General features: G+C 39.0%; 1 protein-coding gene across 4 annotated transcripts; it reads right to left on the minus strand.

The window, feature by feature from the left end:
• Window positions 1-486: 486 nt before the first annotated feature.
• On the minus strand, window positions 487-50,171 carry usp53b (ubiquitin specific peptidase 53b). 4 transcript variants are annotated; one of them, XM_036582998.1, is made up of 19 exons: window positions 49,771-50,171; window positions 40,943-41,653; window positions 39,826-39,918; window positions 37,718-37,852; window positions 36,302-36,415; window positions 35,138-35,220; window positions 34,452-34,557; window positions 29,793-29,939; window positions 27,864-28,013; window positions 26,074-26,242; window positions 15,125-15,238; window positions 14,538-14,666; window positions 9,433-9,778; window positions 8,623-8,949; window positions 6,801-6,865; window positions 4,037-4,103; window positions 2,412-3,142; window positions 1,205-1,283; window positions 487-1,042 (listed from the first exon to the last, which is right to left on the minus strand). In XM_036582998.1, exons 2-18 carry the CDS (start codon window positions 41,117-41,119, stop codon window positions 1,207-1,209), a joined length of 3,030 nt encoding a protein of 1,009 aa, XP_036438891.1. In that variant the 5' UTR covers window positions 41,120-41,653; window positions 49,771-50,171; the 3' UTR covers window positions 487-1,042; window positions 1,205-1,206. The 4 variants fall into 4 exon arrangements, with proteins under 4 accessions (XP_036438891.1, XP_036438894.1, XP_036438893.1 ...); XM_036583001.1 differs by lacking the exon at window positions 49,771-50,171 and adding an exon at window positions 48,287-48,624 and having other exon boundaries at window positions 15,125-15,235; XM_036583000.1 differs by lacking the exon at window positions 49,771-50,171 and adding an exon at window positions 48,287-48,624 and having other exon boundaries at window positions 8,623-8,946.
• Between the last annotated feature and the right edge of the window lie 2,030 nt (window positions 50,172-52,201).

Raw genomic sequence — 52,201 nt, forward strand, 5'->3', positions numbered from 1 at the left:
TATTCAAGGATTAATGAGTGATCATATTTTTTTTTTTAACTGGTGAAAATCTTCTTACCTAAGTAGCCTTTCAATGGAGCTGCTGCCTCTTAATTTTCATCTACAAATTGAGGAACTGAAGAATATAAAATTGCATTATGATAAACTCCATGTCACCTTTTCACTGACATTAAGTTACTGTAAATAACAATGCATGGCTACTATATCTGATATGATTGGCCTACAACTTATGAGGTCTGATATGACTGGCTTACAACTTATGAGGTCTGATATGACTGGCTTACAACTTATGAGGTCTGATATGATTGGCTGAGCCGGGGGTTCCACCTTTCAAGTTACGTTAGTAAATCTCTGGCAGTACAGCAGAGGCAGCGCTGCGTCAGAGCAGCAGCAGCACCTCCCCCAGGTCACCCTGCTATCACAGTATATTATGTGCTACTCCTGAGCGCAGTTTTAAAATAACACCCAACAAAAACAACAAAAACATGAGCATTCAAATAAAATTTATTAAACAAAGAATAAAAATAAATGCATAGACATCTCCAAAAATAGATAGAGGACATCATTGTACAATATACGTATCGTATGAATTGTCATGCCAATATTCTGCATGACAACTGGCGAGAAGGCACTCCATAAACAACCTATGTAGACGTACAAAGTTCCATTCTGCGATAAAATTATCGCTAAAGAAAAACAATCACCATTCTGGCTTTGACAACGCAAATAAGCTTTGATTCTTTCTTTTCCTCCAAATTTTACCTGTTGAAATTCAATTAAAGCATAGAAATGGCCAGCCATGGTTTGCATGTGATCACTATGAGCCAAAGTGCATACTGCCCTCATGTAAGCGCCTGTTGAAGATAACGCACCTGCACTTGGGCCGAACCACTAAATCTCCTCTGCAACATGTGCGTTCGCAAAATACGTCTTTTCTTTTGGCATCAGGGGTCCAAAAGTGAATTACGTAACAATTCATTCTTTTCCATGATTCTTTGGCCTCAGCTTCGAACTGCATATTTTCCAACAGTACACCAAGGACCTTTAAAAGAGATAAAGAACCCATTATTTGGCAAAACGTGCCAATAGCTTAACCTTAAAATTATTATTACGATTAAAAAAAATAATAATAATAATAACACCTACATGTCCAGTTCAGTTTTTGTGGTTTTAAAGTGAGCATCTCAGTGTACACAACACTTACCTTCACAAATACCCATGCTCGTCAAGTCCCTTTGGAGTTACTGGGTGCCACTTTGCAGTAGACTTATTGCTGCTAGAGCCTGAGAAGGTGGAGAAAATAATCAAAAATAAATTACATAGTTAACAGACATGCATATACCATATACTCTGGAGAACTAGAGAGCTTCAGGACAAAATGCTTAAAAATAAAGCACGACCCCTGATCCATTACTGGCCAAAATGAATAACAGATTACTGATAAGTCTTTCTCAATGAGTTCCTCATCAATGACTGTGAAAATAATCAATAAACAAATGTTGTTAAAATAATTAACTTGCTCAAGGGTGCTAAGATATATCCTATATTAACAGTGACAAAGGTCTATTCGCACCGACTTCACAAAAAAATGCATATCAACACGCATATTAACGCCATCTTGCACACTCAGCTCTAAACTGATGGACTGCAACGCTGCGTGAAATATTTAATCAGAGGCAGCTTGATTTTCTGTATTGTATGGATGTGTTAAATATCAGGCTAACACGTCAGAGCTCCACTGTCATGGTGGCAAAAACCTGCTGGTGTCCTGCAAACAATAGATTGTGCACGCCAGAGTCCAGACCTCAACATGACTGAACATGTTTGGGATTACGTGAATTGTGAGAAGCAGAAAATACAATTTTGAGACTGACCTTTGGAGTTGTGGACAAATATCCCTGCAGATAATATTCCTGAAAGAGGAATAACTTGTACTTAATAGTCATTTTGACTGGAAATTTAACAAATCAAAGGTGGTCTCTGACTTGTGCACAGTACTATATACATAACAGACCATAGCTAAGGCCCAGAAAATGGTGAGAACCTTAGTACAATATGCAGCTGCTTTTTCCTGCGCTCTCTGAGTATTTAAAAAGAACAACACACTTAATATGAAGGTTCAATTACGTTAAATACTGCATGTGTTTTTCCGCCTCCTCTTTCTGCATTTCATGGCTTTGAGTTAACAGCCCAGAACTTCAAGCAAGTGTTGACTTAGTTGGCGTTGGCTTAGTTACCATGTTAGAAATAACAGCTAACTGGCTAGGCAGCTAGCTGAGCAAGCTATCAACAATCATTAGTTAGATAAGCTGGCGATAAGACGCCTCTCTTGTCTACATTTATAATCAATCAGAATGTTTTTGGTCATTTCTTTGGTGTTGCTGTTTAAGTGGGTGATATCAGCAGTGAACCTGGCTCGGGCCTGCTCTTGCCATGCTCCGAGGCAGGCAAGCCATCTGTGTGGGCAGAATGACTGGTTTCGCGGTGATCCGCCCCCCTGCCCCCTCCCCTTTGCTCAGGCACGACCAGCACTAGAGGCCTCTGGTGGTGGTACTTCAGTCTGTACGTGTCCGTCATGCAGTTGTCCACGTTGAAGTATGTAGTGAGTGCCACTCCAGGTCCCTGAGGGACAGAGCTGGAGATGGAGGCACAGGCACGGTCCGAGCCTCGAGGCCTGTCTTCCAGCAGCTCGCTCGGCCCTGCCTCACCCCGCTCCTGGTCTGAGCCAGACTTAGAGCTAACGTCAGATGAGGCCTGCCAGGGGTCTAAACGTCGGTGGTTGGCCGGTCGCGGGCTTGTCTGTGAGGGCTCCTGCAGGAGGCGTGGGCGAAAGGGTGGCGTTCTGCCTTGTTTGGGGCGCGCAGCCAGAGGCGACTCGTCTCGAGCGGGACGTCCCGGGCGGGGTGATTCAGGCAGGGCTGTCTCGCTGGTACTGGAGCGGTAGGCGCTGTCCTCCTGCTCGGATGGAGGATTGGTGGTCTCGTCCGAGCTGTTGCACTCTGAGCTACTCAGCCTGGCCACCCGCCGAACAGCCGGACTCTCGGGAGCCCGAAATGGCACCTCCTGCTGCTCCGGAGCAGTGGGGTCCCGCTCCAAGCCGCTTCCTTTACGTGAGCCACAGGAGGAGTATCTCTGCTTCCGCCTGTAAAGCAGAAAGAGGCTTGTGTGAAAGTACAGCTTATGTGCATGGCTTGCCTGTCAGAACTTTGGAGAAACTTAAAAGGAATAATGTTTGCTTTTCAATGTTCCATTTTGATTAAAAATACCTGCAAAGGTTTTGGAAATGTAACAGCTATTTCCTAATATTTTGGATATATTTTGGAAAACTCAGCTTTACGTTCATCAAGGTTTCATTATTGGTATAAAGATTTATACCAATAATTATTTTAGGTTTTGCCTAAATAATGACTTGACAGTTTTATTCTATTGTTGAAAGTATATGGCCACATTGTATCTCCTTTTTTATCATGTTTTACATTTTCTGTAATTTGGAAACCCCTGTTATTCTTTGCATTGTGTAAAAATCTCATGGTCAATGGACCAACAGACATGGTATAAAATTACTTGGGAAAAGAAGTGGGCTACATTAGCTTCTATTATAAGTTAACAATGTTTTTTCTTTCTCCTATAAAGTTACAACATAGATTTTGCTAAGACAGTGACAATGCATTGAAAAGCTGAGGCTTTGAGTGCTAATGAGTGCATCATCACTAGGGAATAGAATGCATGGGTCATGGATTAAACCCAAGGCAGGAATTTCGTCAGCTGTTCCTTCAGTTTCACAGTTTCTGCATGGCAAGTTTCAAACAAATTTATACTTCATGTTGTGGCAAACTGTCAAAGGAAACATATTTGTTTTTTAAAAAAAAAACATTCTGAAAAAGAAAGTGTCTCCAAACTGATAGCAGTTTCCAAATATCAGGTTTACAATGAAAAGTAACTATATATTTTAATACTGGTCAAATTGTGTTGTAAATTAAAATGCTGCTATTACTCATTGAAAATGGTCTCAATAATTGATGTAAAAAATGTATACCTTGAACTTGGGCTGCCCTTTATGAGATGGTCAGAGTTTCTTCCCTGGACCTTTAACAAATGTTTACCTAAAAGTGAAAATGAGAATCAAGTTTTAATTGACTGAATCAGCACACAGAGCGATGAAAGTGCTGTAGTCCTACAACTTAAACACAAGGTGGCAGTAACAGGATTGGCAATGCCTTTTTAGTATGTGAGCAGCAAACATCCTAACACAATTGCTGAAAGAATAGATTAATAGAGTAATGAAGTAAATATATATATTAGCACAGATTTTTGGTGTTTTTAAATCATGGAATACTAGGTTTGTCTCCCGCTCTCTACACATACATATACACAAACCCCTTTCATGAACACAAAGGACTAAAGGTCAGTGCTAATTTTAGGTAAGTTAACAAGTGACACTGCCAATGGCTCTTTAAATACTTAATGTTTGACTTTTAAGGTCAATCCCTTCAAACACACAGAGCAACATAACACCACTATCACAACTTCCACATTAGTCTTGATCTCAGAGGATTAAAACTGACTGTCCAAAACATTTTAATGATCATCACAAAGCCACATTCAGCTTCAAACTATGACATTTCAAAAAGGCCAAAATGTTGGAGATTGTTGTGTCTATCATTTACGTTTAGATGACAACAATTCATATTTAATTGTAAAACTATATTTATATCATTTACAAAGAATACACATGATTGGGCTGTGGAGCAGGGGAACTGTGTTCCCTAAGGGTGATGGAGCTCCATTCAGCATCACTGACATGAGCTGGAGAGGAGTTTGTGATCCAGAACTAATCATCCAACATCAGTACCTTAAATACCTACTCTTAACTTTAGAAAACATGTTTTCTTAAGCGTTTAAAATCGACAAAAAGTAAATGTCATTCATTAAAGCTTGGCTTATTTTATTTGTGACACTGAACTCTACTACTGAACTAACAGAACCAAAATTTTACAAATATCAAAATTTACAGTTGTCCGTCGAGTAGGGCTGGACCTGAATATTCAGCCATTCCTTCGATGAGTAGGTATTCGGTTTTTAATTTTGAGATTCAGACCCCACAATGTATTTTGTCAGCACATTCTCGTACCATATTTATACTTTTTAATTGCCGTGATGAGCTGTTTAACCTGTGCATGCGCTGAGCCATTACCCCCAGGCAGGGAGGAAGAACAGCAGCTAGCCTGGAAATTCAGATTTTATAGGGGATGAAGCCACGGATGTGCTTCAACACGGGTATGAGACTTCTCAAATGTACTTTCTTGCAAGCAGTTTTAGCTTTTAATCCTAGTTTTCACATTCACAAATTACACATGTAAAAAGGACATTTTTACAAGTAAAAATTAATTTCTTACAAAAGAAAACAGATATATCTACATTTTCTGATTAAGAAACTTTGTTTCTTGATTCAAAGTTTAAAGTATCTTTACCAAACAGTTTACTATTATTTGCAGCACTTCTCCCCTTAACATTTTAAGCTCTATTTCTGAGAATTTTGCTTTTCACTACTTTGGCAGCAACCATAGCTTCACTTGGCATGGGGTTTTCATATGTATGACCTCATTTACACGTCGATTTTGATTGGTCTAGGACACCAGTAAAATACTGCAGTGTTAAAAAGACACTGGTGCACAATTATCACCACAGAGACTTCATAAATCGCTCTTATTTACTCTGCCGCACGTTTTGCATTCATATGAATCTGACCCTAAATTTCTATATCTGTAGTACAAAATCCACTTTCACAAAATGAAAATCACATTACACACATACTATATTTTCTCTTTCTGTATTCTCACATTTATTTATTTATTTTTTGTGGTACTGTGGTACCCCACAGTGTCAGATTTTGAAGAGTGTGTTGTGTTCAAAAGCACTTCTATTTGCCATCTGTTCAACAGACAGCTGATTTTAGTAACATGCTTATCAGCTAATCATCAGACAAATATGCTTATCCACTCACTGACACTTAGACTGACCATAAAAGTACTGAATTTCAATACCCAGTCCTCGTTTTGATAAGAATCTTGTCATCTGTGCGGCCTGGTTATTGCGCTCCTTCAGCTTTTACGGAGAATGAAAACATACTGAATAGCTGAAGAAAGACTCAACTTGGATTTCTGGTAAAGAGACACAGCTTGTAACTCAAATGCAGATTATGCAACGGTAATACTGAGGCTGCGATTTGTATAACTGGCCCCTGAACGCAGTTGCACATTCATTAGCAGACTATGTAGAGACTGTCTCATCTGTGGGCATTTTCTCTGGCCCCATGTTCTACCATAATCTTACTCTTTAGTAAGGGGGTGGAATGGCCTAAAACTGTAAGCAGCTTTTCTCTTTAGAAGCTTTTTCTCTTTTTTTTTGGAAAGTTTTTACTGCATGGAAGGACAGGGACACATTCTTTTTCCTTTTTTTGACGTATGATTCTCATAATGCATGTAAACAGAGGAAAATCATTTGAAAAAACACAGATTTAAAACCTTCTGATGTTGCCAGTTTTGTTGGATTTGAGCATGATGTGTCCATGTCCTCCTTCGGTATACCTCTATTCAATGTCTTGAGAGTATAAAGAAAGTACAACGTAATGAATGCTGAACAAATATCTGGGGATAAACCAGTGGCGCTTTTTAAGCCTGAAACGTATATAAGTGAAAGTTCAGGGGTCAAGCTCTACCTGAGGAGATTTTGTAGCGAAAAACACCTACTATTTACCAGAATGTATTAGTGTAGGATTCATACATTTAACAGGTACTCACTGTGGCACAACGGAGAGCGCACTGCCTCGGTTTTTGACTCACCGCGGGTGTGATGAACTTGACCCCTATGAAGGAGATTTGATATATTCACAACACATAATGCACAACAAAGGCACACAGTGTCAGTGATGTGAAGCATCATTCTTTCATAATATTCCTGTGCTTTTTGTCTGTGGTCATATCCACAGCCATAAAATATTACATTCTGCTTAGGTGAATGTTTCCCTTATTTATGACGCGTTTGTACAGTACTTGTCCACTCAGTTGAAAATCATCACCTCACAAAATCATAACTAGTGGCCACTAAAAGATTTGGACAACCAGAACAAAGTGTATAGTATGTCGATTGGGATGGACCAACGACATCACTGACCGCAGAAACGACACTTGCTCATCAAAGTTGTGCTGATTTGACCTCCTTTAATGATGTGTGAACTGCTCTGGGTCTGATTTATGAAATGCGGAAACTGAGCGCAAATGATTAATCGTCTTCAGTGCGTGAAATCATGCGCCTCATTAACACAGCATTTGCATGAAGCACGGTCTAATTCATGCAGATGTTTCAGCAGGGAGCCAATAAAATGACTGCACTCAGCAGCTTGTGAGCCTATAGCTGCATTATTGTAGTCTATAAGATGCTTCTACACTAGCTGGGTTTTGAATTGTTTATTTGTGGGCAGAGTCAGTGCTATAAAACAGAAGCACAGTGTAACGTGTCTTTAAATCGAACTTGGATTAGTTACAGCATTTGTTTATACCTTTGTGCATGAAAATTAAGTAAATACAATGTGTTTGATGGCCACATTTACAAATTACTATTACTGTTATTTTCCATTTTTATTCTTATCATTAGTATTGAAGATGATAGTGATAATAGTGTTGGTTAATTAACCACAAATCAACCATTTTTTCTATTCTGCTCAAATTAACATGCACTCCTACCAAAAACTATGGTAGGCAAAACTATATGTGAAATTAAGAGCCAATGTTTACTGTTTTCTGTCAGTTTGGGCCTGCACAAAATTCAAGATCAAAAGGCATCAGCAAACTGCAACTGCACTGCACGGTCCAGTAAAGAAAGGTTCCAGTTTTACGGTTTTTGGTACCTGCTCAAGATTGGAACCAACAGGACATAATGGCACTCAGGAGATGGTCATCTCTGTCTTTGGCCCAACTGCAGCTGAATTTACAATCTATTCTGAAAGTTTTCGGAAACTTTGTCTTTCTTCAAACACACAAAAATTGCACCCTAAAATAAATTTAATCAGCATAGGCATTTAGATAGAACACTTATTGTTTAACATCTAGTTAAAATGTTTTAAATGGCTGGTTTAGTTTAGAATACATCATAAATTAAGGTCAGGCATCAACTCGCCTCACAACACTACAAACTGCTGCACTTTCCACGTGGCATTTTAAGATAAAAGAGCAGAAAACTTGCATGTGGGTATACTTTAAAATACCAGACAATAAGAAAAATGCTAAGTGCAAAGCATGCGATACGAGATGAGATATTATTACTTTCCTAAAGTGACATATACAAGTAAATATTATTAGCATTAAGGCTAGGCTCAACAGAATGACTGTTAATGCTCACATTTTCACACTTAACAAAGAAAAATAAAAGCTCTGCTTGACTGCACATTATTTGGTGTGTGAAGTGTGTGACTTTTTTTGCATGTCAGCACAAGCACTGTTAAGCTAACTAGTAAGCAAGTTAGCTAATTAGCGAAATTAGATGCTTTAAACGTGAATGCATAAAATAACAAAGAGACAAGAGACTGTCTAAACGCATCCTCTGCAAGTTGATGCTTTCACTTACCTGAGCTGCTGAGCCTCTGGAGTCACTCGGAGCTCCTTGCCTGCAAAGTTCTCCACGCCTGGCGAGTCAGGATTGGTGGATCCACTGCTCAGCCTATCGCTGCTCTCGTAGCCTGACTCCGTTCTCTGGATCGTCCAATTGTCACCCCTAAGCCCTGCGTTGGCTCCACCTTTGGGCCGTGGTGTGGAGCTGCTCGGTGTGGCCCTGCGCTGGGACTCCTGCGAACTGCGGCTCTCTGTCTCTAGCCGTGACTCGTCCTCATAGATTGTCATCAGGCCTTTCTGCTTGCGCTCTGGCAGCGCCCTCTCCTGTCCGAGGCGCCGGCTGCTAGGGGCAGATATTGCCACTTATTTTTTTTCTCTTATGAATATGAGGCCAGTATGTCAATACTGATACTTGTAAAATTGTACTTGTGCACATAAAAGACTTAAAAAAAACTTTGCATTCTCTGAAAAGTCTTTGCATTAGTCTTAACTAAACTCTACTCAAAGCCTGTATGTGTCTATGTGACAATTGTCAAAGTGTGCTTCTTAAGAAACAATGGGAGTTATTTCTTAAATTACTGGTACTAAATAACAAACTAGTTTATTATTAGGTCCATTGCTATATACCTGGGTAAAGCCTGTATATGTATGTTCCTTTTCTACACATTTATTAGCTAAAATCATTGTTTCACTTTTTTGCATTAAACACAGACTTAGTTATATTGAAACTAAATGAATATATTAAAATGACTGGTTAAAGAAACTTTCTGTACATAATGACTGACATTTAAAAAGACATGTCAAGACCGTACGTCTAGGCTCCTACCGGTTGCAGCGTGGGCTTCCATGCTGTTGCTGCTGTTGTTGTTGCTGTCGGCGCTCTAGCTCGTTCAGCACCCTGTCCACGTTCAGGACTTCCCGCACGGGACGCCATGACGGCTTGGACCTTGCACGGTCGGAGGCATCGGCTGTCTCATATTGGCTAGAAGATGAGGAATCATGTCGGCGGCCTGAAGCATCTGGGTGGGAGCGGGACTCCTGGGGTGACCCGCGCGGGTGGAGGGAGGAGCGATCTGGGCGAGATGGGCGAGAGGGAGTGGCGCGGTGCCTCTGGTCTGAGTGAGAGCGCAGGCCATTCTCAGTGGGAGAGGACGATCTGGGATACGACATATCTAAGAAAGAATGAAGGAATAACACTAAACTGCACAGGCAGTGAGTGAAGGTATCATAAAGGATTGTATTCAATATCAATGTTAGACAATTGTCGCCTTACTCCAAAGGAAGTCCATCAGCCAAGGTGTCCAAAGATTGCTTCTTTAGATTTTAAACTAGAACTACCAGGCCAACGTAATTAACAAGTAAAGGGAGTTAATGTACACCAGTTAGCACAGTGAAGTAGGGATGAAAATTTTGGTAATTTCAAATTTTTTTTTAAACAGATAACAGACTTTAGCAATTAACTGACAAGCTTAAAATCAAGGACTCATCATGCCACTATTGTTTTAGACATTTTTAAGTGACAACGTAAAACACTCCTTTTTAATTGAGCTTACAATTGACAAAATGCTTTTTCGTTCATTTATTTATTTTATTTTTTTTATTTGATCCTTTATTTCTTCTAATTATGATTCCTTGTTTAAACTGTTTTTTTCTTTTTCTTGCTTTTTTAATTTATTTTTTAATTTATTCTTTTATTTATATGACCTCCCTGTTCACGGCCTTTGGCTGTCTACTACTGTTCCTTTGATCTTCTGCACCTTCATTTTAAATTATTATTAATATCGCCCCATTTTTGCTTTTTTGATTACATTTTTGAGCTGCATTCTAATGTATGAAAGGTGCTATACAAATAAAGACTATTATTATTACTATTATTATTATTATCAAAACATCAGTAATAAAACAGATGGTTCCTGTTCTGAAATCTGACTGGCTGAGTCACATTTAAAACCACTGTAAAATACTTCACACTTAAAAGCATGCACATAAACTATATTCTGTATTAATGCATAAAGATATTAAAAAGTGTGCCAATAGCATGGGTTCAAATTCAGGCTTCAAGCTGGCTGCTGCTATTGTTTTTAGCTGTGCAACATACTTTTTTCTATGTTTAGTGCGTCATACAATGTCAGAAACCACATAGGCAAGCCTATCTGACATTACTTTAAAACTCTACGCAGTTTCTGGTGAAATGTGTGATGAGTTACGACTACAGTTTGCATGATGCTAACTGGGGGGTATAAGCACCAACGCAAAATGAAAGTAGCTAACTTTGGATACCAAAATCAAGCCCATACTTGGATAGGAGAAACTGTGAACTCCTATAAAGCAATAACAAATTCTCTACTAGGTTTTTACATTATTATTTTAAACTTTTCTATCATAGGGACTGTGGAAGCTATTTTAAAGTGAATTTGGAGATTTTTTCCCCCTGCATGGATATACACTTGCTGCAAGCCAACCTCTAGTTTGGGAGACAGATGGTGCGCTATGCTTTTGGAAGTTGGCCAATACCATAAACCATTTTCCTGAGTGAAAGTTGCCCTCAGAATGCCCTTCTGTAGAGGAGAGTGCACGCCTCTCTAATCACACAAAGAAAAGCTAAAAGAAAACCACCTTAATATCCTGTGAGCTGTATCACTATTAAAATACTATGCAAGAGCTGAAATATATTCAGGATGCATATGCAAAGGTAACTATTTGATAGTGGATCACTGATTAAATCTGCTTAAGATTTCTCGGTTAAAACTTAATTTGTTAATGAATTAGCAGTTATTAACTGCCCACTGGAATACAAGTAAAGCATATTTTAAATTCCTGTACTGGTCTCTCTTACAGTGAGAAGCAGCCAAATGGATAGACTGTTACATACTTTTGCTACATTATTTTTAAGCCTATTTTTTGTCTGAAGCCGTTTTTAAATGCTTCCAAGTTTACTGTTTTCCAGTAGAGTTTATTAAAGGCTACGCATGGTTTGTAATAGTTACTTATATTTTTGATGGGAAAATCTCTGATTATTAGATTAATCATCAAAATGTTCTGTAGTTCACTGAGTAAACTTCACTTGTTTACTAATAATACCAATTTTGACAGCCCCATTTTAGATATGACAAAAATTCTATTCTTAATATGCTGATTTACTGTATTTGCTTTTTAAAATGAGTTTAATGGCTCAAGCAGGAACACGCAGGAACAGTCTAACCAGACAGAATGTCTGATAAAAACCAAAAAGCCCAAAAATCGGCTTATGGGGTTGTCATATGGTGCTGGAAAGCTCACAGAGCCAGAGGCCATGGTGTTAGTGCTTTCTCATTGACGTTACTGAGGGGAAGTGCAACACGATTTAAACACAGTGATGTTCTGGGCACCTATAGCTTTTCATTAATATGTTCATGTACTGCCACCAGACAGATAAACTACTTATAATATCATTTGCATTTGGAGAAACAGATTACATTCCAATTTTTTCACAAAACTGCTAAGTATATAAATCCTTTACCTGAATTACTAACTTCTAAAAACTAAAATGAAAGACATACTAAATAAATATTATACAGTTCCTACAAATATTACATCAAAAGGACTGACTCAAACCATAAAACACACTGGGCTAGATCCATAAAACTCAGTGGTAACCTTGCTGTGCCGTGCAAAATAGGAGGCCTAATAATTACAGAGGAATTCCACCAATTTTTGTAAAAATTCTGCACAATTAAATCAAAGTGGTTTGAAATGTGCTATTCTAGAGAAACTGTTAACAGTGGTGGTGATAGGGAACCAGACATCTGACGTGTTTAATGCCTCTTCACGTAATAACTTTCTGTGATGTAATGGTTAAATATGTTACCTAATGTCTGAGACATTGTTTAAGGAGAGGTTTGAGAAGCTTTTGGATTAAAATGTAATTTTTAAAATCCATTTAAGCATTTAAGGCAGAGAGGTACATGCACGCAGTTGTGCGGCAAAACAGTCCCCGAAAAAACGTGTTTCAGACTCCAACTTAGACTTTGCTAAACTAAACTTATCTGGACTGGGTGATTTTGACAACCCTACTACTTATTATCACCAGGGGTCTGGTGGCTTTCGCTGAAAAGCAAAACTGTCAACCAAAAAAAAAAACCCTTGTTTTTTCCGTGGTGTATCATTGTATTATCTTAGTTTAATGTTGTTTCAATGTATTATGGTCCTTTTCTTCATAACAATCATAAAAAATTGCTAGTAATGTGCTAATGTCTTGGTAGCTATACAGGTAAATTTCCTGTTCCTCCTTAAATAGCGCAGTTCCATTCTGGCGCCTCAGGCATCAGAACAGCTGCACCATTTAAGGCAGAACAGGAAAATTTGAACAAGAAGCTGGCGAATAGCTGACTTCAGCTATATATCAACAAAAAATAAATAACTGTCACATCCTCCCTCTTTGAAGGCATATGATGCTCTAAATGTAACTAAAGCTGTACCCTCCTATGCTGTCACTGCAGACTGTCAGGGTTGCCTACAGAGCAACCCTAGTAGCCTGTTAATGAAGTGATGTTCTTTTTTATTTGAGGGTTGTCCCATTTTGTAGGGGAAGATTTCAACCACTACCACTTGTAACTCAGTTCCAAGGGGCAAGATGACACTCGAAAACAAGGGGTAGGGGTAAAAATAAAAAACAGGATTGGTCCTTACTCTGCTAGCTTGTGCTACACATCGCTAGCTGGCAGTTAGCTTGATAAACAAAAGTTTTCCTGTTGGACTGACAAAAACCACCGCACAGAAGCACATGGTTTCATGAAGAGCTAAAAGTATCAGTTATTAAAATGGCTTAACCGTTTTAAAATATTTTCGAATTCGTTTTATTAAATCTTCATTGCAGCCGTAGTCCTAATCAAAAACGTACCTATTAATGAGCGAACACATAAATGACCAGTTCTGAGCAAAGGCATGTTTCGGTGCCTAAATGGACAAACTACATCAAAGAAAAACAAAAATCTCAAAATTAGAGCTACAGATACTAAAACAAGCAGAAGCACCTGCACATAGACATCCTATACGAATAAAAAGTCATCTATGTTGCGGTGTACATTTTAGGACTTCCTCAGACCAAAGCATTAGGATCAGGCTAAGCCGCCACAGACAAAGGACTCTGGACAGCAAAGATCATGACATTCGCAATTTTGTTCTGTTTACAAGATTAATTACAATTTTTGTGGCCAAACTGAAGATGACAATATACTATAATAACAACTTTTACTAAACTGCCTCATTATTTTTTTTCATTCCACAAAGATCAGATATTAACTCATATGCTATCACTGTCCACTTCAGTGTTGGGGACAATTGCAAAATTACTAGAAGAAAAAGTGTGTAAAATCTATAAATAGAAATAAAAAAAAACAAAAGGTAATGCAAAAGACCAGGTTAACCATTAACGGTGGTTATGTTAAATACAATTACCTGTTACCATTGCAGGCCTATTTGATCATGACAGAGCAGCAAAATTATATCTCTACTTAATTTCAGTTTGTTAATCTGACTGCCTGAGCCACGTTCAGAGCTGCTGTAAGATAGTTGTGCTCATCAAGTGAAGTATTAACTCAGTATTATTGTGCCAAAAAGTAGTGCTTGCTGACTGCTGCTTAGCAGTGATTGGTTGTGTTGAATGATTCATTACTTTGGAGTCAATTAGTAGAGCATGGGCTACCATTACTTGATAGCTAATTCTGCCTCATAGCTCCAGTGGAAAAATACTAAAGAAGCAAACTTCAGATAGCAAACATGCTATGGCTGATCAGCTACATTTAAAAATTTTGCAAGACTTTTGCAAAAAATAATCCCTTTTGAAGTCTAATACTTTCTAAAAATAAAACAAAATCAATCAGTGTGCAGATGGCTGTGCAAAGAATTTATATGATCTTCTGAAGCTCTAAATAGCATGCAACTGTGCAATACCTTTGTGTTGGAAGGAGTCTGGTCTGCGATGACCTCGTTCACTCTCCCTCCTCTGTCTCTCTCCTCCTCCCTGTGAAGACTCTCTGGAAGACTCTCTCAGTCTGCCTGGGCTTTCAGGAAGCACTTTAACTGGGGAGTGGAAGGAATGGGACAGTAGAGACAATCATTTTATATCATTGTTTAAAGGGCTCATGTCATAGAACATTGTCTTTTTTTTTGGAAACTGAAACAGAATTCTTTCTTTGTGTGATGTCACAAAAACCAATGCATTTACGTTTATCCACCTACTTAGTCTATAGCAGGTAAGCCCCACCCATTCATGCTGAAGCTATAAGTGAACCTCAGGGTTAAAAAGCACTACTAATTATTCAGCTGCTTCAACTGCAAGTATATCTGTATCTGCGCCCCCATTTCAATCCTCACTCTCATAACTGCATAACTTAGATATTAGTTTCATAGTAGTTACTGACTTGATTTTCATTGTTACTTATTACTTACTAAGAAGTCTTACAATTATTAAGTAAATAATAAGCTTGTAGGTTAAAGGAATAAAAAGATGTGAGGTGTATAAATGAACCAAGTCTTACGCCGATTGGCTGATTGTAGTGGTTGTTTATGAGATCCCTGATTGGTCCGCAGGGAGCCAGCAGGCTCTCTCACTCCGTCAAGTTTCTTTGACCCTGAGAGCGGAACGTCGGCTACTGCCACACAGAAACACAGAGAGAAGAAACAAATCAATATTAAAGAGTTTCACTGTTCTTAATTTTCGCAAATGGCTGAAACATCAGTCAGAATCAGTAGTTTTGGAGCTTGTAGGCGAATCAAAATAATCACACTTAAAGGGAAGGACTGTAAAAAGGATCATGTTAGAATTACATTTAAAAATTTCTGGAATGACTCACTCTTTAAGTATCAAACATTCAAAAGTGTTTCCTCAAACAAGAGAATAACAAAAACACACTGCCATTTGTCATTTTATTTTAAGAGAAACACTTTACATTTCTGCTAAAATGACCACACAACTGTACACTACGCTACATTACCAACTATGCATTTTCTTACTTAACCTAAAAGCCAATTTACAACTAAAAGGCAGCAAATCACTTAGCTGTCGAATCAATAATCAGATTTTACATTGAGAGTTTACACTGCACTTTCTGAAAAATTATCTTTACAAAAGTCAAAGCTCACCCACATGAAAGATTTTTGCTTTTACAGAGTCACACTAACTACAGGGTCTTAACTTCCATTTGCAGAAATATTGATTTATTATCAGTTTTAACGATAATAAAGAAATAAGCAAACAATATTGTGCAAAAGTCAGGGACCGCCCTTTTGTTTATTCAACTTTTAGTCAAAAAGGCCATTAACTACAAGTTCTTCATTTTCCAGTGTCAGAAAAAATAAAAACACGAAACCTGTTCAAAAGAAAACTGCACAAAAGCTTGCAACATTGAGTATAATTTCAAATCTGTATTAATTAAATCAGTATTTAATTTGTCCACTCTTTACTTCTTCTGCACCCTAATGCCACTTTAACTCTTCCATCTTATGAGGAGATAAGGTATGAGATAATCCACTTGCATGAGGAAGGGGAAAGTCAAAAGAAAATAAGTGAAAACAGAAGAGTTTCCAAAACTGGAGTTCAAAAGTGATTAAAAGATGCAGAGAAATTGAGACTTTACAATTGTGCAAGACCTGGAAAACCACTAAAACTATCCACATCAGATAAACAGCACTTAAAGCTTTTCATCTTTGAGAGGGGAGAAAATCAAGCTCTACTCTTGCCTCCGATCTGAAAAAATCCACAGCCATCCTTCACAACTCAAGACTGTAGGTCTGAAAGGATGTGTAGCTGTCAAAAAGGAAAAGACATAGACAAAAAAGAAAAACATTTGCACTAGTACACTGAAAACGGACACCTGAGATCATGTGGAGTAAAATTTTATGGGGTTACGAGTCTAAATTTGGACATAAGGATGTAACAGAAGGCAGTATGTATACTGCTGGAGCAACTAAAGACTCTCTGAACTGTATCTACAACCATCAGTGAAGTGGTGGAGGATCAGTACAAATTCTAGGGATGTATAACAATATCTGGAGCTGGTGATGTGTTTCCATATTACAGCAAATCAAGATGGTGTTCTCAAAACAATGGACTGGTCATTCCAGTGCCCAGATCATTGAATATATTTGGTACTTCGATCATGAGATGCAGAAATACATCCAACCAAGACTGAACTTCGGAGGTGTGTAAAAATATCCCTGCAGATTTCTTCTGAATACTGAAAGCAAGTCTTGTGAAAAGAATGGAAGCTGTAATAAAGACAAAACTTGGACACAATAAATACTGAAAAAGTGACATTATATTAAATTGTTGATGTTTCTGTTTTGCACAGTACCGTAAACAAAGACATAAATAAATGCAATTAGCCAACTGACAGAATTTAAGATGACCAAGAACAATTAGTCAAGATATATAAAAGACAGATAAAAGCTTTTCAAGCAAATCATTTTCCCTTCAATGCATCTTGAATAAGAAAAGAGCAAGAAAGACTAAGATCAAACACCACATGACTGGTGGCTGTAAGGCACTGTTATCATCATGACATCTATAATCTGTGCTGTGTGTGCCATGTCTGTAAATTTCCACTGAGGAGAGAGGACAGTCATATGTGGATAAAAAGGACAGACTGTGAGCTGGCCCAGATGTTGAAAACCCACAGCCAGAGCCAGCGATGGGTGACCAGGCTGAAGAGGGATTACTGTTTGCTGAGAGATGAGAAGCAAAATGAATCTAGCTCTGCTTTTCCAAAGAAACAGAGAGAGAGAGAGAATGGGTGGGTGAGTCAAACCTTTTTGACAAACCACCATGAAAGTCTTTAACCATGAAACTTCCATAAAAGGCAACCATAAAATCAGCCAAAAGAGAACTTAAAAGAGGCATAAACCAGAAATCCAACAGAAACAGACAACTAATATAAAACAAAAGGGTACATAAATTCAAATTTGACCATAAATATCTCTCCAACAGCCGTGAACTACACATAAAATTACCAGATTATTCCATGCGTGGAAAAAGAGATTTTTTCCCCCAACAGCTGGCCTGCACTTGGCAGGTACACCATGTTCACCGTTGACCTGCTCCTGTTACATTTAGACAAATCCCCCTCACATCTGCCCAAATGACTCTTTTTCCCCCTCCGTTCTTCTTCCATTACTTTATCTCAACATGCCTCGGTGACGTTTCTGTGACAAACTCGTTCATGATGCACAAAAGTAACCCCTGCGATGAGCTGCACTTCATCAGCCTTCGCACTTCTATGTTTACACTCTTGCTGACAGGCAACGAGCCTGCCTGAGGCAAAGCCTGACGGATGGATTTGCTTTTAAAGGAATAGTTTGGCACAAAATTTCATTTACATAATTTCCCCTTACCCCAAATGTAGTCAATCAACCATGGAATGTCTGGCGTCTGAAGTTTGCTGCTTTAGGTTTTGTACTAATTTAGCTAACAATTAACGGAAGCTTATGTTCCCACCAATTAGCATGGTGCACACTGCACGCTTAGAGGGGGATTCAATGGTTAAGATCTAAACAAAGTCATTCAGAGTGGTTTGCCAAGTCAGACTTGTTCACTGTGGCGGTGATAAGAACCAGACGTCTTCTTCTAAAAGCTCCCTCACAGAACATTATCACATGAAACTGCCTGATAACTGTAAAATTGCTTTATAATAATTTTAAGAATGTCTTTGCCAAGGTGTATTTTTTAAATTTATGCTGGGTGGAGACTTACATGCATTACCATAATTTTATCATCAGCATTACATATGAAACTCAGAAGACACATGTAGGTTCACTGGATAATAAATAAAATGGCTATATTTGTGTTGCAGATATCATGACCCCTCGTTCCTATCACCACTGGCATGCTCGACAAGCTCCTCTACAATGAACAATGTGAATTTAAAAATTACAAGCTATTTGCCAAAAGTTTTGGATGTTTTATTTAATATTTCAAGAATTCTGAGAACAATAACTGAATACTTTTGAAATATGATGAACTGTGGATATGACCTCTATTACTAACTTCACGATCTACAGCTATTTTAGTCACCTAAAAATGTCCTACAGCTCTGTTTTCTTGCATTATTCTGGACATAGCTAACATTTCTTAATCTTTATTTGCAGCTTCCTACTGTCCTAAGTATCTGAAACTTGTGAAATTGCACAAGACAAGGATCATTTTATACACTCATCTGAAACCAAACTGCATTCATATTCTTGAAAACAGTGATTATAAATGTGTAAACAGCGAATTAAAACTTTTGAGCGTAACTGTATGTGGTTTCTGATGATGTATGAAACACTGTTAACCACAAAAATAAACAGAAGAACACGTCACAGCATAAAAACAGTAGCAGCTGTAACATCTGGAAGCCTCAATATTGCCCATACTTTAGTCCATTTCACAGTTTGTTAACATGTTAACACTATTTGTAGCAAGCGTGTAATGATTTAGGCCTGCAGTTTGCACAAAGATAACACTGTGTACATAAGATACACCAATCATTTCAGAACCATTAGCCTACTGTGTTTGCACATAGAGGAATTAGACATCTGTATTTAACCCACCCGTGCAGTGAAATACCCACATAAATGCATACTAGTGAACACACACACACACTAGGGGGCAGTGAGCACACTTGCCCCTGGGCGGTGAGCAGCCCTATCCATGGCGCCCGGGGAGCAATTGGGGGTTAGGTGCCTTGCTCAAGGGTACTTCAGTCACGTACTGTCAACTGAGGCGATCTAACCGGCGACCTTCCGGTCACAAGGCTGGTTCCCTAACGTCCAGCCCACGTCTTGGCTGATCGACTACATTTGCAGTAAGAGGGAAAAAAACCTAAATTGAATTTTTCAATAAACTATCGTTTTAAACTCCATGGAGGGCATCTGAGGATGAAGAAAGGAGGAGGGAGCGGGAAAAAAAAAGCATTTTCACTTTGATAAACCGCTGGCGTGTGAGCAGGCCGTAGAGGCGCTTCAGAGTGCCTGCCAGTGCCTCTGCTCAGCAGAAAAAAAGCGCAATGCCAAGCGAGTGTGCTGCTGCTGCGCTGAAGCAGCGAGCTCAGCAAAGCGTGAGTAACAAAGCTGGCGCTGCACGCCCATTAAATATCCATTCGAAAAAGTACCGAAGGCACGGGTCCAGTCGCAGCAGATTTTAAGATGTTTCTGAGAACACCAGAGGCTTAACCACAACAAAAGATCTAAAGAGACCAGCTGGGTTAAAATATACCTCTGTAAGGGAGATTTATTTGGGGTAGGGCTGCACAAGATGGACAAAACACAAGTATTGTGATTACACCTTGCAGTATTTTGGTGAATCGGTAACCTAACATGGTCAAAGAAATGATTATTTACTTTTGTTGGGTTACATGAATACTTTTATCCATAAAAACACCCACAGAAGTAAAACACAGTACAGAAGATACTGATTAGTTAGAGGCTCATTTGCATATTGTAGCCTCACTACTGCAAAGGCCAATATCATTATAACTGTTACAAATTATTTATTGTGCAGCCATACTTTTTGAGTTTTACCACATCTTTGGAATACTGCTGATGGTAACACGGCATCCGTAAGAGTGGAAAACAATTGGTAAAGGCTGAACGCTCCCATCGTCAAGGTCAATCAAAGGTCACCATCACTGACAACCAATAACTGCTAATTTGAGTTGTTAAACTTAGACTCTCTAACATCCTTTCATTTCTACAAACCTTTTACATTAGTGTTATTTAGGGCTGCACAATGTCATCCAATTTGTTCTACACTTTTAAAAAAGATGGTTCTTTAGTCAAGAAAATGGTTCTATATAGAACCATGAACACTTACAGAACCATTTGCATGATTTAAAGGTTCTTTGCATCATGAAAAGGCTGTTCAGATTGATGGAGAATGTGCCATAGATGGTTCTACACAGCATCTTTTTTGAAAAAAAAAGGTTCTATATAGCACCAAAAAGTGTTCCACTATTGTTACAAGCCAATTAACACTTTTTTTACTATATAGAAACCTTTTTGCTAAGAGTGCATCTACTATTTATCTACTCCATTAACAACACAATTTCTCAGTGCTGTAGTTGCATTTATATATGTACAAATGTGTTCTAATAAAACTGAATATTTTGAGATTTTTGTCCAGTTTGTGTCAAAAAACTAACTTTTTGAAGAAGAAAAACAAATCAGTTGTGCTTTACTGTTTCTGCAATTAAAGAAAACAATAATAAGCTCTTAATGAAGAGAAACGCGCTCAGAAAAAGAACAAGAAGAGGGGCTTGTACACATTTTATACAGTGATAGAAAATATGGTAGCACACCGAAAGCTCTGGTTCTACATGACGAAAATAATAAAATAATTTTATTTTTGCCCTTCAGAAGCGCCCATGACATAACTCCTCTGTCAGAAGATTGTTTTGGGGGGCCGGTATTGCTCTTGTCAGGGTTCATGTGGCTTTTACAGTACTGATATTGCAGAAGGCTACAATATGCAAATGCATCTTATAACAAATCACAATGTTTTCCACAGTCTACTGTAGTGATGGGCCCTATTGTTTAAATGTGGCATTACTAGTGTTTTTCAAACTTATTAAACCTCAGAAAAATGAATTATCGTGATGCATATTGTGCATCCTGAAAATGTCTGGAAGTATCATAATGTTTGTTGCCATGTCGCTTACCCCTACCATTTAGGCAGAAACAATCAATGGCTCTGATCGATTCTATGTTTTCAAACCTGGTTTTTCACACGACTGGAATGTTCAAAAAAGTTTGTTTCAAACTTCAAAACTTCAGCTTCAGACATGAGGCTTCCAGAAGAATGAGATGGCCTCAGTCGTTTCTACCATCCATATTTTGATTCATGAAAGCTTTTTCATAAAAAGGAAATTATTTTGGTCCATGCCACTTTACTTATTCACCACTGTGTTTTGATATGCTACGAGTCATAACATGTACAGTACATGGCAGTGAACTTTACACCTACGTGCAGCCTTAGCCAAAGTATTCAGTTCCCCCTCTACACATGCACTTTCAATTGCTAGAGTAACAAAAGAGTGTTTTTTTGATTCTGCCTGATTCAAATGCATTTATCAGTTTTACATAAATAAAACATGTTACATCAACACAACTTTGTCTTTCAGTTTAGTTCTGTTCCCAAATTCTTATGTTAATACAGTATACTTGATTCATATGACTGATAGACACATTTAAATCAAAATTTCATAATTATCACAAAAGTCTGCAATGTGACTTTGGCCCCCAATATTGTTCAGCCCTACTACATACATTAGATATTAGTTTGTAGGAGTTATAGAATAATTCATAATCACTAGTTATAGAATAATAGAATAATTCATCACTGTCACTGATGAACAGATCTTCAGATTCATAACTGAATAATATGCCTGCAGTTTAAAGGTTTAATAGAACCAAAAACCAGCTAAAGATGCGAGTACTTACAGAGACCCATAGAGAAATAGCGATGGCCTCCCATGGCCAAGGAGGACTGTGGGTACGCGACTCGAGGGAGAATGTCCATTTTAGCGAGTTGTTTTGTGCTCAAAGCAGAAGAAATGCGGGATGGGACTGAGGATAGAAGGAAAATTCAGACAGAGAGAGAGGGGAGTACGCAGTGCTAGGCCCGGCGGTAAGGATTAGGATAGAGAGAAAGAGAGAGAGAAAAAACAAAAGAGAGAGAATGATAGAAAGAAACAGAGAGAGAAGAGATGCTGAATAAAAGAGAAAGGGTATGAGAAAGAGCGTAAGTGACAGATGAGAGGGAGACAGAGAGAGAGAGAGAGCGAGTGAGAGAGGGCTAGTGTGTGGGTGATAATCTCTGTCCTCAGTGAAGTTCAGAGCCACGCATCCATCCAGCGAACGAATGCTCGAGGTAAAGAGGGAGGAAAAAGGGGATTTGTGCAGAAAAAAGTCAGAGCACCAAATGGAACATGGCCGAAACTCTAACTTATATAACGTCCTGCTGCTCTTTAAACGCTCGTCTGTCTTTTATAATCTGATTCAGAATCATGTTATTGGCCAAGTACACTTGCATGTATGAGGAGCTTGTGTTGCTGAAACTAGCGCTTACATAAAAGCACAGCACAGAATATAAATATCAAGTATATACAATATACAGACACAAACTGTATGAGAATACACAAGCGTCTGAATCTGTGTGGTGGTGGGACAGCAATCCGGGGCGGGTGGGGGGGATGGGGGGGTGTTAACTAATAACTAAAACTTAGCAGAATTTCCCTTAACAAAAAGTCAAGGCTAGCTGTGCTAGCTTGGTGTGCTAAGCTGAACTAGAACATATCTGAATTTCTATTTAGTTTACAGAAAGCCAAGGCCTGCTGTGCTAAGTTAAACTAGAACTGAACAGAATTTCAGTCAAGTTAACAGTAAGTCAAGGCTTGCTGTGCTATGTTGAACTAGAATAGCTGAATTTCTGTTAACAGAAAGGCAAGGCCTGCTAAGCTTAATAAAAATTAGCCTAGGTTTGCTGTGCTAGCACTGAATTTCTGTTTACTTAATGATGAGTCAAGGCTTGAGGCACTACCTTTAACTAGAACTTAATTGAAATTCTGTTGGAACTGACTGTAAGAAAAGATTTGCTGTAACTAGAATAATAATTATTAGCATTTGCTACTTTTCTGCTGGCCTCATTTGGAAGATCTGTAAAGCGACCTTGAGCTTTGGAAAGCGCTATATAAATAAAACTTTTTTTTTTTGATGACTAATTAATAATCATAAAAAATGCAAGTAAAAACTAGCTAACAACAGCTAACTAACATTGCTAACGCCAAACACTGCATTTAGTGTATCAATCTAGCTATCTTGCTAAATCAACATTAACAGGATGACAGCTAGCTGTTTTCACTTATTTGCCACATAGTTCTGTTGACAAGTCTTTAAAAAAAATGTAAATTACAAAGAAGTGTATTTGTATTTGATAAACCCACACTCATGCATTTATTTACACTACAAGTCATTTTTATTTGAATAAAACGTGGGGCATAAAAAGCATAAAAGCGGGGGTGCCGGTGTTACACTTGCTCCACGTTCAGGCATCTATAGCACAAAATATCCACAGTATGTAAGGCACATGCACTAGGTATTGACACCGGTACAGAGCTCTGTATGCTTTAGACAGGATGAAATGAACAAATATTCTATTGGAACACATTAATAGATGCTGCTGCCTGTTAAACATACATAATATCCAAAGGTTTGCTGAAACCTGCTCATTCAATGCTTCTTCTGAAGTCAAGGGTATTGATAGGAGGCATTCTATTGGCAGTGCTTTTAGATTATACAAGCAGTGGATGTGACATCGAACACTTGTGTCAGCAATGGGTGCACCTTAAAGTAGCTGAATTCACTAATTCGACAGGCTGTCTGGATAAGTTTACACACACAGTGTACCATAATACCAATATGTGCTGTTAAAATGCTTATTTAACTGTGCACTGCCTGAATCCATGCTATTCTGAGACTGTGGACCAGCTGAACAAGCCGTCTTGGACAAGTCTCTTGGGTTTTAAAGTCATCCTAAAACAATGCTGCTATATTTGTCCTGTTTGTTCCGTGTCATTCGTGAATTTATGAGACAGATTAAAAGGAATACAAGACGCACCCACATCACTCGGTCTGTTGTAAAGTGGAAACAACTCTCTGCAGGTATATTTCTTCCCTTGGAAACAAATTCATAGGCCTGGATGCATCATTTATACTTAATTTTCATCACAATTTAAAACGGCAAATGGTTCATTTATAGCTTACGTTTTTTAAACAAGTCTTACTTGACCCACTTTCATGGAGGATGCAGCAGTTACACTGAGCTCATAAAGAAGTGAAAAGATTTCTCGTTTGTCCCCCAGAGTAACTGCATACTGATTGTATCATTTGACACAAAACAGCTTCACAAAACAAGCAGTGTGGCTTTAATTGCATACGGATCATATCAATCAACACAAACGACTTCACAAACAAAACAGAGTGGCTTTATGGCCATTTATGAAGAGAAAATGAAACAGATCAATAGCAATTACAGCCAAATCAATAAACAGCTTGGTTAGTGTTAACCTGTATCTAGGCACACTGGCCATCAAAAGTTTGGAAAAAAACAAATATAATACAAATAAGAATTTCTTCATTTGCAAAAATATCACATTAAAAAAATCTTTTTTTTACTCTGTAAAAACTACAAAGCAGAAGGAACAACTGACAAAAGTCATACCTTATTAATACTGTCAAATCCCACATAATCTATCCCCTTGTTTAGATGTCAGCACTCATTAGGACTCTCAGAGGTTTAAATCGCCTTCGGGCTTTTAGCAAACTGTTTAGAAAACAGTCAAATCATTACTTAGAGAAAAACCTGCCCTTCATTTCAAGCTGTACACCTTGATTAACATGAAGATGAGTGCTGTAAAACTGGACCAGTGACATCTCTGGTCATGTATCAACCAGAGAGGTCTCAGCTCCCAAAAAATCACCAAGGTGACATGACATGCACAGTCTATACACTGCTCACTGATTCAACCCCTCCAAACTTACACTCAATCGCTCAGCATTTGGAGTTGACTACATGTATATTTTTATATGGCAACACTTTCACATTTTCAGAGTTGATCCAGAACTACCATAAAACCATACAATTTTATCCTAAGTTCATGTTGGAAGCCCTAGAAAAGAGACAACGACAGCTGCAGAAGTCTGTGAAATCAGCGTATGAATGCAACATGGATTTCCCTCAATATATTTCAGGTAGCTTTGCTGAGCCGTAATTCTATCAAACAAGCACACTTTCTAGCAGCTAAAGCAGTGTTAGCTCAGTTATTACCGACAGCTTACCTCAGGTTTTCTCTTTCTTTCGAGCATCCATGGAAATACTGAGTTCCAGTCTGGAATTGACGCTGGTTCAAAAGTCCAACTTCTTGATATCCTTCTTAAAATCTTCTGTCTTGAAGTGTTTTAGTTCTCTGAACAAATGATGCGCTTCATCGCTGTTATTTATAGCAGCAGCAACTTTCACAGTCTTTCAGCAGTGTGCAGTAAAGACTGGCTTTTCTTCTGGCTCTCGTTCGCACGTTTGCTAATTCCACAGAAAACATCCTTACTGAAGTCGCAATGCTAACTGAATTGTAGTAGATGAGGGGGCGTGGACATGCTAGTGCAGAGCCGATATAGCCACGCCCCCAGAAAGTGAAACAGTACAAGGACCTCTGGAAGATGTAGGAATCAAGCTTTACAGATTCTGGAATAAAACAGTTCAATATATTTTGAACTATATCGCAAAATGTCATAATCTTGTTCTAAAGATGATCAGGATTGAGCATCTGTTTGACAGCATGACTGGTTCCCATTAATTGAAAAGTAATCAAAGTAAAAATCAAACATTACGTATATAAAAAAAAGAAGAGAAGGTGTCCCCAAGCATTCGACAGGCAGTGTAAAAGCTGGGTACTCTTACCTGTGCCCTCCCCATTGAGGGGAGACTTGTATTGGGACCACATGGTGGTTTGTCGGGGGGCATCCTCATTGGATACAGCAGTACCATCCGGGTTGGCATAGAACAGAAGCAGCGGTTGGAAATGACCCCGGATACATTTGGATGCTACGTCTTTCCATTTGGAACCAATCTAGACAGAACCAAGTGGAGCAGCTTTTAAAATTACACAGAAAACATTGCTTTAGTAATAAATCAGTGTAAATATTAGGGGTGCGGGAAAAAATCGATTCTTAGATGCGGACGTGAACGATTCTGAAATCGATTCACAAAGGTCAAAAATCGATTTTCTAAATATTTAATTTATAACGTGATGTTGATGCAACGCAAAAGGCGGAACTTGGAAGTGGGTAAGTGCAGCGCCCAGACAGTCTGTGGCGGCACATAACAAAAACACTAATGGATGAGTGAGAAATCCGACCGGCAGCCTCTGCGTTAAAAGCCAGGTTAGGTCAGGAGTCACAACACATATGTTAAGAAGAGACATTTTGTCCTTTCAACAAAAATCAAACCACATTGGGAGCCACAACATTTGATGTCCAGTATGTCTCAGTATGTGTTAAGGTCCTAGTATAGGCTAAAAATATAAACGCGAGCGCAGATTTACTTTGCTCTACTTTAACCTTCAGCTATAGCCGCTTTCCTCCCCTTTCCGCCAGAAAACTTTTCCTCAAAAGTAGATCGGCTTATTGTAAAATGTCTCTCAGCGTTCGACTGTTTTATGAGGCTGAAGTCGCTTCTCATTCTCCAGCTTCTTGTTCAAATTTTCCTGTTCCACCTTAAATTCTGACTCAGGCGCCGAATTTAGCTGCTGCACAATTCCAAAGAGAAGCGACTTCATCTTCGCAACTGTTTAGTATGTCACAGTCTCTCATTGCAGATTTAACGTACCAGGAAACCAAATGCGCTGCTTATAAAGGCGAATAACGCATCATTTCAAAGTGACCTGCAGTCTGCACACCAATTCTCAGTCGTTGCGAAACAGGGCTTTCATGCTATGTTGCACACATCCCATCGTGTGCTGCGTGGACATCCGTTACCACTGGATCTTATTTCACCATAACTGAGCATTTTATCGCAGATGAGTGGCAGCAGCGTCTCACGTGCTCCAAACCAGAGCAGTGAATGAGAGCCTTCCAGTTCATTTGCCACATCACTTCCATTTGATTTATTAATAAAAGATACTGGAAGCAAATTCATTATGGATCATAATGATTTCTTTAGTTCTGCAGTAGGCTAATGTCACTAACAACAGTTTTGTCTGTAAAATAGTCCACACAAAATTCAGGCTTCAAGATGACTGCTACTATTGTTTTTAGCTATATGGCATAATTGATCTTTTGCAAAACCCCCCTTATAAATACAGAGTGTCTAATTGTGGCTAAGCAACTGTAACAGGGCCCAGGCACATCTGACAAGCTTTCCAAACTTAAAAAATTCACAAAGTAAAAAATCTACCCTGCCTTTGAGCACTCTTTTGGCGGGTTTTGAAAGATGTAGCAAGAGTAACCAATGAAGACAAGGATAGCAAATGGTCATTTTCTGCTCATTTGTAGAGATAACAATATGCCATACAGTGTCAGAAAGCACATCATTTACACATACAGTAGCATGACGCTAACTGGTGCAATATTAGCTTCCACTGCTTGTTAGCCACATTGCCCTTATAACTCCAGTCCAAAAAAAAGTATGTCTTGACTGATTGACTACAAACTGAAATAATGCAAGGATTCATGCTTAATTGATATAATGACCTCTTTTACTGTGGCATCATCGAAAAAGACCCATTTGGAAGACTTGCTGTGATAGGCGAAGGCTAGGTAATGGCGGCTGGAGTAGCAGATCATGCCCACCAGGTGAAGATCTCTTTTTTTGGCATTTTCATCAGTGACTCGGTAGAAGAGCTAGAGGAACAGAAGACAGAAGACAGTCTGAGGGAAGACAAGACTTCAAATTTATGGAATGATAATGAGTTTTAACTTGTCTATGTTGTGCAGGTCTGTTACAGTATGACAGGGTAAGAAGAATAGCTGCAGGCTAAGAAATGTCATTGTGTGCATGTTTGTTTCTACCGTTAAAAACAAAGAAAAACAGACCATTTAGAGTCAGAAAAGCTCAGATGTGTCAAACTTTCTTAAGTAGAGACAGCGAGACAGGTAGCGAACAGACAGCTAAAAGTTATACTCGATAGCTACCTATATATTATGCTAGCACTGGTGACATAAGTGTTTTGCTAACTTAAGATTTTGAAGGGCACAAGTCTGAAGCCACATTCTGCATCCTGAAAATATTTTCATTTGCATATGTGTTGTGCAAAAAGGTCAAAATGAATTATCTATATGGCATCATACAGGAAATCTCTATCTATATGGCATGTTGTCATTGCAGTTTCTAATACATATAAAATATGTTAAATACAATTCAAATTCCCAAGTAATATGTTTATTAAAGTATTTTGACCAGGAAGAGGCCTCTTGGCGAAAGCATAAGCATCACTGCTTGAAATAAGGATTACAGGAGGTTAAATAGTCCCCAAAAGGGTGCTGGTCCATTTTCACTGGTTAACAAAGTACTAAAAAGGTAGAATCAACTGACTATACTTAACTCTGATTTGAATATAAAGAGTATTAACACATGCAAAATAAATGAGAAGGAAAGGAATACATTTATGGTCAAGTGGGCATCTCATATCTGGTATCTTAAGTGTGCGTGCAAACCTGAAGCTCCAGGGCCATAAACAATTCCCAACTGTCATGCTATCACCTAGCTGGTCTCTAGCTGAAGCAACAGAGCTGTAATTTATATTCAAATGGGAGCAGAGTATGGTCAGCTCCTTAGCTAGTACCAACACATTCTACAGCTACAGATTAATCTCAAGGGTCATACATTTTGCACTTACACAGAGCGAGCAGAGAGAGAGAATGTCATGTAGAGTGCATGTGTGATTAACTATAAAATCAATCATTAATAATTGAAACTTACTGTTTAGCAACCATAATGGCTATGCTGCCTCGAGTGCAACCATTACATTGTGACAAGAACAGAAGAAGAACTGCCTTCAGCAGGGGAAGAAATGTCACAGCGTGCATGGCTGTGTCATGAATGTGCCAAGGTCTATTATCTGACCAGAGGACATATAGCAAGAGCTGTTTTGATGTAGTGACCTGAAAAAATATATGCTATAGGCTACAGGCACTTCAGAGGCTGCCGACTACAATGCAGAGGTCAAACAGACCTGTTTCATAAAACACAAAGCTATAAACTACATCCAGATATCTGAGCTGCCATGTAGAGTTTCATACCTATCCATCTCTAACCATTGCTAACAAATGGAGGAATGCTAATCAGAGTCACTGGCAAATCATTAACATCAGTGTTAACGCTATCCATTTAGGTCTACATGCGAGTGTCGAAAGAAACGGAATAATCAAATTTACACCATTTTGGTCTTACCCCAAATGGAGTTCACCCACTTAGACATGTTTGGCCAACTACAGGGCTAATGTAGCTAATAAGTAGTACAACTAATAACCAAATGTGTCTTGGATGATTGACTACGTCTGGATAAAAAAGAAAATTTGGATAACAGATTTCTCTCCAAACTATTCCTTTAATATGTTTCTTTCAGGTCTAAACAGAAATGTTTATTGTAATGTAAGGTGGATGTGGTGAATGGGCCGTACCCCTGAAAGATTAAGGTGTGGTCCGAGTGAGCGGATGACGTCTTCGGTCAGGTCAGACTGTTCTGCGTCCCACACAAAGCCGATGGTGACGATCTCAGGGCAGTTCATCAGAACACGGCGGATCTTAATACTCTGCCCACAGTTGCTCTGAGAACCAGGAGGAAAAGGGTGTGTTTAGGATTAACACCAGACGAAACAAACTGAAGGAAAGGTCAAGGTTTTCATCATGACACCTACGCCTCATTTGTTTTTGTCAAAACCTCCAGCTTCATGGTCTTATAAGGACACTGTAAGACACAAGGACACCAAAATTTGCCACCCTCACTCATTTCTCAAGTTGTTCTACACTTGCAGCAATGAGGCAAAAAGGGAGGTATATAAGTGATTAAGGGAAAATGCCCGACACTAGAAAAAAATTAAAAACAAGTGAACAATTAAATGCTTTTCTGCAGTACCAGTACCACTGAGAAGGCAGAGGACAGAAGAAGAAAGCAAAGAAAGAAAGAAAGAAAGAAAGAAAGAGAAAGGGCAAGAGAGAAAAACAGACTCCTAGTGGTTACAAATAGAGTTACTAGCCAAGTTATTAGCTAGCTAGCTACACCAAGGTAAGTTACGTAACATAGTTATTAACTAGGTTTGTAAAACACTACCCTTAAATACAAAAGGCGAAAATGTGGAATTAACTTAGAATGACTCAAATGAGTCAAATTATCTGAAGCAGAAGTTTACTGGATAGTTAAATGTTATCCTAGCTGTTATGCTAGCACAACATAGCACAACACTGGCTGGTATAACATTTAACAGTCGCAAGTTAACTTCTACTCAAGAGTGTTCAGTTATTCTAAGCTAAGAAATGTACTTGTCTGTAAAATGTTGCACTAGCTAACTGATATGCTGCCACCACACTTAAGCAATAGAACATGAGAGGGAGTGTGTTATCGCGAAATAACATCACGGCTGTGATTTGGTCACAGTAACACATGACCTTGAGTGTTCTACTGCTTTTATACAACAGTTAAATAAAGTAAGAAATAAATAAATTGGGCCATGAACGTGGCATTTAATTTTTAATGTTAGCAGTTCCTTCCTTAACAAGCAGCTTGTTGCTACGTCAGAGTAACGAACTCCGCTCACTCGCTGCACAGCCAGAAGTTCTTTGTTCAGCTCCTTACACTAAATTCTGAAAGTCTGACCAAATCAAACTATCTAACAGCATAAAACTGCCGCAGTATCAAGTTTAGTTCAGTTTTGTCAATTTTTGCTAGATCAATATTAATGTTGTTTTGTTCCAGCCAGTCTGTAAAGCATCTTACAGCCCATTTTGTTTGACGAATGGTATTTGGTTCATTTCTGGCTAATTCCAGGTTGTTTAGGTGTTCTTCTGCCACAGCTGCCAACTGAAAAGCTTGCTTGGTGGTGATGACAGTTTGGGAATTTAGTGTAGTCTCATCTTCAGAGTCTGACCAAATCGGCTGTCGGTCAAATGTGATCTTAAAAGTAACCGCTTTCTGTTAGTGCACAAAGTAAGAAGTAAAAACGTCTCCTACAGTTGTCAAAGTTGTCGCTTAGCAACAGCGTCTCAGTGGAGTGATACAGTATTTGGGGAAAAAAACATGATGTTATGGCGAAATAGCAGCACGGTTAGAACGCTTCTCAACCAATCAGCTTGCGTGGCTGGAACTAACTGTTGTATAATAGCTAGTATAACATTCAAATGTCACATGTAACTTCTACTTAAGAATGAGAAGTCATTAAGTAGTAGCTTACTTGACTGTAAAACATTATACTAGCTAACTGTAATACTAGCACAACGCTAACTAATATAACATTACCTGTCATAAGTTTGCTTTTTTAAGGTGCGTCATGTAAAAGTTTACTGAACAGTTAAATGATAGGCTAGCTAGCTGTTTGCTAGCACAACACTGGCTACTTCGGTGTTACGCTAGCACAACAAGAGTTAACGAAAGACGTTAGCGGGTGCATCATGCCCTGAAACTGCAGGTCTATAATTGCTGCTGGCTATCTGAGTCTGCAAATATCCACTCTCTGACAGCCAGAAAGGTAACCAGGTTTAGCGGCCACGTCCAAAAGACGCACTAATAAAGCAGCAGAGCCCAGTCTCCTGCAGTTGCCAACGGAGACGAGAGAGCAACAGCGCTCTATTTATAACCACTACAAACGACTGGCAGCTTATGCTGCGGGCCTGCTTTGCCACAGTGGACAACTTTCAGAAAACAACTGGACAGCTGCCGTTATGTGCCTAACATCTGTCAAAATCAACTGATCAGCTATGAGTAGAAGTGTTAAATTTCCCAAAAGAGTTATAGCGTTAAGGACAGCTATTACAGAGCATAAGTGATTAGATGATCTCTGTCCTGTGTAGCTTGTAGAAAACTCACTTTAACTCTTTAAGCTCCTCTTCAGTTATTGATTTGGGACCCATCATTTGGTAACTACTACAAATTGTGTTACTTCTGTGAAACTGAAAGGCACAATGTGCCGTGACAGTGAAAGACTGCATTTTGTTCTCATAAAAAAAAAAAACATTTCTAGTTGATTACAGGAAATATTCTCATTTCATTGGCTGCTTGAATGGCAAATTGTCCACTGGTTTTGTGCCACACATAGAATAACAGTAAATGAAAAACAGAAAAGCAGCAGTAAGTGAAAATGGTGATGCTCAAGTGAAATACAGAAACATGTGCTCGGATGTCCGAGGCATATCCTCGGAAACACGTGTCATCCCCTAGAGAGCTACAGTAAATATAGACCGTCACATGACCCGCTGTTATGTCATCGCTGGCACTGAGTTGAAGACAGGCTCGAGGCTGATTCAGCAGATATAAACCATGTTTGGGTCTTAAGCACCTACACAGTGTTGCAGCATTGGTGTTCAGGTGCATCTATCTAATGACCAAATGAACATAAAAAGAGGTGAACACAGCTGAATTAATGGAGATGTTTTGCAGGCAAAGAAAGAAGCATTTAGTATTTCGGTATTTATACATATTCTCACTTATTTGTACCTATTCTGCACTCTTCATTATCTCATCTGCAACAATGCACAAATATAGGGCTGGACGAGATGGACAAAAGACCATATTGCATTTAAGCTGCTGCAATACATTAAACACATCTCACTCTTACAAAGTTAATTACGTTGACCTGGGGCAAAAATATATCATGACATTTCAAGAAAAATACATGACAAGCATCACAATATTTAGTTTTTCTGAGATTCAATTACTTGTACTGCCACATAATAATAATAATACTAATAATAATAATAATAATAATAATGATAATAACCCTACAAGTTTAATATTTTTATTCAATGTTTCACAAACTGCACTGCATTAAATCCAATGTAACAGGGCTGATCATTCACTTTTATCATGCTTTAAGTACTACTGATTTCCATGATACGCTCAGAAAAGCTCACTGTGACACGATTTATCACAGTATCGATAAAATATTGTCATATTGCCCACTCCTATGTTGACCAAGATTATTTAGCACTGTTGGATCACCACATTCATCAAAATGCCCAAAGAAACATAACAGTAACATCCAGTGATGTTCAAGATACTCACAGCACATTTGATGATTTATGTAAGTGTTCATTTGCATATTTCAACCTTCTGCAAGAGTCAATGCTGCAATAACATTTGATGAAGATATACTGTGCAGCTGTGATACATGTGTAAAACATTCACTTGCACTGTTTAAAAAAAAATCTCATGGATGGCTACGTCAATGTAATGTATACTGTATGTAAATACTGCATATTGCAATACAGTTTCATTCAAGCTCAGATTTATGAACTCAGTGTTTTTAACGGTCTTGTAACTCATAACTTGCGTGGAATTTATAAGTCCTCCTAATATATGTACATGATGTGCACAGTTCTTTTGCTGCTTCTGTAATGCTATGATCTCTTTCAGGATTAATAATGTTGAACTTTTCTGTCTGTCGGAGGAATCCGCAAATATTCCATATGGGAATTGTGGGCAGAGGCCGAGTCCTGATATTTTCGTGTACATTTCTGCTGATGCCAAAGTATTAACACTCAACATCTCTGTCAGAACAAAACCTCTTATCTCTGGCATTGTAACTTTTCATTATAACATATACTGGAAGTCAATAAAAAATATTTTTTCACAAGCAATTTTGGAGCATTTCTTTGGTCCATTTATTGTAAAATTTTAACACAATGTAAAAGGCAGCTGTTGTCCAATAATAGGACTGGCTATTTTTCACGCAAGAAAGTGATACACTGAAATGACTTGATTAATCATTCACATGAATAAATATAAATAAACACAATTATCATGGAAAGTAAGTAAACTGAGGGACAAAACTGAGCTTTTCTTCAGGTTGAAACAATAAAATCAGTTAAATGCATCACTTTCTTCAATGAAGAACATTATTCCTTATTTTTTTCCTTTTAATTAATTTTCAGATCTTTATGTGTTTGTGGAATTTGAATTTTTAACAAAACTAAATGCCATTGTTACTATATACACAGAATATCAATGAAGTCCATAGAGATAGATGTGATGGTACACCTACTGTAAGGTGTGATCAGAACAGGTGGAAGCACTTTTTATTCACAAATACATTGGAAGAAGAAAGCAGAGTTAAGAGAGGGAGACCTACAGGGCAGTTGCGGAGGTCTCCGATGGTGTTTGCTGCCTGCAGCAGTTCCCCAAACATATCAGACCTCAGCCTGTCTGTTCTCTCCAGCACGCGCTCCACTTGTTGGCTACAAACAGAGCATAAAATAATGCCAAAAAAATGTCAAAAAATGCCATTCACATCATGTGCTGATGTTCAAGTAATGTTTAAAGGGAAGAATTGTCCCTCGATCAGCCAAGACATACAGTACAGTGTGAAATTTATAGAAAAAAAACTTTATCTATCTATATATAAACATGTTTAAATGTGTAGTAGATGTTTATTAGCTCAGAAAAACACTGTTACAATACATACAAATAACTTTCATATAATAAATGTACGTCAGTGTGTTCATTTTCAAACTTGTTAGCTACATTAGCCTCAAAGCCCCAGAGCAAAACTAAAGAAGGTTGATAGAACTTATATGTCTTGGCCGATAGACTGCATTTGACATAAGTGGAAAATGTGTGATTTCTTTTTGCCAAACCATTCCTTTTAAAATGCTTTTTCAGCATTAATCTGTACTGAGCTACAATACATGTCCAAAACATGAGGAATGTTTGTTTGGATTTGGCATTCTTATACTGAAGTTTCTGTGGTAAATGTCATGTTTTATAGGCATTCCAAAGAGGTGGAGATGGTGGATGGTCTGGTGGATGATGGCTCACCAGAGGGCCGTGGTGGAGACGTAGTGCACAAGCTCTGTAAAGGGGAGAGGGTCCGACGACGCTCCGCAACTCCGGCACACAAACTGCGGAACAGACACTGCGATCAGTACTGAGCAGCTGATAACACTGCATTTATATACTCTATGCTACACATACTTTATTGTGAACGACAAGCTGTTCAATGGCCTGCTAAAAACTATATCACCCTTATAAGAAAAAGATGTTACATGGAAAATCTAAATTTGCACACTTAGTATTAAAAAAGAGTTTGATGCAGAATGCAAACATTGTTTACAATTCAGAGCATACCATTCACTTCCCAGTCCATGCAGTCCATATAAAGAAACTAAGCTGCAAAAACAGCCTGTTGTGAATTCATTGTTTTTGTGATGTCACGACATCTGTCTATTCATCCCATTACAGTTTAGCTCTGCACAATCACAGTGATGTTATAAGGAGTGTTTCACTGCAGACTGCTTTTTAAATGAGGCACAATACAGGGCAACAAATCCAAACAGAGCTCATTTACACACACATATATCTTAAAGGCACAATAACAAAAGAAGAAAGAAAGACTTTTCCATTTAAAATGCAGTGCATTTACTTTTAGCTATATAAGTGGGCAAAAACACTTCATCAGAATGTATTTATTAGTTTCAGTAATTTAATAACATTACCTTCATTATGTGAATGCAGAGTAAAACTGAACAAGAAAATCATGTGATTTCCATCTTCTGTAGTTTCTAATTTTCATCACCGAGATCCAGTGAGTGCAGTGGCTTCATGTTCTAACCAAATGAGTGTATATATTATCTATTTAAACTATACCAGAGGTCGGCAACACGTGGTTCTTGCCTAACTAGTAGCTAATGAAATGGCAAAAATAAAGATTTACATCGACTATTTGGAGACAAACTGACTTATTTGCATTTATAAGCTCTAAACTAGTTTCCTGATATGTTTAATCTTCTCACACCGAAGAGTAAAAACATTCTAATTGGTTAGAGGCCTTATTTGCATACTGCAGCCTTCTGCAGCATCAGTATTGTAAATGCCAGTATCACGACAATAAAACACAAACAATATATTGTGCAGCACTATGACAGAGCATGTTATTGAGAGGTGGACAAAACTGGCCTAAAAGGACATGCTAAAACATAGTACCTGTTCATAGAGAGTCATGGCAAACTTCTGATGTGTGATGCAGGACTTTGAGGTGCATATTTCAGCTGCCGAGTCGGACACCAAGTGCAGGTGGATCCTCTCCAGGATGTTCTCCTGTCATCCAGAAAAAGAGGCCCAGACAACCAAGCTGAAGGATCCTTCATCTATTCTAAGTATAATTACAATGGATTTATTGTAGCTATTCTTAGCAGTACGATTACTTCTTATATCATTGTTGATATTATTAGCACTCCCATCTTGTCATTATATAACGGGGTCAGGAAGAAAAAATATACCACTTAAAACAAAAATCTATTTAGGGCAGAGAGGTAGAGAGAGTTTGTGGTTAAAGTTGACTACTCACATCAATAAAAATAAAGGCTATATTTATTTAATATCTTCATAAATCTAATAAGACACAGTCCAAGCATATTATATATGATTCACATTATAAAATTGTGCATCAAAGTGAATGCATGAGGCTTCGGAAGCTGGTTGTCTGAGTTTCAGCTCTCTTTGGCTCATAAATGTGAATTTACAGCAACTGTTTCCATCAGAAAATGTCAACAATATAAGCAAGTAAACTGAAAAAAGTGATGCACTGAATTTACTAGACTGAACATAATTACACATGAATAGAATATATTACAGCAAAACATTTTGGACCCGAATTTTCAATTATGCGGACATTCATTCAATGGATAAGTATTCAGCTTTTAATTTTGCAATTTGGATAATTTTGGGGGGGGGGGCTAAATATAGGCTATCAATAAAGGCAAACTGCAACATGCTTTAACCCACCACTCCACCCATATTCATGCTCTTCAACATAAAAGTAATTGGACGAATGAACTCAAAACAGCCCAATCTAAAGATTTCTTCTCTTTTAAAAATGGAACGACTTTCAGCGTGGCATGGCGACACCGCAATACATTGCACTGTTAAAATGTGGAAATGTATACCGTCTCAGCTTGGGCGCCTGACATCCCTCACAGCAGTCAACATAACGCTTTCCCAGGGTGGCTGCAAATAGCGCCCTCAACATCGGCCACGATGTATGCCCTTTGTACCTCGAGTTAGACCACGTCCATTAAGCACTAGTTAACCCGTGCATGCAGTGTGCTGTTACTCCTTAGTCTGCCACTAAAAGAGGCTAGCGGGCCTGGTAGACGTGGTGAAGCCGTGCTGTGAGCAAAGCAGCTAGCCTGGAGATTCAGATTACAGCGGATGAAGCCGCAGATGTGCTTTCAACACGGGCATTGGACGCAGATTTTCTAAACGATTTTCTCTGGCTTTTCTCAGGTACCTGGTGTCAGATCTCCAATTAAAAAAATAAAAAGAAACTGGAAATTAAAAGTTCATAATAATGTGAAAGCAGCATAGCATTTCTATTCAGTCTGCCATAAGGTGACATACGAAGCATTCGGCAGCGTCGTCCATGAGGCCCAGCTGGAAACGCTGTTCATCCTTAAAGGTCTCGGCCAGCGCGTGCCGCAGGGTGTCCGACGGCAATGCCCGCTCCCGACTCTGCTGGAACTGACTGAAGATACTCTGCAGTGACACAGGGGAAGAGAAGAAGAGCATGTTTTATTGATACAGAGCAATAGAGAAACAGCTATTGCTCAAAATTAAATGATACCATTATTTTGAAACAATTGTGATAGAATTCAAATTTAGAGAGTTTTCTCTCTTACCGCCAATTTTACCCCGAGTCATGTTTGATGTCTGAAGTCTGCTTCTTTAGTTTTGCACTGGAACTAAGAGGCTAATGTAGGTAACAAGTAATGGAAGCTGAACTACACTCCACCAATTACCACTGTGCAAACCAGGGATGTGTATTCTAACTGAATTTTAATACTTGAGTATCCATAAGAGTTAATGGACAGATACTGACTTAACCACAGAGAGCGAAACAAAAAAAGTCTTACTTTAGGTGAAGGTGCTAGCAGACAAAAACTAGCAGTTCACAAACTAATACATTCGATATGTTATATTACAAAGGAATAGGGGTGCAGGAAAAAAAAATCGATTCTTAGATTTTTAGATTCTTAGATGCATCGCGATGCGGACGTGAACGATTCTGAATTGATTCACAAATGTCAAAAAACGATTTCCGATTTTATAACGTAATGTTGACGGAACGTAAAAGGCGGAACTTGGAAGTGGGTAAGTGCAGCACCCGGACAGTCTGTGGCGGCACATAACAAAAACACTACTGGATGAGCGTGAAATTCGACCGGCTCCCTCTGCGTTAAAAGCCAGGTTAGGTCAGGAGTCACAACCCAAATGATAAGAAGAGCCATTTTGTCCTTTCAACAAAAATCAAACCAGCTTGGGAGCCACAACATTTAATGTCCAGTATGTATTAATGTCCTAGTATAAGCTAAACAATATAAAGAGAGCACAGATTTACTTTACTCTGCTTTAAGCTTTAACTATAGCTGCTTTCCTCCCCTTTCCCTCAGGAAACTTTTACTCAAAAGCTCAATAGTTTCTTCTAAAATGTCTCTCATCGCTCGACTGTTTTCCGAGGCTGAAGTCGCTTCTTATTCTCCAGCTTCTTGTTCGAATTTTCCCGTTCCACCTTAAATTCTGACTGAGGTGCCGAATGTAACCTAAATGTGGCACCATTTAAGGTGGAACGGGAGAATTTGAAAGAGAAGCGACTTCAGCTTCGCAACTTTTTAGTGTTTGACTGTCTGTTGCTGCAGATTTAACTGACCAGGAAGCCAACTGCGCTGCTTATAAACGCGAATAACGCATCGTTGCTATGTGACCTGCAGTCTGCACGTTGCGAAACAGGGCTTTCGCGCGGTGTTGCACACGCCCCGTCTCGAAGATATTTTACTGACACAGCACTCCCGTCTCTACAACCAGACCAAAACCGAAGTTATAAAATCACTAAAGAAAACGGGTAGGACAGTTGTAACATGCTGCGTGGAAACCCATCACCACTGGATCTTATTTCACCGTAACTGCATTTTATCGCAGATGAGTTGCAGCAGCGTCTCGTGCTCCAAACAAGAGCAGTGATTGAGAGCCTTCTAATTCACTAACCACATCACTTCCATTTGATTTATTAATAAAAGACACTGGAAGTAAATTCATTATGGATCATTACAAATACTTTGTTTTAAAAGTACCAAGTCCTCAGACAGTGAGAAAATAGAATGTGGTATAGAAAAAAAAAAGATGCATCGAGAATCGTTTTATAATCGCATCGCAGCCCACATGATGAAAGTAATTTCCATTATTTGTTAGCTACGTTAGCACTATAGCTCCAGTGCAAAATTATAGAAGAAAACTTCACACACCAAACATGTCTTGGTTGATCAGTTACATCTGGGGTAAGGGGAAATTGAATAGACTAATTTTCTTTTGCTATCAAATCATAAAATATCACGACAGAGTGACCTAAATTAGCAAAAACACCACACACAATCTCAATCATGTCTACAGCATTCAAAGCTATCATCAGGCCATATCAGTGACAGGTCACTTGCTGTATGTGTTTACATACTGACCTTTAAAGCACAGAAGATGCAGGCGTCGCCGAGGCAGAAGTGGGCAGACAGCTGCCTCAGACTCCTCCTGAAGATGTCCAGCTGCCACAGAACCTACGTGAACAAAACGGCTCAGTGCAACTGAGTATCACATTCACAATCCTACAGCAGGGTGTAACATCGATGTGGTTCCGGTAATAAAGTAGGCTTGTGATAATGTTGCTTTCATATTCAGAACTTTCTGTTGAGAAGATAAGAAGCATGGGAATTAAATGATTTAACTTCTAATTTTTAATTTATAGCTCTAACAGGCAAGCAATGGAGAATGTAGAAATTTGAGTCTATGTGCCAATTTCACAGACATGGATTAAGCCTAATCTTGGACTAAATTTCAGTGTCAATGGAGAATTACCAATGAAAATTTTTCCATGGTAAATGTCAGCATCCAGCTACACGTAGCAGCATTGTTTATTCTGATTATCCATTTAAACCAGTGGTCATTATTCCTGTAACCTGGAAAGTTCTTCTCCAACTGAAACCTCATTCAGCTTGTAAAGGCCCTCTGAAAAAGACTGTGGGGCCAGGGTGGAACTACCCATTGTAGGAAGGTTGGTAACTAATGATTACTTATCTGGTCTTTACCCAGCACACTTTCAGATGTAGGACTGAAAGATCTGGGCAAAATCTTTAACTGCGATTTCTTCTGCTTAGTATTCTGACTGTGATTGTAATTGCAATTATTTTCTATGATTGAGGTTCAGGCCTATTATTTTTGGCCAAGGAAACCAGCACATCCATCTTTTTAGGCCTTGAGCCTAAAGGGCTTGAACACTGAATATAGTACACCAGACTGGCAGTTAGTTGTGTTTGTGTTGCCATGTACCCAACACAGAGGTCTGTTCAGTTCACAAGCTTTATATTCTTAGTGGAGGTGTAACTGTTCACCCTTTTCATCGTTCGGTTCGGTCCTGGTTTCTGGGCCACAGTTCGCAAAGAATCATGGCTCAGCATAGAAATTTTACTAGCTTTGAACCTTGCGTAACACATTAAGCACATGTTTAATGCAAGGTGTGCAACAACAAACAGACTGAATTTTGCGATTTTGATATATAAAAATTAATCTTTCAGCTTAACTCACCTGCACGGCGCTGTTTAGGAAGCAGCTGTTCTGGCCTGGCTCATTGAGGAGGCCTTTGGTGAGGGCCAGCGAGAGCATGCTGCCTGGCTGATAAGACTTCCCCAGGCCTGGCCCACCAGGTCCCCCTGTGCCAACACTGCCGGTCCCTGGCTTCCTGAACAGCTTGACCCATGCCATGGGGCACAAGCCCGCCCCTTTCCAGAGGTCAGAAGAAGTCACTTATTAAGGAAACAACAAGTGTCTTTGTCCGTCTTGGGCAACATCTGTACCCAGCAGTCCCTGTGCCTGACAGAGATGACAATCCCACAATGCTCTGGCAGCAGTCCTAATTGGTAGAAACAGCTACAATGAAGAAAAGTTTTTGGAGGGAGCAGAATTTGACTGCACACCATTGGGATGGAGGAAGTGTCCCAAATGCAAGCGTCCTAGCCCAATACAGATTTACGCGAGCACATGATGTCTAGCCACAGGCTGTCACGTATTGCTTCTTTGCTAATCCTGCAGATTGAATGATGGACGTGCTGTGTAGTCTCTGTCTGAGGGAAAACCCTGGCATTAGCATACAATTGGAAAAGGAGAAGGGAGATGGAGAGTGGGATAAATCCATTTTTCTCCAGGGCTTTCCTGATAGGGTCAGCACAGGTCAATCAGCAACTCATCCATAGGGACGTTTCAGAGCCAAGGGCCGGAACATTGGCCACAAAGAATGACCTGCCATGATTGACAGAGAGAGGGAGGGGTGGATAAAGGAGAAGAAAATCAATGGTTGTTAAATAGAAAGCCACTTCAGACTAGAGCAGCTGTTTAGCAAAATGAACTGTGACAATAACCCAGCTATTGTTACTGTACAGAGCAACTGATGCAAACTTGCTACGTTTGTAGAAATAATAAGGCTTTATTTAAGCGTAAACCTGATCCATGTCCTTCATATTTCCTTGGTTATGCTTATGCTAAATCCCTCTGGGCACTTTGAGGCTTTCCTTATCATCGTTCAGGCCCCTGGGATCAATAGGCCGTAAAACATTTGCTGAGCGCCCTGATGTTTTTTGCCGGTTCAGCTCTACAGGAGAGGCGAGGCCAGGTCCAAACATTGCACCAGACACCCCTTTCTGAGTTCACTTTCAATGTTAAGAGGGATTAGAGATACTGCCAAGATATAATATCATGCCAGACTTTCTAACATCTGAACCGTAGAGTCTGCTAACACCCTCCTCCGCCTCACTGAAGTATGCTCCTTTAACTTCTGCTATTCGGGGTTTACAGATTTAAAAGCTTTGCACTCATTTTACCTTTTTAGAACCGGAAAAAGTACATGAAGAATATGCACACAAATCCTATAATAAGGCCAATATGGCTAAAATATAATGTCACAATACTTGAAGACATTTGAACTATACGTGATATATTTTTGATACGCGGTTTATCAAATTAGATTCAACAACAAATTGTAAACAACATTTACCATACTACATCGTCCTGACTTTAGGGCAAAACCTTAGATAGTCATGCTGTTTTGGAGCCTCTTCTTAAACTCATTTTAATTTAACAATTAATTGGTTGGAAGATTCTTTCAATATCCTCAGAAAAGCTTATAGCTATATCATTTATCACAACGATCATATCGTTATATCACCTGCTCCTAAGAGGAACTGTGATGACAGGCGCTTTATTAGAGTAACAACAAAAGTAACATGGGTTGGAAGCTAATGGCAACAAGTTACACAATCTGTTTTAAATAATGTTAAGTGTCCCTTGCTATCTTTCATTCAACTTCAGCAGAATTTGCTGTCTTAACTGTTTCTAAAGCACCAGTGGAGCACTTGGAGAACTTGTAGTTAAACAGCCATGCTTAAGGACACAGGTAGCAATGAGGAAAAGGGCAGGGACTGTAGAACCCTTAGCCCACAGTTAGTGCTGAGGGAAATTTATGATATTTTCCAAATTTCCAAAATAGTTGCTACATTATAGAAAGGAAGAAAACCCTGAATGAGTCTCTGAAAGTTTCTTTTGCATAATAGTAAGTGGCCTTTGTTAGTTTTCATTCAGCAGTAGCTAGATAAGGGTTGAAATGTTTGTAGAGCACCACTGCAGCAACTTTCCTTAAATGAATCGCTTAAGCACAGGGTTGTAATGGTCAGAGAAATGGTAGGGACCACAGAACCCAAAGGCCTTAGCCGCTTAGCTATTCTTGCTCATTTTTCACACCTTCAAAATAGCTGCTACACTGTGCAATAGAAGTAAAACCTGAATGTAAGCACCCCCGCCTCAGAAGATTTGCTGAGGCTCAGGAAATGATTTTTTCTCCTCTTCACTACATGGTATGTCGGTGTGGGAAAGATTTGTGAGTGTGAGCTAGTTACCAGGCTATTATTAGCTATAGCCTATATAGGATGTATAGGATGAAACGTTTCCACAGTAAAGGTAAGCCGTGAAGGCGTTTACTACCAAATCCAATGTAGAATGCAGTGGGCAATGCCCAACAACCTGAAACAAACTGTGGTGTGGTGTGAGGTGTGGAAATGCTTTGATTTCAAGTAAGACAATACAGAAGTAGACAGCATTTCTAAATCTTACTGGTATTTGCCACCTTACATTTGTGTAGTTATCCTATCTGTGAAAGCATCTGCCAACCAGCAACTGGTATTTCTGTATTCGAGTCTACTCGGGGTCATCAGGTCCACTTACTGTCCACACTACTCATCAAAGTAAGAACACGTAACATTATACTTAGAAGGTTTCGGCTAAAGGAAGATGTTAATCTGTGTTTGGAGATACTCTACCCTAAAGTAGATTGTAGGTTAATCCCATGTGAGTGCTACTTCTAGGCAACTGGCTAGATGATTAAGCTTTGCTCCATTCTTGGAAAGAGAAGAGTGGAGAAGCAAGTGGGTTAATAGCCCCCCATCACGGCTAATCTGTCAAGAAGTCGTTTCAATGGGTTTCACCACATGACATACATATGTGAGTCATTAAGTGAATAAATAAAAGTCCTGCCGCACTATTTTCACACAGTAACAGGACAGGAGGAGTGTGTGAAGTACTTCTGGACTTTCTTCTTTTTAAAAGCACAGTTCAGCAAAGAACCATTAATGTAGCTGGTCAGGCAAGTCATCACTCGGTAACGGCAAACAGACAAAACTTAGGCGTCAGTATGGCGAGAATACTACTGTTTTTAGCAATGTAACGTGTAAATCTGTCAATAGCAGCATGTTATACAGTCAGAAACCACATAAGCAAGTCCATTTGTGATTACTCAACAATTCTATGCAGTTTGAGGCAAGTGTGTGACGATCTAGGCATGCACGTATGATCATCTATGACGCTAATCGGTGAGTAATAAGCTTTTCTTGTTTCTACTTGTTTGCTACAGAGGCTTGAAGGTTCAGTACAAACTAATGAAGCGAACTTCACCAAACCAAACATGCCTAGGCTTTCACATCTGCCATAAGAAGACATCTCATTAATATAAAGTTGGACTTCTCTGGAATAAGTATATTTATCCTGCTGTTTAAAACGGACTACTTTATTGTTCCCAAGTACTGTTTATATTTCACTGACGACTTTACTGTGAGAAATGCTTCAGTGTTTGATTTGTTAATCTGTTGGCCGAGATTCGACAACAAACGCCATCACTTTCACTGCAGTAATCCATGACTGGGTGTCATGCGCTGTTTGTGTTGCGCAAAAGAGACTTCTTGGTAATTATGAATGGGCTCAGGATGAACACAGTGCCGGGCAGGAGGTGCACATGTTAGTAAAATACGGCTAAAACAGTTCTGCTGTTTTTCTCGAGCCATAAAAGTCAATAATTGCAGGCAGTAACAAAAGCATGGCACCAGGGCATTCCCCAGGAGGGGTGGCCAAAAATAAAACACCAAGACACTTCGACGTTTTCACGATACACATAACAATAATGACTTTTTTGAGGTTTGAGATGTTTGAAAAACACTAGTAGCACCACATTTAAACAATATTATTATTATAAACGTCCAATTATTATTTATTCAACAGCTCACATACCGCACTGCACTAAATGCAATAAAACAGGCCCAATTATGCTCCCTTTGAAATGAAACATGCAGTTGGACGCTGTTCCTGATGAGGTGAGAAAAAATATTGTGTCATGATCGATCATGATAACATTATCATATTGCCCACCCTTTTTTTCCAGCGCCCCCAGCCAACACATTTCACAATTCGGCCACTAAAAAATGCAGATGCCTTTGTGCTAAAACAGCCAGAAAAGCTGATTTCTCACACATTCACATATATCCACTATTACTAAAACACAACAATTACTTTTCACCTTCCCATGCCAATTTGGTAAGACACAAAACTAATAGAATACAATTAGATTTCGTCAGAATTTGCAAGCAGTAACATTAAAATTACCACCGCAACACCTATCATGATGACAAGTTACAACTTCTTTCTAGAACTTTTATAGAGCATTTCTTAATAGCCTGCTGCAATTGCAATAAAAAGGACTGGATAACAATGATGACTACAAAAGTATTAAGTTCAGAGTGGACTGGAAGAAAGGATTTGTATGACCTGAGCATGATATTTCAAAAAGAAGTGATGTTCTGTCAAGCAGACATTCAGGAAGACACTGAGAATTATTCTAAAGCACACAGCTTCAAAAAATTTAAAAGCATGGTCCCGATTTGACTGCTAGGAAGTAAATAAATAAGTGGACGTGGGGGGCAAAAAGCAGCATCTGGCTGTTTTTGGTACTGAAGCCTGCTTGATGAATTTAAATACAATGTATGCAATAAACATACTTCTATAATTTGGGCCAAAAAAAACTGACACCATTTGACACAGAAATTGTCACTTGTAGCTGCAAACAAGCAAACAAGCAAAGCACAGATTCTAAACTTTTAATTAACAGATAAGTAGAAGAGAAGAGGAGATTTAATTATGATCTGCATACAGTATTGTGTTGTGCATAATAACACTAAAAAAAATTGCACTAAACTAACTTTGACTGAAATGTGTACATTTCCACGCCAATAAACGACATCACATCAAAACAATTTTGTCTTTGTATACTTATTTTGCCAATAACATTGTTGATTTTATATTATATGTATTATATGTATATTTACTTTTTTTCAGTGTACATTTAAGTAGTACACCAAAACAACAGTAATAACTGACTACAGTTTAGGCGACGCTCATCCTGGGCATTTAAAACACAGGGGCTGAAAAAGTCAACCCATGGAGGGTCACAGGATTGCATAGAGCTATTAGTTCCAGCCATGCACCACAGCATCTGATTTCACTAATTAGGCATCCAGCTTTGTTAAGAAGGAAGATTTATTGGTGAAGCGAGCTGGTGTGGCGCAGAGTTGGAATGGATACAGCAGCCGTAAACACTGCGGGCTTGGGGTCAGAGCCAGTGTAAAACCTGTTGCCGCAGTGTCGCAGTATATTACTGTTAAAATCACACTCTGGAACATCGCCATGGCTACAGCACGAGAAGTGTGGGCTGCAGATCCGCAGGCTTCTACAGCAAGTGCCGCTTTTTAACCGTTATCAAGACACTAGCACACTTACTTGCTCAGTCTTAATATAAGTCTTTCTATTTGATTCCTGGAGCAAATGCCTTTCTGTCTCTTATAAAAACCCAGAGTGGGAAAATGTACCCAAAATTGCTGCCACCTCACTCTCTCTCGCTTCATTTTTTATTATTCTTCCAAGTCGATCACATTAAACTTTAACAGTAAGGCAAATGAAACTGATATTGAATGATACTGATTACATTAAAGGGTTGTATAATTTTCCTGTTTTTTTTTTCCCTTGAAATCCATTTAAGTATTTCATTATTATATGACCACTTTTACAGGCTGTTTTTGTTACTCTGCCTTTAAGCCTGATCTGTAAATCAGCTCAGTTCTGATTGGCCACCTTGTATTGGCTCACTGGCCTCATTCAGCCTAAAATGGAACTCCTGAAACTTATAACCTAAGTATGAGTGGGCGGGACTAAACTGTGTTAGGCTGAATAGGCAGGCGAATGTATAAATGTGCTCATAAAAACAATGAACTCAAAACAGGCAGCTTAATTTTCATATATGGACTATTTGAAACCTTAACCATGCTACATAATGCATCAAATTATTTTATTATTTAACAAAACTGAGGAAACTTTGAATACGCAAATACTGTATTTTTCAAATATATCATGGTGTCAGATGATATTTATGTTTGCATTAATAAATACAATAAATCCATGCTTCCTAAGTACTGATAGTCCATGCAAAAAGAACAGCTTAAAAATCAAGACAGCTCATTTTGATTGGCCTGTTTTGTTTTGTTTGTGAACATTACGTCATGTTGTTACTGTGGCAACAGGGACATTGCTATTTAATGGAACAGAAGATTAGTGTGGATATAATGCTTTGTATAAATACTGCTGTATAAATTACACACTGACCAGCCACTTCATTATGTCCACATCCTTGTTTCTACACTCTGTCATTTCATCAGCTCCAATTACCATATAGGACCACTTTGTAGTTCTACAATTACAGACTGTAGTCCATCTGTTTCTTTGCATGCTTTGTTAGCCCCCTTTCACCCTGTTCTTCAATGGTCAGGACCCCCAAAGCGCAAGTATTATTTGGGTGGTGGATCATTCCCAGCACTGCAGTGACACTGATGTGGTGGTGTTGGTGTGTTGTGCTGGTTCAAGTGGATGAGACACAGCAGTGCTGGTAGAGTTTTTAAACACCTCAGTGTCGCTGCGGGACTGAGAACCAAAAATATTCAGCCAACAGCGTCCTGTGACCACTGATGAAGGACTAGAGGATGACCAACACAAACTGTACAGCAGCAGATGAGCTATCGTCTCTGACTTTACATCTACAAGGTGGACTGACAAGGTAGGAGTGTCTATTAGAGTGGACAAAGTATGCAGAGAAACAGATGGACTACAGTCTGTAACTGTAGAACTACAAAGTGCACCTATATGGTTAGTGGGGCTGATAAAATGGACAATGAGTGTAGAAACAAGAAGGTGGTTTTAATGATGTGGCAGGTCGGTGTACATCGTCTAGTACTACACGTATTTTTCCTTAGGTTTACAAAAAGTAAATATGTACAGGTTTTTACCGGGTTAAATGTCTTTTTCCTTGAGTTTCCCCCACAAAAACTGAATGACTTCAGTGCAGCTCAGAGTTCTAGAAACTAGCTATATATTTAATTGCTCTGACAGAAATGTAGGTTAGTGTGTGTCCCTCGACTCTAAAATGGCAATAAGATAGAAAAAATCATCACAAAAAGCTCTCTGTCTTTCTTAATGTTATTTAACCCGCACTGTGAATGTTTCTATACTCACATAAGCTCTAACACTGTCGATATGTAACTCGTCTCTTAGAAGAACTTCATCCACAAGCGTTTTTGAGTCCGAGTCGTATCTGCCACATTCACTCCACACAAACTGTTTAATGTGCACATTCCTCCTCGCCTGACTAACGTGGACAAAGTCTGCAGAACGCGACGCCTCTGCCTCCTCTAAACTGCCTTAAGTGCCTCAAAAAGCCGTTCAAACGCCACTGCAGTGCAACATTATGTTACTGAACATCCACAAGCTCATTTAATAATAAAAAAGTCATAAAATATGAGGTGGCAAATATCCTCACAGCACTGTTACACCTGTACAGAGCGCATGCGTGTCGAAGGTCCACTTTCAACTCAAATACACTTGTGATGGTAAGTTCGATTCAGTTTTGCAGAACCGATTCTTTTGAACTGTCCGTTTCAATGAATCAAACGTCAGATTCAACCGATTCGTCAAGTTAAAGGAGAACTCCACCGATTTTCATTCTACAGAATGTATTGGTTGCGATGTAAACAAAGTCATTCAGAGTGGTTTGATGTGGAATGCTCCGTTTTAGAGAAACTTACCGAGTCAGAATTGTTCACAGTGGTGGTGATAGGAACCAGACGTCCACCTCTAAAAGCTCCCTCACATAAAGTTATTACATGAAATGTTTATGAATACACTGCCTGACGTCTAACACATACAGTTTTGGCTTATTGTGTATTATGTATTTTAATCAATTTATTTGATATTTATCAATTCAGTTCATAATTTACCTTGCAACACCCTGCATGTACCCCACATGTAGGGTGTTGCAAGGTAAAATAGTCCCCAAAGAAAACTTTTTTTCTCAGATTTACCATCACAAACCTTTCATATAAATCTCAGTAGACTTGTGTAGGTTCACTGGTTGTTCTGGATAGAAAATAAAATGGCTGTATTTGTTTAGTAGACATTTTTACCCCCTGGTTCCTATCACCACCACTGTAAAGAAATCTAAGTTTCTCTACAATGAACCACTTCGCATCAAACTGTTTACATCTCAACCACCGAATTATAAAGGAATTTTGAAAAATTGGTGGACTCTACCTTTAAGTTATAGCAGCACTGAATGATACAAAGACTACAAATACTGCTAGGGGAAATATGCATAGCATAACGTTACAGTTTATGCGACAAAGGGCAAAGGGAAAGCCTGCTGTGGTCTACAGCGAAAAAAAACCTAAGCGAGCTTTCTTTAATGGCGTTTTATAATTTTATAACGCTGAATTGTGAAAATACATATACATATTTTTGAATTACATGAAACGTCTTAAACCTTTAACACAGATGTGAACCCTGCGTAGATGCGTGGAAAGCTCGATTCAGTTATCCTTGTGAATCGGTTCGGTCGGCTTATTGAAAAGAGCCGGTTCAGCAGAACGATTCGTTCACGAGTCGAACATCGCTAAAATACGCTCAAAACGAGAAGTTCTCATCAGCTAACGTTAACGACTCACCTCGAGTGTCCAAAAGGCAGCACAGTATTTCCGAAGCTGCTCGTGAAATAGTGGCTTCAAAATATTACAGTCCAGAGGAGGTCGATAAACCGTTTTCCCCTTTTCTGAGTCTTGGGTCACTGCAACAAGACGAAGTCTGAATCAGAAACCAGAACACATCGATAACCGGAGCTAGCTTGTCCGCAGTCTCCCTCAGCAAAAAAATACATCCACGGTCGGCTAGCTTGCTCTAGACACGGATGTTAGCGCTTTCACGTGCGCTGCTGATCCGTTTAACGTCGTCGTCGGTGGCCCGTTTTTTACTGTGGGAAAAGCTATGAATGATTCCAAGCACTCGAAAGTCTGCATAGGATTAACGGTACCGATGGATTGGGAGTTCTAACGGTTATTTTTCTTTCCCCACCTGTATTCCAACAAGCCCCGCCCTCCCGCGCTAAGACTGGCTAGTAAGTTCATACTGGCAGGAGGGCCGCCGATACTACTAGCCAATCCTAGCGCGGTGTGCCGGATGTCACGAACCAATAAGAGCGTGGAAAGGCGGGGCTTTGTTCGAGTACGGGTGGGGGAAAAATAAATAACGCAGAGTTACCAGGGTCAAACTCCGCCCCCCTGGGTTACTCTCTTTACTGCAATCCCACAAGAATAAAACTGGACGGTGTGATGCGATGCGTTTGTCTGGTGCGTATTCCGCTGTAAGAGCTTAATCTGAGCTTATTTTATGGCCCATAAGAGCAAACGTGCTGCGGGAAATCACACTGGGCAGCTTTTTTATAAGCAGGAAGCACAAAAGAGCTCGTGGAGGTGCATCGTGACCAAGGTACACGATTCTTAAAGGGTTCTTTGATAAAGGCCATGAGTTCTATATAGAACCACTTAGCGCTTTAATATTTTTTTCGTATGGAGAACGAGAGGTGTTGTATATGGTTCTATATAAATCCATTTAATACCAAAAAGGGTTCTTCTACTGTTGCTTGACATTGTAACAATAGAAGAACTCTTGGTTCTATGTGGAACTCATGGTTCTAAATAGAACCATTGCCTTTACTAAAAACCTGTAGAAGAACCATCTTTTTTAAGACTTTGAGAACTGCTTTTTGGTGCAATATAGAACCATTTTTTAAAACGTTTTGTAAACAACACATTGTCCATCAATCTGAAGAACCACAGAAAGAACCTCTGAAGCATGCAAATGGTTCTTGGAGTGTTCCTGGTTCTATGTTGTACCACTGTCTTCACTAAAGAACCCTTGAAGAACCCTCTTTTTAAAGAGTAAAGCTTGACATCTTAATAGCAGAACCCATTTTGGTGCTATATAGAACTATACACAACACATTCTCCCTCAATCTGAAGAACGATTTCACCATGCAAAAACAATTTAAGCATGAAATGGTTCTACATAGAACTCATGGTTTTAAATAGAACCATTGTCTTTACGAAAGAACCCTCGAAGAACCATCTTTAAGACTATACTAACTCCTATGCTAATACTTGCATGACCATTTCTGCTCCACACCGGCTGACAGTGAAACGTTTCTGTGCTTTTAAGCCATAAAGTCTGGGTAAAGTTGACAGAAGGCGTGAGAACAGCGACCTCTTTTTCTTCTGTGCTGATGTCATGGGTGGCCTGCTGTGCTCCAGGCCTACTTTTAAAAACGCACCTTACATTCCCTCTGCTTATGGCCTATCTAAAAGCTTTGGACAAAAGAAGATGGTTCTCATCCACACAGATTGTACGGCAGATACAGCTGTTACAGTTATGTGCTTTCTTTATATACAAAGGGCAGTAAAAATTAGATATGAATGGTACACTGTTTGCTGAAGTTCACTGTGGACGTGCTTGAGTCAATATGCACGAAATGCAGGTCTATGCATTTATCCATTAATTGTAAACATCACATGACCAAAAGCAATCTTAGCTTGGACTGGTTTTAGAAACATTCAAATAGGTTGGCTATAATAAAGATCTTTTGCGACCCAGTTTAACTCCTAAAGACATCTCTGACCCTGAATGGTGAGTTATGATATACAGTACAGTGTAAAAGTCAAAGAACAGCTCCTCATTTAGTAAATTTCCAGTCAAAACAGCCAGTCAAAGCAAAGTGAGTGAAAAAAACAGGAGTTTCCAAAACTGTTGAGGTTATAAAATTAAAAGCTACAGAGAAATGGGACTCCTAACAACCATCTGCAAGACGTAGTAGACCACCAAAACTGTCCCCATTAAATAAACTGTACATTCATCTTTGAGAGAAAGGAGAAAATCAAGCTCCACTCTTCCTTCAAAAATAAAAAAAATCAATCATATCTATCCTTCCACTGTGAGAAGACACCTCAGCGCTATAGGTCTGAAAGGACGTGTAGCTGTCAAGAAGCCTTCGCTGAAAAAGGAAACGGGCACAAAAAGAACATTAGCAACTAAAGAAGCTTCTGGCGT

The sequence above is a fragment of the Colossoma macropomum genome, unplaced genomic scaffold (genome assembly GCF_904425465.1).
Source record: "Colossoma macropomum unplaced genomic scaffold, Colossoma_macropomum, whole genome shotgun sequence".
Taxonomy (NCBI): Eukaryota; Metazoa; Chordata; class Actinopteri; order Characiformes; family Serrasalmidae; genus Colossoma; species Colossoma macropomum.

Excerpts from the sequence above, each read along its gene's own strand:
- usp53b (XM_036582998.1), bottom strand. The coding sequence starts at position 41,119 with ATGGCATGGGTCAAGCTGTTCAGGAAGCCAGGGACCGGCAGTGTTGGC. Across the intron at positions 34,558-35,137 it reads GTCTCCACCACGGCCCTCTG|CCAACAAGTGGAGCGCGTGC; the intron begins GTGAGCCATCAT and ends CTCTGTTTGTAG. Across the intron at positions 29,940-34,451 it reads GAGACCTCCGCAACTGCCCT|AGCAACTGTGGGCAGAGTAT; the intron begins GTAGGTCTCCCT and ends CCTGGTTCTCAG.